Here is a 72,089-nt window from a genome sequence, read left to right as displayed (position 1 = left end):
GTCAAGTGTGTAACAAGCTAAGTTTTCGATCTAACGATTGAGAAATATTAGCTTGAATCTAAAAAAGGTTTTCATCTAACGGTGAATATTGTATGCTTTGTTACTAAACTAACATTGATTGCAAACCCTGATTTGAAAGACTATATAAAGGAGACATCTAGTATTGTGCAAAACTAATCCCCACACCTCACGTGTGATACTAGTTTGCATATTAGAGTCGATTCTATTTTAACCTTTGGTTTTCTTCTTCTAAAACCAGTTTAACGACTTAAAGATTTCATTGGGATTGTGAAGCCAGACCGATACTACTTTTATCGTAGTTGTGTGATCTGATCCTATCGTATGAGTACAATCAGATTGATCGGCTTGAGATTGATATCTCCGATACGCAAGATATAAAAAGTAATCACAAACATCTTCGTCTTATTGTTTGTGATTCTGTGACATATTGTTTCCCTACCATACGATTAAGATTGTTGTGAGGGGATTGATAACTCTAGGCTGTTCTTCAGAAATATAAGACCGGATTATCAATTGGTTCCCGTTCACCTTGATTATTATCAAAAGACGGAACAAAACCTTTAGGGTTTATATGTGGGAGACATATTGATCCTTTGATAGACTTGTCTGTGGGAAAAAAATTTGTTTATTGTCAAAGCCTACGATTTTGGGTCGTAGCAACTCTTAGTAGTGGGTGAGATCAGCTAAGGGAATCAAGTGCGCAGTATCCAGCTGGGATCAGAGGTGTAGGGAGTACAACTGTACCTTGGATCAGTGGGATACTGATTGGGGTTCAACTACAGTCCAGTCCGAAGTTAGCTTGGAGTAGGCTAATATGTGTAGCGGCAATACAGTATGTGTTCAATCTGGACTAGGTCCCGGGGTTTTTCTGCATTTGCGGTTTCCTCGTTAACAAAATTTCTGGTGTCTGTGTTATTTCAATTTCCATATTATATTGTTTTATCTTTATAATTGAAATAATACAGGTTGTGCGTTAGATCATCGATTAGAGTAATCCAACCTTTGGTTGTTGATTGTCATTGATTGATCCTTGGATATTGGTTTTTGGTACCATCCAAGTTATTCCTTGTGTTTGATTAAAGACTCGCTAATTTCTATTAGCTCGAGTAAATCAAAACAAGAGAGAGATATTAACTCCTTGAGATACTTTTACCTAGATTTAGTCTGACTGTCTACTTGATTCTCTCGAAAGTATTTCGGAGTTAGTCCATACAGATTGCTAAGCGAAATATTAGGTGGTGTTGTTAGACCCCCCGCTTTTTCAAGCACCACTTGCACCACTGGCATGCACGAGCCATGCCAGCCATGCCGCATTGCTACTGGCGTGCACCAAAAACGCTACTGGACATCTTCATGCGCCAACACAAGGTAGCCACAATCAACAGCTACCCTTATTTCATAAGATGCGACCTCAGCCATCGAAGTTCGCCACCAAGCCGGCGAGCTTGTGGCAAGTTTTAGGCGACTATCCAAGACGAGCCTAACAGCATCACATGTTATTTACCTACGGCAAGCCTCTCAATTTCAACTTTCCACACGTAGAAAAGTGTTACATGTTTTCCACGAAAACACTCGAGACATCAAAACATGTCACAAACTGGGGGATACTCATCGGGTATTTGTCTGGCGGTTTACAGCGTGCGGCGTGCAATACTCCTGTTACAAGAAAGTGTCATTAAGCGGGGTGGTTAGTAATGACAAGAAGTAATGGTGAAACGTATCCTTCATTATGGAATCATCAATTCCAGGCGTTATCCGTTACTCCCTTCTTCCACTAATCAACCGTTTCCACTTCCTACGAGACCAGGGTACGTTTTGTTGCGACTTGTATAAATAGGTCTCACCTATTTCCACCAAAAAATAAGTTTTTGGTCAGGAGAACAATACAACATTCAGAAATCACCTGATAGCTTTTCATTCAGCTAGGCAGTCCAATTTTCTGATACAAGTCACAAAACACCCACACTTCTAGAACGACGATTCTGGTCTCAACACTTTCTTCTCTTTCCCCCCTAAGACCAATCCTTCTCCTTCACTTTATGACCGAAGCAAGTCTGGAACGACCATTTTTTGGTTTAGGCCAGATTTGTACAGATTGATCTCTCGAATCAAAAGTACTCCCGTGCAGTACATTGTTTAGGGTTAAGACTCGTTTCTCATTCACACACACAAATTTACCAAAATCAGCAGAAAACGTTTTCACCCATAAACAACTATTAAATCACAAAACCCACATAACCAACATTTTACCAAAATTGTTTAGTCTAACAATTGATGGAAATCCAAATTTGAGTCTATTTTCATGCATCTTTGCTTGATGATTTGTTAATGCCATGCATCTTAGCTGTCAAGATCTCAGACACCGCTTTCTCGTTTTTCGAAAGTACTGCTGGAAAATTACCCGTGACTAGAAGGTTCATTAAAGCAACCACATCCTCTAGAGTGATGGTGAATTCTCCCCACCTACATATGAAAATATGAGTAGGAACACACCAACGAGCAAGCAGAGATACTATACCTCTCACATCATGGTAAACACGCAATTCTCCAGCTGCTTGGATAGCTCGTGTCACCTGCGCACGGTTCAACATGGCCCTCACATGACTATGTCCCAGCATATGCCTCGCCCATCCAGAAAAGTCTGTCAAAGGTTTCCGAGAAAGCTTGAAGTTTATATGTGAGTCGGTATAATATCTCCCATCAATACAGAATCGCATAATTGCTCGAGGAGACACCAATTTTCTCCGAGTGATGTCCATGGGATCTATAAGAAGACGAAACGCCGGGCCTGGGGGACGTTTCTTAGGCATATATTGGACCACGAAAAATTCATCAGTAGCGTTTGGAATGTTCTTTGGTCCAACTCTTTCCTCTTCTTCTTCTTCGTCAATAGGAGTCCCATCTATGGAAGCACCATTGTCTGAAGTTGTGTCCGTGGAATCATCATCCCTGGAAGCATCATCCCTGGGAGCATTGTCTTTGGAGGTGCCATCATGAGAATCGATCATCTTTGCAAAAGTTTCTGAGCATGCCACATTTTATTTCAACAAATTATTCAACAAGACAACGGACCATGGAATGAAAATATCCATCTACAAAAATGATAACACTTTAACTCTTACCTATTTACCGTTTCACTAGCTGTAGTGATTGTGATGCAAAATCCCTGGAATTTGTTCGCCTCTTGAAACCTGCAGAGACGAATAAAATTTATTAGTTGAAATCATAACATGATTTTCATAAAACTAGGAGTAATTCACGAAGCTCTTGTCATATGCGCTATCCACATATTTTAACCCTCCACTGGGTGAACATTCATTGGTTTTGTGCATACACAATTAAATCACAAAACCCATATAACCAACATTTTACCAAAAATTGTTTACGTCTAACAATTGCTGGAAATCCAAATTTGAGTCTACATAAATTTTGAGTCATAACAAACACATACTAAATAAATTTTTTATTTTTGTGAGCTAATAACTCAGACACCTTTTTTTTAAAAAAAAAATCGTGAGCTACGTAAATAAAAAAAACAAAAAAATCTTTTTCGCTCAAACGAGCGTTTGTTCGTCAAAGTGGGTCTTTTTAAATCCTACATAATTCCACATATTCCAAAATAAATTTGTTTCAATGAAAGTTCACAAACAAATTTTATTAGACATAGGTCTATTTCAGAAATATTTCTAATGTTATGGATTATTGTGTACTACTTTATCTAGCGAACGAGCATACGTTCCCAAAACAAATATTCATACTTTGAAAATAAAATTTTGGTTTTAATGAAAAGTTCATAAACAAAATTTTACTACTGAACCAGGTTTATTTTCAAAACATATACATGTTTTATCATACTACAGATTATTGTTCGGTCCCTAAACCGACGGACGGACTAACGATTGTTTGCTAAAATAAATTTCCATAAAACCTACGCGTGCATGCACATGGAATTTTGTTTTGAAAAACTCATAGATGAACATGAACATAGCAAAAAAAAAAATCGGCTTACCTTGGTCGGTGGTGGAATGATGGTCGGTGCCGGCGAACGTCAAAAAACAAAAAAAAAAAAATCTCACGGGCGTGAGATGAAGATGGGTGGTCGGTCACTTAGGAAAAATAAGATGAAATTTTTAGAGTCACTTCCCTTTTATATCAATTTTATTTCCAAAACCTAATAAACATGGGTTTCCTTTTTTGGACCTGGCCCGCGAACGCTAAACCGACCAAAACTGAATGTCTTACTATCCAAATCGGCAGTGCCTCGTCTCTCCGTGGCCATGGGACGACACTCTATCACATGTCAAGATCCTTACCTATGGTTTGCTCGCACATGACATCATTGGAGCAAATCAGGGATTCTGAGAATGCCTTTGTACGACTAAGTCCGACTAAGTCCGACTACTTATCTCGTTTAACTAGAAAATCACCATCTAATGCTTACTGCGGAACATGACTGTCCCTCACTAAGCAGGGGACTTAATGTTGATGGTGGATTTTCAGCAAGGGATAAAATCGTAAAATCATGATACTGCATGTTTCTGACCCGACTTCAGGAACGCATGTGACGATTCATGTATTTTACGATTCGTGAACTGTTTTCACGATCTCTGATCGAGTACCTCTCAGAGCCACGATGAATATGATTCTCGAAAGGCCTCCCACTTGCTGAGCGTCCGATGCTGCGCATTTCATCGTGCCTCTCTATGTAGAAGAAAGATTGGGTGGTCCTCCATACATAATTGTTTGTTGAGAGGACAAAACGCCTTCAGAACGTCGGCGACACTCGTTGTTCCCTGACTACATAGAGAAACCTGCCTCTACATAGAAGAACGATTGGGCGGTCCTCTATACACAATTGTTTGTTGAGAGGGAAAAATGCCTTCAAGACGTCGGCGACACTCATTCGCTGTTCCCTGACTATGTAGAGAGACCGTGTATAGATTCAGGCAGTTCTCCATAGACAATTTTTCGTTGTGAGGGAAAAACTCCTTCAGGACGTTAACAATGTTGCACGTTGTTTCCTGACTATGCACCTTTCAGAACGAGTATGATGCCTCAACTATCTCATATCTCGATTCTACAATAGATTAATTCTACCGTGACATTCACCACTGAATTCCTAGAAGATAACCTATTTTATCCTATTACTCTGATTCCATGGTTGAATCCACGACCGATCCCATGGAATGGTAATAGATAATTTTATTATTCCGAATCCATGGTCGAATCCACGGCTGATCCTATGGGTTGATAATAAATAACTATTCATTTTTATTACTCAGTTTCATGAATCATTCTCCACTGAATTTCATAAATTAGTAATAAATACTCAACAACTGGGCGTTTGACCGTCATCGAGTAAGTCCTGAGAAAATGGTGCATGTGTACTCGACGAATAATGCACAAAAGAGCACCCAAACACACGAACGAACGATCAAAGTATGGACGAACGAGCGACCCATGGAAATAAAACAATAATTAATAAAAAAGGGGAAAGACTGGGGACCGGGCCCACCGGCCGGCCGGTCGGTCATGTCGTGGCCGGTCCCTCCGTTATTTTATTTTCACTAATATTTTTTATTTCCTCTCTCATCTCACAGAGATTCCCTCATCTCACAGGGTTTCCCTCACTTGAGCAAACTCCCTCGTTTATGAGAAACTCTTGGGTTTTCATGCTTTCATCGAACAAAATATGGAAAAGGTGACACGGGACCGGACCACCTAGCCGGCCGGCCATGCCCTAGCCGTGGCCGGTCCCACAGCTCAAGATTCCTTATTTTCTCATATTATTATTTCCAACACCTCATGGAACTCCATCGTTTGACCGAAAACCCTAGTTTTTCAATACTTTCTCAAATATTGCTCAAACCATGGAAAACCAAAAAGTCAAACGGTCACTCGACCGACTAGGCTTCCCACGTCAAAAATTAAAATATTATTATTCTCAAATTATCTGTCGCATGAGCAAAGTTCTTCTTGCTCATTCGAGCAAAATTGAGAAGTTTCAGTCAGGATCAAACTCTTCTGAAAATCCAAAACATTGCTCGAACGATCGTCAGAAAATACCAAAACTCTTAGGACTGAGACACGGACACCGCGTTGACACGGTCATGCTGCCTTGACCGACCAAGGCCGGCCATAAGGCTTGCAAGGAGCCGGTCCCACACATTCTCACAATTTTGAACTAATTTGCTAGTAATCGCTCATATTGGGTCCAATCTCTCTCCAACCAACTTGGGACTCGCTCAAACGACTGGAAACTGGTCCCGCGACCACCAAGGGCCGGTCCATGCCATCTTGGTCGGTCCCTCATCTCTACACAATTAGGTTTTACTGCCTAACGCTCGCTCGAGCACTATTCTAATAAATGATCAACACTATCATTTGATCATTCTTTCACCAGCCGGTCAACAAAGGACCCTGGAGCATGCTCACTCGATCACTTGGGCACCACATGGTTGTCCATCATCCCATGTGGTCGGTCCCTCCTTTACTCAATAGGCTATTTTCAGTAATTCATCAATTGACGAACAATTGATCGAAAAATTAGGGTTTTGAACGAACGCTCGCTGAATCACAATTCTGAGCAGTTCAAACGCTAATAATTTATGATTGATCCATCAATCAACATCTAAATTAATTATATAATATTCGGCCCTGCCAATATTTTAATTAGTTATTATTTGGTCACACTACCAATAATCCATCGAATGAGCAATACTTGCTCAATTCCTTGAATATTGATCCAACTATCAATATTCAGTATTTCACTGAACGAGCAATACTTGCTCAATTGCTCAAATCTTGATCCAGCTATCAATATTCGGTAATTCATCGAGTGAGCAATACTTTCTCAGACGCTTGATTCATATATTAATATTCAGTAATTTATCGATCAATTGCTGGAGTAATATTTACTCAGACTATCACATTCATTCGACCTAGCAGACGCTCAATCCATGAGTCATAGAGCATTCGACTACCATGCTCCCCTAAACAAAACTTAGACCCATCGTCTAATCAAATCAAACGACTGACTAGTCAAATCCACGTTCGTGAGACATCATCACGTCACATGGGGGATATCCATTAGGGTTTTGGTCTGGCGGCCTACAGCACGTGTGTTCATCCACGATGAGAAATGTGAGTGAGTCGTGCAAGCAGTTGAGGGAGTTAGCAAAGTAGTGGGTGGACAATTAACCAACCCTCTCACGTACGAGGAACTGGTGAAACCACGATTTCCCACTTCCCCACTCTTTCACTAGAGCAACCGTCACACTTACTGGAGATCAATGTGTTTACACTTTCCAGCAATATAAATAAGTTTCTGAATCCATGATTAAACAACAAAAAACACACAGAAAATCCATGAGGTATTGAACAGACAATCCATCGTCTAAACAAGAATCATCGTGTGACCAACACTCTTTCAATCACTCAAAATTATTCATCATTTGCAGAAACCCACAACACACTCACAGATTACCATTGATCTCACACAATTCTCATCTTCCCTCCTACATATCAACCCTCTTCCCTCTTTGTGACCGAATTGAATCTGGAACGACCATTGACTTGGTTTAGGCCGGAATCCTACAGATTAATCTCTCGAACTTAAAAGTACTCCCGTGTAGTGCATCTGTTTGAGGTTAGGCAGTTTGCTCGGTTGAGGATCCCTCGATCGCTCGATCGTCTCTTCATTCCCTAAAAAACTAGCGAACCGTTTTTCTCCATCTACACCGGTATGTGTACAAGGTTCCCGGATTTTCTCAAAACCAATCAGTACACATACGGGTATGCATACTATGGTTCCCGGACATGGATTACATATATGCAAGTACGCATACTATGCTTAAATCCAATTGTTCTAAACTCTCATTTCAACCATTGAAACATTCTCGGAAGACGGGAATAGCTGTCTCACACAAACTATTAGCTTCAAAAAATTTCAAGTGATCTAATGATCAATACGAAACATTCCGACTCTACATCAAATGACTGTCTCACACAAATCATGTAAGCGATTTTCACATGATCATCTTTTGACTTTCGTCAAGAATATAAGATGAACTTGGTTAAAGCGAAAACTTACCAACACATATTTCGAGAAATATGTAAGCGAGTTAAACTCAGCTCGAAATATCAAATGTGCCTAATTGAAGTCTATATAGCTATACGACTTTTGTCTCAAATAAGAGGTAGAGTAGATAGACTTTTGAGTGACAGATGTGTTCAAGTCTTCATATACCTTTTTATGATGAAGTTCCACAAGCTCCCCTTAGTAGTTATCCGTCTTCAATAGATGTACGCCGTGAAGTCTAAGCTCAACTACACTTTCTATCATAATCTGAGACTTAGCTATAGGTAGACTTGAAATCAAGACTTATAGTTTTGGCAACTAAACTTGACAAACAAGCTTGAGATAGCAACGCTTGCGAGTTCGACCGAGCAGTTCTCTAACATGTTCAATGTGTAACGTAGCACTGTGTGTCAGTTAAAAGTTTGTACTGTTAGAAATCTAAGCTAATGGATGCTATATATGCGAGTAGAAATAGATCGAGGCGTGAACAAGTCAATGTCCTTAAAAATAGATTTCACCCATTAAGGTGCAACATGGTATAACGGAATCTATTCCCCAGGATTCAACAATCTTAATCCGATAAGAGTACACTCTCATTACTGGATTCTTATGAACAATATGGAATCACTTTACGGCAAAACACCATGCCTATGCACCGCAAGCATAAACATAAGACACTACGGTAATACTAGTAAAAGGATGTTCTTCTTTTCTAGATTGAGGGAGAGATATCCTATATATAGATACTAAACAGTTGGATGGTACCGTGAATAGATGTGTCTGTTAGTGTTAAACCCCAACCTATATGTCTGTTCACTACCATGCATCTGTTCACTTAAGTGTGTTATCCTATAGACACCACTCTTCACCAAGTGATGCAATTCACATCCCTCTCTGTAATCCATTAATTCAACCTCTTTAATACAACTGTTGGGATCCTAGTTAGTAATTCGTGATTCGGCAAACGTACGGAACGGCAAACGTACGAGTATTATACGGTTTTGTAAAATTCAGATTCGGTCCAAAATTCGGTCAACGAGACGTGATTCGTCAGTAATTCGGAACGGCATACGTACGTGTATGATTCGATTTATAAATGTGAGTTCGGCTCTGAAAATTCGGTATCTATATATAACAAATAATTTGTATTTATAAGGTCATAGACCAATTTTTATGCATATGTGTGAGTTATTTAAAGAAAAAATAAACTTAATATGATGATATTAATAATATATACAACATTAGTTATCCAAGAGGACGTCATATGGTGGTTTAGATGCTTGGTTAGTGAGTTTGAGATCTCTCTCACCTTCACCTTCAAATCTCTTCAGTCGTTTTTGTTTCATAAAAATCACAACACGTCTATTATTCGGTCGTGTATGCTCGGGAGGCAGTAAATCCCAAAAAATGGAGTCTTTGAAAAGTAAAAGCTAAAGAATTTATGGCGAATTAAGCGGACGTATCATTCGGGATACGTAAAATTCGTGAACGGTTCGCGAATAATTCGGAAATGCCACATAATACGCGACTTGGGTTCGGAGTTGCAAACGTACGCGAATAAGACGGTAAAATTCGTGATACGGAAAAATTCGCGAATGATTCGCGAATCATTCGCGAACTTACTAACTAGGGTTGGGATTGGTATATATCTTTGTAACTGCTTGAAGTTAGTTACTGTAACTAACATAATGGGTATAATACATTTCTACTTACTGTATTTTGAAACCCATCTATACAAAATCCAACATGTACAACCAACACTCATTTCCTTTCTGATCAAAACATTCATTTCCCTCCAATTCTTTCTGATGTTGCGATTTACCCATCGTATTTTTTTCACCGCACGTCCACAAACTGTCTCAATTAGTTTTTGCAACCCAATCTCTTTAGCATTTCTTTTAACTCTCAACTTTATGCTCCGGCAACTGCAAGACACATCTTTACTAAGATTATCAAGTGTTAGTCAATCTGTCGCATGCTATCTTAATCAAACTAAAATATCTTCAATAACTATAAAAGTCCCATGTTATCACATACTATCCATCTAGCCTATAAAAATTATTCAATTTCGAGCTACGGTTTCTAAAAATTGATAATGTTCTGGGATTTCAAAAAGGAAAATTTCTTGTTTGGTCCTAGGCCCATATAGTTATTTATAGTAGGGTCCAACCGGATTTTTTTTTATCCGGAGGTCCAAAATTAATTAAAACATGGAAATGTCCATAATGCCCATTACTACCAAACGTGTGTGTCTACACTGTTTACAAATTTGAGTACATATCTGGTACACTGCTTAAAAATTGGAGTACATATTTGCTACACTGCTTACAAATTTGAGTACATATCTGTCGCACTGCTTAGAAATCTGAGTACATATCTGTCGTACTACTTACAAATCCGATTATATATCTGAATGCTTACAAATTCGAGTACATATTTGCTGCACTGCTTCCAGGTAGAGTACAAAACTGTAAGAATCAATGATAAATAAATTATAAAACGTGTTACATCACATACATTGTGATGATTATAATTTTTCTTCGACTGTATTTCCATGCTTCTGGGGGGAAAGCAAGGATCTTCTATTATCGTTTTCTTCTTAACTGCATATAGATTGACTCGCTTTACGTACTGCTAGTGTCAATGCCTGCAGACACACAAAAATTAAAACGTTCATCATAGGGGCCATAACTTATGCCCAAACATACAGAGTCTAATTTGACGAACCATACAAACCAATGCAAATAAAACTCATAATGCACGACAAATGGTCTCCACCAATAAATCCAGAATTTAATGAACCTGAAAAACTGTGGGATGCACGGTGATATTACTGACTGAGCCATCCTGCTCTGTCGCGGTCTCCACCAATAAATCCTGCAGAAATACATCGAATTCTGGTCAACAAAAGAAGCAATCTCATAGAAATCCAGTCATAATATAACTGAAAAACTATATTACTTCTACTGAAATAAGTCGTGCAACTATGTTTTTTGTTTTTGCTAGTTTCTTACAGTTAATCGACAACCAAAAAACTAAACTGGAAGCACATAATTGGCATTCTTGATGCCCCTGCCATTAATCCAAAGCATCTAATACACAAACAATTAATACATTAAGAAAAAGAAAAAAAACATTAGTATCAACAATGAGAAGACATTTACAGTATAAGCTGCGCTTTACCCCGAAGCTAACATTAATAGTTTTCCTCAATCATAGCCATAAAGAATTTAAAAGGGGTGTAATTAAATTCAAATTACCATGGGAGGTTATCAATGATTTTACCTGTCGATTGTTACCACATAATGAGAAATTTTTTATCAACAGTAGCTTAATCAAATCTAAGAAGAGTCGAATCTGAAACGCAGGAGACATTAATTTAACATCTAAAATAAAAATGGTTCTAAGCAAGCACAGGGATTGCAATTCGGTGGATCAATGAAGGAACCCCAACCTTGAGTGTTACTGAGAAAAGTACACATCTGTTCCAACAACGAAGTTCTCTATGTCACATTTGTTATGCAACTCAGATATGCGCACATATTAATAAATTTAATCTGCTTGCAAGGCTCTATTATTGTCATGGAAATATATACTCGATAGGATAATAAAATAGCAAAACCCAAACTCCTGAATCAGCTAATATCAATATAGAAGACAATGGTCATGGAAAAAATCAATTAATGTTCCACTGAAGAAGAATTCTTTTCAAAGACATCTAAATCAATTCCTGAGTTCTACGCCATGTCTCCAATTTATGCTCATTTCCTAAGCTTTATCAAAACCATTGTTTCATCTGATGTGTTCAACTTAGTCAGCATTAACAACTGTCCAGATGATAAATAAGAAAGTTAAGTTAACATATTAACTGAACCAAACCTGTGAGAGCAATTATTCTACACCGGAAAATCCCTATTATTGTGGCGATTTTTCAATAGCATTTTTCTCATCTTTGGTCGACTCTTCCTGCAAAGGAAAAATAAAAAAATGGTTAACCATTTAGTTGTATATAGAGTTGATAAAAAAAAAGATCAACATTGGTGTCAGGGAGAACAGACTAGAGCTAAAATGCATTCTTAAAAACGACAATCGTTGCAAGATAGGAATATTCTTTGATAGTAATTAACTTAAGGTTAGTTATTTGTATACACGACTCATGGAGACTGTATTGGCTAATGCAACTCCATAGCAGTTGGGTCTTTAGTTCAATATTAACAGCTCAACACCATAGTACCAACTCCATATGCTCATCATCAACGGCCGGTTGTCTCCCAGCCAACTTTGATGTCGTTTGATACATATGGTTGAGAAGCAATACCAAAAGGCAGTACCAATGGAGTAACGGTGGTTTTGAGCATCAAAAACAACACACGGCAAAAGGAAACACCAATGAAAGCCTATTCTACACAGTAATCTACTTTTCATGGATTTCATAGGTACATCAGCGAGAGAAAAAGAAGCAATACCAAAAGGAGGGAAATTAAACCATGGTTGTACCTGCAAAATGGCGAGTACAAACCTGTATATGAATACGTACCGCGTAAAACACATCAACAAAACTAGAATCTATTTCAGTATTTCACACACGTACTGAATCAAACACAACAAAAAGCACTTACTATCACTATGTGACATATGAACTAAAGATTCTTGAATTACAAATCAACTGCATGACAAGAATAGGTGACAGATCTATGAAAAATAAGAGAATCGAAAGACATATTACCGTATTTAACATACTTACTGAAGGATAAGACTAAAAAGGTGACAAAACTATGAATCAAACACAACAAAGAGCACTTCATATCAGTATCTGACATATGTACTTGTGGATAATAACATCTGAATCTACAAACAAGCGTGGTTTTGAAGCGAAAAACAAAAAGATAATCAAATTAAGGAAGTTCTTTTCAGTATTCCATATATGTACCTATGATTCATAAGTAAAAATCAACTGCATGTCAAAAAAAACTTATAAATCTACAAATACAACAAAATCAAAACAGTTATATCTCAGTATTGCATATATATAGTTCTAGATCAAGCAAAAAAAAAATTAAAAAACTATAAATACAACAAAATTAAAGCAATTTTTATCAGTATTCCATATATGTACTGCTGATCCAAACAATTTGTAACAACAAACAAGCATGATCTGAACTATTTTCATCAAAAACTACCAGTACATCATATATGTATTGATGGTTCATAAAGAAAAACAAAGTGAAAAAAATCTAAAACTAACAAAAAGAAACTAGTATAGGCAAATCTCATAATGAAATAAACAAAAAATGTGAGGATCCATCTAGATCTGACCTATTTTCACGAGAATAAACTAATCAAGCATGGAGATTGAAAAATCAAACATCAAAAAGGACCATATATATGTACAAATCGAAAAAATCACCAAACAATGCAAGATCAAGAAAAAGAAAAAGAAAATAGGTTCCCATTCATATCATCACCATCATCATTCCCAATATTTCCAATCATTCAGATTGTGTCCAACACACAATACAACAATAATTTGATTGATGATGATAATTTCTTCCTAAATCTCATCAAATATAAAAATCTTTTTTGCTGAATACCTGGGGCTTAACTTGATTCATGTCTATGAACGCGAATTGAAACAGAAATGAGTTAAAGAGTGTGAGAGAACTTACACCGGAGTGAATCCCAGGGCGATTGGTAGTACTCTTGAAAGTAGTGAAAAGAGAGATACAACAGATCAAAAGAACAATGAGTGCAACAGATAATCGTTCTAATAATCCACGAAGTCTCCAGAGTTGTTTAAGTTGTCGATTTCCTCTCCTTCCAAACACATCTCCTGCCCTGAAAAACAAGCAAATACTCAGATGAGATGAGATCAGATCTAATGAGCACTAGAATTATCCTAATACAAAAAACTAGAAATTAAAGAATGAAGAAAATGAATGAAGAAAAAACAAGATTTCCCGCATCAGTAGAGAAGAGGAGAGGGAGAGGGGGAGAGAGAGAGAAACTGAATCTGAGAAGAAAAAGAATATGGAGAGAAATTGGCTTATGTTTCTGTTATATATAGTAAAGGCTATTTTGGGGATTCTAAAAATGCACGTAATATTTACACGCGTGTGCAGGACCTGGACTTAAAAAATTAAGTCCATTTTTCTCTTTTCTTTTAATTATGGACCTACCGTCACTGGGCTTTAGTGGGTGGACCTGCCACTAACTAAGAACACTAGAATAGTACCTATTGGTAATTCCTAGTTTCAAAATAGATAACTCACTGGAGTTTCACGGTAAATATGAAGTAGAAAGGATCTCTAAGTATTTATCATTAAGAGGGGAAGGGTCTCGAAGGAGCAATCTGTCTTTATGAAGTAACTCGTGAATATTACGAAATTTTAGAAATTACCACAGAACTGAATAATTAAAGAAATTACAGAAAAATGTTAAAGGAGGAGATTTTCAGTTACCAATGATACTGAAGAGGCAGAAAGTTAGAGGAAACAATACCTTTAGGTGCGGTACAGGTAACAGGTGACAAAGAATAAATTTCATTTCAATAATCGGTCCATTCTTTCTTCAAGCTTTTCCCAAATGCCACTGCACAAAAGCAATCGCCATTTAGTCCTCACCTTCAAAGCTCCACCAAATCTCTTGAATGGACTCACAAATGAAATATACTAAAGTTTATCAAACCTTGGCATGTCTGATTATGCTGACTTCGCAATAATTGGTATAAGATGTGTATCACCAGGTCCTAAAGGACTGTGGACATAGTGCACATGTTAGAATCACTAAATACTTTAGCAAAATAATTAGATAAGAAAACAAACTCCTCAACTGGCATTATTCAACTGGATTAAGTAGTAAGCATCTTTTTGTGAGTATTTCACTGGGATTCTTAATCACATATGGTGTAATATTTCTTCTCAAGCGTGATAAAGTAAATATGTTAAGTCTTCACTCCGTCAATATGACTATAAGTAGCATCAACTATATGACAATAAGTAGCATCAACTCTACATGGATTGTAGTTTGGTCTCTCGTATGTGAACTTTATCTATATTATAAGGGACAATGGTGTTTTCCTACATTGAAGATTCTCTACAGTTTGGACATATAAAAGACGGTCCGGATGGACTCGATAAAAACAGACAAGTGCTTTTTACCCAATGGATTGAGGTCTACAATTTAAGTGCATAAAGGACGGTCAGATTGAGCTACCGATCTTACCATTCCAACAGATCGGGTAATAAATCTTAGTCAACCAATTTCGTCTTTACTCAGGACATGGCTTCAACTTAGAAAGAGTACCTCAGCAGGACGCACCTTTATACATGAGTGTAAATGGTGGATTTTCGACAAAGGCTAAATTCGTAAACTCATAATTATACGAAGCTCTGATTCAGCAATCAGACGTGAGTATCGAGACAACTTATTGAATGTCGAAAGCGCATGGAAACTGAAAAAACTAAGTGAACTAGGTTTAGTTGCTTGGTCACAACTATACAAAGTTTTGGTTTAGATTTTGTATAACGACTTAATTCTGAGATAAGGATCATAAGAATAATTAAACTAGGTGCAAATCAAGAGATAACTACCGTTCCAATTTAATGTCTTAATATTTTTAAAATAACATGTGGTAATCCTTATTTAAATCCCATGAAAATGAAATAAGCTAGCACAGTTTCTTACCGTTGATAGTTCTAACCACTGTGCCAATGGAAAACCATGCCAGCCACATCTCCACGCCAAGGCATGCCAACCATGCCAGCCGCACCACAGTGCCAATGGAAAACCATGCCATCCACGTCTACCGCGCCAAGGCATGCCAACCATGCTAGCCGCACTACAAGTTCCATGCAGACAACAAAAAAGAAAAAAATTCCCTCCAACAACTAAACAGAAGGGTGGCTAACAATATCTCTAAATCTCCACAGAAATCTCCTAAAACATTGGAAGAGCATTCTCCCAAAATAGAACAGAAAAGGATGTAAATCAAGAGTCAAGACATGATTCAGGGACAAGCGTTTCTCTTCTCCTTCCTCTTTAGACCATCTCATAGACTTTCTTCTCCAATTTCATATAATATTTCTACTGTACCACTAGGATTTCACTAAAACTCGGGCTGTTCAGACATGCCAATTGTGATTCTATTCTCAAGGTTGTTTTTGCATGAGGCCAAAGCAATCTGTCCTCGAGGTGAAGAATTTCCTTTCCTTTTTTTTTCTTTTTCTTTTTTACTCAAGTTCAATTTATTGATTGATCATTAGATGAATGAATTTTGATTGTATAGAAGGAGGTTTGGCGTTCGTCGATTTGAGATCAATTTTCATCTCCAGGATTGTCAATTGTTACGAGGGTTTCAGATAAGGTATTCAATATCTGTTTTACATCTTCTATGCGAAAATGATCTATTTTCATAAGATCTTCTTGCACATAGTTTTTGTTATCTCTTTATGGGGATTTATATAAAATGGTTAGTTTTTCTTTGTTCGTTCTTCATTATGTTTTCCATTACATGTTTACCTTAGTTTGGGTCTCATTTTGATCTTTAACCATAAATTTGACAAACAGTGGTAATAAAATCTTAAGAGTGTATTAAGATATTGTATTTTGTCAAAATGAAATCGCAGTTTTGTGTATAATTCTTTTATCCCGTGGATGAATAGTAACTAATCATTATATGGCAATTCACTTCTTTCAACCTTTTTGCAGATAAACGGGACGAACCGAACCTTTTGCCTCTGGAACACTAGATTCTTTTTAGGTTGAACTGTATGAACCATCCAACTATCTTGATCCATGATTTAGATTGGTGATATAACATTGAGAATTTCGTTATGTGGATTATGAAATTTTCGGGTTAGATTCGAAATTTGTTGAATTTTCAAGAATGCTTGCTGATATTTCATGACCATGTTTTTCAGTTTTTTCTTATTTAATTCCCGATGAAGTGTTCTTTTGTTTGGTTTGAAAGTGAAGTAGGATTCTTTAGTTCCTTGCTGTTCATAATAGTGATTACGGTGTGTTTTGAAGGTTTAAAACAACTCAATAGATTACTAAAAAGAGAGTATCTTATACATAAGAATAAAAATGCTTTACGGAACCACCTCACGGTATGTCCTGGTGAAAATTGATTTGCATATTTTTTCCCAATTTGTTTTTCTTCAAATTATTATTTGTAGTGATCTTTAGCAGAAACAGTCACATGCCTTTTGGTTTATCTACGTGCATTGTTTTCTTCTAACTGACTTGGTAGCTACTTTCTCGAGTAAAGTAAGTTTTTGTGGGTTCTGTGCGGGTTTTAGGATATCTACTTACTTTTGTGAACATTCTTGATCTTTGACCTTTTACCCTCGATGAGTTTATCCAAGATTTTCATGATTATGTAAGGTTTAGTGGGATAGTTTCATTGCTTGGTTGTGTTTTGCATTCATGATTATGAGTCTTTTATGTGCTTTCGTGTATCATTTATTACTCTCTGTTGTTTAACTCCCTGTATTTGCAATTTGTGGATCTTAAGTTAGGGTGAGATACATGTTTTTGTATATCACTGAAGATATTGAAGATGTTGCCAGAACTCCCTCTATGGGATTGACCACAAATCCAAATGATAATACGAATCCTGGTAGTGGACACCTACAAATTGCCAACTGTAAGTTATTATCCATGTCACTTTTCTGACATGTCTACTTTTAGTGACAGAATGATGCTTGGCAATTTGATACACTGAGGTGAGGATACGAATGCAAATACTGAAAATATGGACCAGGATCCTGTTGAAATGAACCCCAAGAAAAAAGCAGTCAGACGACAAGTGAGACCCGATCTGTTCAAATTAGGATTTTAAATTTACTTTTATGTCATCATTAACATGTCCTGACACGTTTTTGTCTTCAGTGGTATTTTTGTAATCTCTTTGTTGTTGCATATGGTAGTATCCCTATTTTTGAACTCTCTGTACCTACTGAAAATAATTAGGCTGATGGAGTATTTATGTGCAGGGTTATCCTGTTGATCGAGATAATGGCGAGGTGAAGTAAAAGACAGAAAGAAAAGAGGCCAAAAGAGTGCTGAGAGTGAATATTATGAGGAAGAAAATGGCTGACAAACTGTGGTAAAAGAAGAAAAAGAGAACGCAAACAAGTAAGTGACACTCAGTAAATGGTTTATCATAATAGTAATAGATTTTAGATTTTATTTTACCTACAATGTTGCTAGAAATGTCCTCCGATAGTAGTTTTTCGTATACGCCCATTGGGGAATAAATACTCAACCTCCACTTAAAAAATTCGAATAATATATCAGTTTCTCACTAAGATGACTGCTATTATTCACTGTAAATGGTCTCTCTGAAATTTTATCACGCGATTACGGTTTTTATTGCTTCCCTTGCATTTTGCATTGTGTTCTGGGTCTAAACCACAATTGAGGCAAATGAGTCTAGAACAGTCTTTTTTTTATTGGTTTTTATGATTCAATTCGTCTTCATCTTCAAAAAGACAAGTGATAGTTCTGCCATGGATTGATATGTTGACTGGCATGGTTAAATTACTTTCTGGTGATTAGCCATAGCTTCTTTTTTTTCTCTATTCATTTGCTGCGTGGAAACAGAATATAAATGGATCTTCTCATATAAAATATTGCTTAAGCTATATTTTCACATTTCCTTCTCTCTATCACAACCACCACAAACCCCAAAATATTGACGTGAAATGAATATAAATTTCAAGCCCAAACCTAAACCTCTTTCTCTTATTGTATTCAAGATTAGAAGAATTGAACTAATTCAATTTCTCTCTTGATTCTTCTAGGTAATCTTGCAGATGTTGTACTCAGATTCTATTCCTTTGAACGGGTGAGCCATACTTGGTGAGTTATGGATCCACTTCCAGGTTGTTGATCTAGATGGAACTTCAAAGTACTTTATGACATTATCCAGTATGCATTCAGGATTTCTTCAAGCTGACTTTAACTACATAAAATGGGTATGTCCTCTTATAGAAAACTGATAAGCATTCATGATTTGACAGGTGATGTTATAAGAACAAACATCATATTCCAATAACAAGAAAATACGGGGTTATTGCATGTGCATTGGAAAAAAATGGACATTTTCGAGTATGTAATGGAGATTTTGGATTCACACAATATCAGCCTCCGTGACTTGGATATTTAGGATATGAGATGAGGATTATGATGAGACTTTTGCTCTTATCATGGATGGGCCTTAAGGAAAGTTATACATGACTACATGTATACATGGATGTATACCTTTTCAAAAAAGGTACAATTCTCGAAGGTGTACAAAGTATGTTGAACTCCTACATATTGTAAACAATTACTCAGACATGTATCTTAGCTTTGAGAATAATCTCTTAGACTATACCGTAGCTTTGAAATTTGTTTTCTTAATCACATGCAAGCCATGATGTGCATGTAAAGAGAATTATGTCGATGCGAATATATTATGTTCTCTCTTAACATATGTTTTCTCTAAAAGAGGCCTCAACAAAAATTATTTGCAAAATTTTGTTGACACATCAGCTATGTCTTTTAGTACGTTGACAAGCTTATCATTTTCAAAGGAATTGGGTATAGAATGGTGAAACCCTTAGCGGTTACATCTTACATTTTGTTTCACAAAGTTCTGACATAGTATCGAACATAATTGAAGATGAGAAGTTTACTCCATGGAATTGAGTGAGCCAGTGAGGTTTAGGTGTTTTTATTGTTCGTAACAACACGTCACATTTGAAAACTCACGTATTCGGTGTTTCAAATTTTACAATCTTAAGAAGGCCCTTTTTATTGGGGAATGACATAAACCGTGCAATTAAAACTAAGGAAAAAAGAGATATGACAGACTACTTTGGTGGATGATATGAACTAGGATTAGTTAGGATAATTCTTTTTGTTTAACAAAGTTTTTACACTTCCAAGTAGATGTCACAAAGACGCCATAGCAAATGAATGAGTGATGCATTTTTGTGTTGCACTTTTCTTTTCTCGACACCATTGCGATTTGCAGGTCTTCCAAAAGATCGAATAATCCTCCATCTTCCACGCCAAAATCAACGTAATGACTGATAGTCTAACGCCACTTCCTCCTGTTCTATTAACTATGTCCAGATACCAATTTGACGCCAGAGAGGAGGTAACTGAAGAAAATACGGGACGATAACGGTTTGGCGATCAAGAATTTAACGACCTCTTTTACAAACAAAAAAAAAAAAGTAGTTGGATATGTTATCTTCACTAAAAATTGTCAACCACCCCTACAAAAAATCTAAAAACAAATACATTTCACATGAAATATCATAGGAAGAAACATCAAATGAGTTAATAACATCACATTAACCGGTAATAATCATGACGACAATTAATCAATGCCCGGGTCGTACCCTAGTACTTCTTATATTGAAATTCACTTCCAAGAAACTACAAATCGATAAACAACTAATCCTATGGAAGGAGGAAAACGTCTGATAAGAAGACAATGTATCCACCAAAATAGACATTCCACTCATCAATAAGTTCAGTATATGTTACTTTAAAAGTTAATCAAAACTAAATTTGAAGAAGCCAAAACCAAATAGTATGTGAATTGATTAAACGAGAAGAGTTGGATCAACACGATATTGCAAAACAAAAAAAGGAAGTGGGGGTGTTGATGGTGGATTTTCGAAAAAGGTCAAAATCGTAAAATCATGATATTGCATGTTTCTGATCCGGCTTCAGGAACGCATGTGACGACTCACGATTTACGATCTATGAACCATTTCACGATCTCTGACTGAGTGAGCATTCTCTCAGAGCCATGATGAATATGTTTCTCGAAAGGCCTCCCACTAGATGACCGTTCGATGCTACGCATTTCATCGTACCCTCTATGTAAAAGAACGATTGGGCGGACCTCAAGACATAATTGTTTGTTAGAGGGCTTAACGTCTTCAGAACGTCGACGATACTCGTTGTTCCCTGACTACATAGAGAGACACCCCCCCCCTCTACATATAAGAACAATTGGGCGGTTCTCTGGACATAATTGTTTGTCGGAGGGCTAAACGCCTTCAGGACGTCGGCGATACTCGCTATTCCCTGAATATGTAGAGAGACCGTGTATAGAGTCAGGCGACTCTCTGGACATAATTGTTTGCTGGAGGGCTAAACGCCTTCAGGACACCATTCCTGACTATGCACTCTTTAGAACGAGTATGATGCTTCAACTATCTCATATCTCGATTCTACAATAGATTAATTCTACTGTGACATTCACCGACTTAATTCCTAGAAAATAATGTATTTTATCTCACTACTCTGTTACATGGCTATCCCCGGTTGATTCTATGGATTAGTAATAGATAACCATTTTATCTCATTACTTCGTTCCCTGAATTCCCCGGATGGATTCATGGATTAGTAATAGATACTCAATTCATTGTTATTACTCCGTTTCATGAACCATTTTCCACTGAATTCCATGAATTAGTAATAATTACTCAATTAGGCATCTGGACTATCACTGAGTAAGCCCCAAGAAAATGGTGCAAGTGTACTCAACAATGATGCACGAACGAGCACCCGAATGCACGAATGAGCATTTGAAAGTATGGACAAACGAGGAATCCTACCAAAATAGGAGAGAGAAAATAATAATAAAAAAGTATAAAAGAGGCACCTAGGGACCGGGCCCACTGGCCGGACGGTCATGCCGCCGTGACTGGTCCCCCACGCCGCTTCCTTTATTGTTTCTTATTTTGTTATTTTGATGAACTCATGAAGACTCCTTCATTCGAACAACTTTCCTTGTTTGAGAAAAACTCATGGTTTCTCCATATTTTCACGGTTTCATGAAAAATAATAACAATAGGAAAGGTGTCGTGGGACTGGGCTGCCTAGCCATCCGGCCGTGCCCTAGACATGGTCGGTCCCACACCTTGCAATCCCTTGTTTTCATAAGTATTATTTCCCTCGTCTCATGAAACTCCTCCGTTTGAGCGAAAATCATGGTTTCTTCATATTTTCTCAAATATTGCACAAACCATGAAAAAGCCAAAAAGTCAAATAGTCACATGACCGACTAGGCTATTCACGAAAATATTATTATTATTTTAATATTCTCAAAATACTGATCAAACGAGCAAAGTTCTACTTGCTCATTCGAGCAAAATCAAGAATTTCAATCAAAGATCAAACTCTTCTGAAAATCCAAAATATTGCTCAAACGCACACCAGAAAATACTGAAACTATCAGGACTGAGACACAGACATTATGGTGACACGAGCATGCTTCCTTGACCGACCCTAAGGCTTGCAAGGAGCCGGTCCCACACATCTTTGTAATTTTGACATAATTTTCTCAATTGCTCATATTGGGTCCAAACTCTTTCCAACCAACTTGAAATTTGCTCAAACGACCATCAGCAGGTCCCACGACCACCAAAGGCCGGTCTCATGCCCTCTTGGTTGGTCCCTCACTTTTCCATAATTAGGTTTTATTACCTAATGCTCAAACGAGCATTATTCTAATAAATGATGAAACCAGCATTTGATCATCCTTTCACCAACCAGTCAACAAAGGACTTTGGTGCATGCTCACTCGAGCACTTGGGAACCACATGGTTGTCCATCATCCCATGTGGTCGGTCTCTCCTTCACTCAATGACCTATTTTCAGTAATTCATCAATTGACGAACAATTGATAAAAAAAATTAGGGTTTCGAACAAATGCTCTGCAAATCATGATTTTGAGCAATTTCGAACGCTAATAAATTTATGTTAACCCAACGATCAACATCTGGATTAATTATATAATATTTGGTAGGCTACCAATATTTTAATTAATATTTTTATTGGGTCACGTTACCAATAATTCATCGAATTGAGCAATACTTGCTCAGTTGCTCGAATATTGATCCTACTGTCAATATTCAGTAATTTATCGAATTGAGCAATACTTGCTCAGTTTCTCAAATATTGATCCTGCTGTCAATATTCAGTAATTTGTCAAATTAAGCAATACTTGCTCAGTTGCTCGAATATTGATCCTACTGTCAATATTTAGTAATTTGTCGAACTGAGCAATACTCATTCAGTTGCTCGAATATTGATCTAACAATCAATATTCCTCAAAATATTACTTAATATTTAACAATTCGTCGAATTTACAATATTTGCTCGAACGAGCAATATCAACATAAGAACTATACATATGACATGAATCACTGAGCATTCGTCAATCATGCTTAATTCAACAAAACTTAGACTCACTGTCTAATCAAGTCAATGACTGACTAATCAAATACACGTCTGCTTTGCAGACTCCACGTTCGTGAGACATCAATCACATCACATGGGGGATATCAATTAGGGTTATGGTATGGCGGCCTACAACATGTGTGTTCATCCACGATGAGAAATGTGAGTAAGTCGTGAAAGCGGTTGAGGGATTTAGCAAAGTAGTGGGTGGATGATCAACCAACTCTCCACACGACATGGAACTGGTTTTACCACAATCTCCCACTTTCCCACCTTTTTACTCAAGAAACCGTCACACTTACTGGGATCAATGTGTTCACTATTCTGACAATATAAATAAGTCCAAAGTCGATGACTAGGACAACATCTATCTACAGAACAATTCTCTCGATCGAAACTTATCCACATAACTCAACACTTAGCAGTTCATCAATTTGCAGAAACCCACAACACATCCACAATCCTGGATCATCATTGATCCACACAATTCTCAGTTTCCCTTCTACAGATCAACCCATCTCCCTCTTTGTGACCCAATTGACTCTGGAACGACCATTGACTTAGTTTAGGCCGGAGTCCTACAAATTGATCTCTCGAACTCAAAACACTCCCGTGCAGTGCATCTGTGTGAGGTTAATCATTTTGCTCGGTTGAGGAGTCATGTCCGCACGGTCGTCTCTTCACTTTCCTAAGAAACCAGCAAATCATTTTTCCCCATCTGCAGGGGGTAGTTTTGATCATGGATTTTTTCTCTTTTAGGAAATGGTTTAGAAAGTGGGGGAAAGCGGTTAGGTTTGTTTGATGGAAGGTCGGATAAGTGGGATAAATTTGAAGGTGTAATTGTGGTATAAATGTATTTTTACAGTTAATTTTATGGGCTAGAATCAATGAAAGAACTCTTTTTTCCAATACTCACATTAGAGTTGTCCACATCAGTTTTTTCCGGGGTCAAAATGAATGCAAATTGAGTTTTATGATTCAATTATCAACTAGAAGATAACTAGTTAGATAATAACCAAGTAAACCATTAGGAGTTAGTCCAGTTGACCAGGAGCCTGACTCTCAAGTAGGAGGTCAGCGGATCGAGTCTCCGCTCATGAGTTTGGAGATCTCGTGAAATACTCCTCTTATATAAATCTAGTTTAAGTTCTTAATGTATCTTCTTTCCTATTAAAAAAAAACAAAAAACAAAGCAAATAATTATAGACGACTTCATTATTAAGCGTGGAATGCACCCCTAAAACTGGGATACACAAGTGCCACTATTTATAAGTATATGATTTCAAAACCACTATGTTTATTCATTTTCTCTCGTTTCCAATGTACATTCTCTCATTTCAGTGTAAACTTTGAAACTAATTAATTGGCGGAAGAAGGAGTACTTATGCACCTTAGTTTCTGTAGTGCACAAATTTTGTCGAAAGTTACCGATGATCGGCTAAAAGTCAATGATTGTTATAGGCTCTTAGATACACAAGGTATTAGAGTATGTTTAAGGTGTGATACAATTACCGTCATGACTCACAAGAAAAAGGATTAGAAATAATGAGTTTTCGACCATGGGAAAGTCTAATATAGGGACTAGGTGGTTGATGTTCAGTCCTTTTGAGATAAGTTAGGACCCAAAAGGCTAAACATCAACATTTTTCTTCTTTTATTTTTATTTTAATGATAATATCTGAACAGCCCGTGTGTTAAAGAATTATAAATATATTAAAATACTATAAATATGCTTGAAAGGCAGATGTTCATCCGCTCAAGGTGTTTATTTCCCAAACGGCTGATCTTCAGCCTCTTAGTATTCACCATCGCCCACTGCTTCGTGAATGATTATTGATAAATGAGTGAGTGTTTTCACTCCACAGTATCACCTAATTTGTTTTTTTTTTTGTTATCAAACTCTTTCATATTGAATGAGAACCCTCATTTCATATCCTTGCTTTAAGCATGACTACTCAATATAAGCATGGGGGCACTCCACTCATTGTCAATTGATTTTGAGTTGGAAGCCTAAGTGATTATATGGTACCAAAGCTAGCATTATTATAATAATAAGTAAGACCCGGTAAGATCCAAGAAGGCAGGGTAACCATACATGCAGTAGGCATGTTGGGCATGACTATTCAATATAAGCACGAGGGCCACTACTCAGTATCTATTTAATTCAGATAACTTTACTATAACGCAATGTATTAGTGCATTCATAACGGAAAACAATTTGACTCATATGAATGTCTTGAGGAATTAGGGAAATGTGTAGGAACCTCGGCCTTCCTATGATCATTGCCACGAACTCCAAATTCTCCATTCCACTACTTCCACTTTTTACTAGATCGGTGTTAGTTCAACTACTATAAATTGGTCACTCGACTGTTTATAAAAGATACAAGTTTACAACAAGAAAAGCATATGACTCAACAACTATGTTGCTTTATTCTTCCGCTAGAATCATACAAATACTTTAATCTCTGTTGTTGTTTTTTTGTTTGTTTCTTCTTCAAGAATAATCATTTTCTTCCTTTGCAACTAAAGCATTGCTCGAATGACTATTAATTTGCTTAGTTTAGGCGAGTGGTGCTTGATTTTGATCTCTCAACTTCATCTTCAATATCATACCCCTCACTTTTTACTTTCATTTTGTAATCTTAAAATAATTATGTATCGTTTTCCCTGTTATTTGAATGATCATACCAAGAAACCTAGGCATGTTGAAGCAGACTATAATCTTCCTGACACTAGAAGATGGGGATTGAATGCTACAGGGTTATTTTCAGTTAAATCTTTATATGAGTCACTGATTGCAGGTGAAGGTGTGGATAACTTTCTTCATCAGTTCATTTGGATCCAGTGTGTCTCCAAAGATTATTTCTGGTTCAGTGTTGTGCATGGAAAAATGAATTCCTTAGACATGCTACAACATAAGGGGATTAATATCTGTAGCTCTTGTATTCTCTATGGAGACTGCAATGAATCTCAAGATCATATACTACTACACTTCAAGGTAGCGTATAAAATTTGGTCTGCAATTACACCGGATAATCGTTGGTCGTGGGTTTTTCCAGAAATAATGTTCTCATTTGTTAATTCTTGGTCATTGAATTTTGTTTTAAGCTCAATGAAGATTGTATGGTATATTATTCCAGCTGCAGTTATCTGGGTGTTGTGGAGAGAAAGGGACTGTTGTGCTTTTGAAGAACACTACAGTTTCAAGACTGACATGGATCTTGTAACATATGCCAAAATTCTTTTATTGACTTGATCTGTGGCTTCTGGGAAGAGGGTGCAATTGAATTTTTCACATTCTGTAACCAATTAGGAATATGTTTTCTTTTGATTCTTCTTTTTTGTGTTTTCGTCTACCTTTGATAGGCTTTTGTAAATTCTCTTTGTTAGAGAATTGCTCAGTCAAACTCACAAGTGTTGTTATCTCAAGATTGTTGTTAAATTTAATTGTCAAAACCATATCTTAATTTCTAATTTCCAATTAGTTAAGTCTCAGACTAGGATGGAAATGTAGTTGAGAAATAGTGGATCACGACAGTCATCATTGCATTCTACCATTTGAAGGCGAAGATCAACCGAAGCTTTTAGAGAACTTTATCAACAAAGATAAGTGAAGACTGAACCACCTATTTCTCAAGTTATATTTACCTTCCTATCATTGATACAATATCGCATAACAATTAGACTATTATGCATAGACAAGAATTTCGAGTCAAGTTTGTCTTGATAACTAGTTCTTGAAATATAATGACTACGCTGAATGAACATTTGTTCATACTTGATGCATTTTGGTTAAGGACAATTTATTGTTCGAAATCAAAATCATGATTCAAGTTTTATCGTTCGAAAATATCTTGGAACAATGATATGTGTCATTGATGTTATTCGGGAATGTTTCGAATCGATTTAGAGAAATATAAAACTACTATAGATCGGATACAAGACAGTGTTATCAGTCTTACAAACTGGGAAAACTGTCATAAGTCTGAACCCATATTACATGTACTCGTACACGTAGCAGAGTAAATATATATATATCGACTTGAAGATTTGTGGTACGCATATTCTTATGTATATCATATGAAAAATCGGATCAACTCGTGAACTGGATCGGTACGCATACTCGTATGCAAACCGTTCAGGAACTGTGGTTATGGAACCGGGTTAGTTTACAAACCGGTACACGTACCAAAATAGTTTTGTGTTCCCGAACTTGGTCTAAGTATCCAAACCGGTACGCAAACCAAAGTAGTTATGTGGACTCCGGAACCGGTCGTAGTCTTAAGGTTTCCAAATCGGTACGGATACCTAAAAAGTTCTATTAACTCCAGAACTTGGTTTGATTAAATGTTTACAAACCGATACACGTACTCTGACTGACCTGAGTCACGAACCGCTATGGTATTTGTACTTTGTGCATTTACTAACCATGTCGATTATCTTCAAGTGCGATTAACTACGAAATAATTAACATTTGATTAATTCTTTAAAATTACTAGACTTATTTGATCACATGATTGTGACTTAGATTAATGTCTTAAGTGTTCATGAAAATGAATATTAAGCTTTTAATTTCAAATCGGCTAGTTTCGGCTAACCACCTTGAACATAGTTTTTGTACAAGGTTCGGTTACGGTTTCACCTAACCAGAGTGCATATCTTGTTTATGAAAATCAGATTCAAAGATTCATCTAATGGTGGATATTGTTTGCTTGGTTCCGAAGCTATCATAGCTTAAACCTAAAGAAACCTATGCTTTCAATGTTTATAAAAGGGGAACTTTAAGCAACTGGGATCTTTGAATCCCGACACTACTTTGGTGTGTCCTAGTTGTAACTAAAGTCATCATCTTCCTAATCCTTTAGGGTTTAGCGACTTCATACGGATTCATAAATCCATGTCCAATTATCTTTCCTTGATAACTCGAGTATCCTGATCTTGATCGATTATTGAGTTTCTCAATCGATCAAGATATATATAAATCATCAAAGTTCTATTCGTCTCTAACTTTTTTGATTCCATAAGTTTTATACTTGTGAGGTGAATACTAACCTAAGCTGCACTTCTGGTTGCATAAGTCCGGATTTTTAGGTTAGCTAGACTTTGTATATTGTTATCGATTTCCATCACCTTTGATCAAACTTTTTGACTGTAAAAGAAAATCATATATAAGCTTAATTTTTTGGAGGTATATTTGGTTTAAAGTCTTCAATTGAGTTGAAAAAACTCTTAGTTGGTGTGACGTCATCTAAGGGAATCAATTGCGCGGAGTCCTAATGGGATTCAATAAGCGTAAGGAGCACGACTGTACCTTAATCAGTGGGATACATTTTAGGGATCAACTACATTCCACTACGAAGTTAATTGGTAATAGGCTAGTGTCTGTAGCGGCTTAATACAGTTTGGTGTTCAATATGGACTAGGTCCCGGGTTTTTTCTGCATTTGTGGTTTCCTCGTTAACAAAATTTATGGTGTTTGTGTTATTTATTTTTCCGCATTATATTGTTTATCTTTATAATTGAAATGTAACAGGTTGTTCGTTGATCAATCATAGTCGATACATCCGACCTAGTTTGTTTTGATTGATTCTTGGACATTGGTCTTTGGTACCGTCCAAGTAATCTCTTTGTGATTAGGTTCACGGATTATTTCTTTTTCCGCATTATATTTTTTATCTTTATAATTGAAATGTAACAGGTTTTTCATTGATCAATCATAGTCGATACATCCGACCTAGTTTGTTTTGATTGATTCTTGGACATTGGTCTTTGGTACCGTCCAAGTAATCTCTTTGTGATTAGGTTCACGTATTTGATTCTGTAAACGTTCTAATCGCAAGAGAAAGAGAGATATAAATCTATATATTATTCCTTTATTGAGTTTAACTCTCGGAGTCGTATTTAGTTTGTCCATACAGATTTCCTGAGAAAAAGTTGGTGGTGTATTTTGGTACCCCCGCGTTTTCACTCTTAGTTTGATATATTCCTCTTTTCTTATCAAAATAAATAAATAAAATGAAACGTATTAGGATTTGGAAATTTTACAATGTTATATTTGTATTAAAGAGGATTCACGTGAACGAGAAATTAAGGATAGTTAGATTGAATATTGTTCTAGGTTTGGCAAACAAGTTGGACAATAAAAAATAACAAAACAAAAACTAAGCCTAATAATGATATACATTTTATCACCCGAAACAAGATCTCATATAATGGTGTGAGCTGGTGTGTGTCGTTTGTGCAAAAAATTAATGTAGATATTTCCCACTAGTACTGACAAGTAATATAACAATAGTGAGGATCGTCCCCACGAGGAGCTGTGTAATTGTTCTTCGTTGTTGACTTCGAATCTAAATAAAAAGGAGGGTTTTGATAATTCTGATTAAACTAAGCTAACGAAAATAAAAACAAAGAAAATAAAGATTGAAATCAAGGTGAAAAACTATTGATCAAGGGGTTCATCTTCCATCGTCAATCATACTCCTCAATTGATTAGAATCATCATCCATTCTTTCTTTATGCCAATAACCCTAAGTATCCCCAATTGGTGTAATACTTCGTTATGCCTCCATACGTCAACACATACTACAATCATTAATATATGGATACCAAATAACCTAGTGCATATGCTACGAGATCTAACATGAGAAAAACATTAATTAATATCCGTGAGACGAGTTATTCATAGAAAATACATCGCACAATCGTGGCATATTCAACTAGGCCAAGCTTTACTTGTGACTTCCTTACTGATTCACATCTCTAGTAATAAAAAATTACTACTTATTTCTAGAATTTCTATTAAAATTACCTAAGAACCATAACTATAACTATAGATGAGTTATTCGGGTCTATTCAGTCTGCACCCTAAACAAACAAGAGAGCTCATATTGCATGAACACAACCACATAATTGTTATACACCGTAAAACATGAACGATAAAAAGGGATCTTGAATACTAATAGTAATCATCCAGATTGATTCATATGTTTAGAACTTTAGATTACTTCCCCAACCAATAAGAAATTTAGCTAATCATAGGTTTACTAAAATCCATGGAAAATAAATAAAAAAAGAAGAATGCTTTCCCCCTAGGTTTCTTGTGCAGGAGATGTAATATGAGAGATAGAACGGGATCCCCCCGTGTAGAATATGTCTTGTTTAATCCTTGGATGTCTTCTTTTATAGCCTTCAATACTTGGCCCTCAAGTATTATCTATTTTAGAGCTTAGAGACCTATTGTGACCAAGTTTCCTTAATATAGAAGCCCAAAACGTAACTCCTTCTTTCCTACTCACACAGGCCCAATAAGGCCCAATAACCAACAAACTACATCAAAGTTGATTTCAGTATTTTGCTCATATCTTCTTCGTCCGAGTTCGAAATGACCTTATTATTTTTGGGTTTACTTCATGTGTTTGTTCTCTTGATGATGGTGATGAGAAATCCCAGATTTGAATGAGTTGGTTTTCAAGTTTGGTCTCCTCCATTAGTATACTTCACTTTCTTATCACTTTTAAAGTTATTTTCACTTGTTTTAGTTGATTCATCCTAACAAAGGCTGCAAAAAAGAAGTAACACACAGTACATCAGAATTATAACTAAAACAAGTATGGAATTGACATTCTAAACAGGTAGCTTATGCACCTATCATGAGCAGTTTGATGAAATATATTTATCATATAGTTTTGATAGTAATGACATTGATAAATATATATAATACATTGTAATTATTGGTTTTTATGTTCATATGTTAGTGATATGCTTATATTTGGTTCTAAACTATTCGTATAAAAGAAACTAGCTAAAAAGTATGCAAATTATAATTTGAATAAGAAAGTTATAGGAGCGGTTGATGTGGTCTCATGGAATTAAAATCTTATGCAAGGGACATGAAGTAACTCCGAACCTAATCTCCTTACATTGAGAAGTTCCTCGAGAAGTAAGATCACTTTGATGACAAACAACTATGTATATGGCATAAGATTAATGAAGAATATGTGGACATATCATGCTCATGTTGAGTATTACACCGTTGTTGGGAGTCTTATATGTGTATGAAATACATTGCACGAGACCATAAAAGTAATATAATAGTTGAACACTAGAAAGAAGTTTCAAGAGTGTTCCCTTACTTGAAAAAAAAAAACTCGGTTGCATTTTATATTATCGTGATTATCTCGTTACATTGAGAAATTTCTCAAAAAATATGGTCATTTCGATGACAAACCATCCCCTAGCCCTCTAGATCCTAGTGTGAAGTTAATGAAGAACACTGAAAGAGCTCATAAACAACTTGAGTATTCTAGTGTTGTTGGTAGTCTCGTGTATGCTATGTATTGCACAAGACCGGACGTAACCCAAGCAGTGGGAGTGTTATATCGTTTCTCAAGTAACCCGAGAGTTGAACATTGGAAAGCAATTTCAAGAGTGTTTTCTTACTTGAAGGGAACTATAGATTATGGTTTACATTTCTAGAGTTATCCCGTTGTATTAGAAGGATACAGCGATGCGAACTGGAACGATGTAGAATCCAAATCCAAGTCTACAAGTGGATGGGTATTTACATTGGGAGGTGCCGAGTTCCAAGAAGCATACCTGCATTTCTGATTCAACAATGTTATCAGAATTGATTGCACTTATAGATGCATGTAAGAAGGTAGAATGACTTAGAAACTTACTAGTGGAGATCCAATTATGGAAGAAACCAACTTCATTAGTCATGACTAACTGTGATAATCAGGCTACGATCAATAAGGTCTCAAACAAGACTTATAATGGAAAGTCAAGACATGCTAGTCTTAGACATCAAACTGTAAGACAATTACTCTAAAGGGGAGTAGTTGTAGAGAACTATATTGAATCAAACAAAAACTTGGCGGATCGTTTTACAAAGTGTTTACCAAAGGAAGTGTTTTCAATAAAGTGTAAGGAGGTGGAACTCAGGTCTGTGAAAGAGGTTTGATCACCGAAAACGGAAACCCAGCTTATGTTTTGGAAAATATAAAATAAGTTCAATGTGGTACCAACAAGTTATTGAGGTGATTATGGTACACTAAACTAAAACTTCCCATTGTCCTTCTAGTGTAGTGATTCTGCATGATCTTAGGGATGGATGACAATCCTTAATAAGTCTAACTTTTATCACAAGGTGTCTCGCAGAAACAACTTTTGAGACTTACCTATATGAGTATGGAAATCAGGTCGTTTCCTATGAGAATAAAACTGTTCTCAGAAAAGACTCATGAATCCAGGAGAAAGCACAGGGTCATCAATATGCGGGCTACAAAACACACTATTCTATGAAATCAATATGTGTGGAGGTTCCGGTTTTGTCACAAGGGGTACTTATTTCAAAATTAAATTCACCATAGGACCTTGATAAAGCTTTGAATATGTTACGCTAAATGAAGGTTCAAACTGTTAGAGAACTGCTTAGTCGAACTCGCAAGCGTTGCTATATCAAGCTTGTTTGTCAATGTTAGTGATCAAAATTATAAGTCTTGATTTCTAGTCTACTTATAGATGTCCCGGACTAGGATAGATTGTGTAGTTGATCATTAGACTTCACGGCGTTCATCATTTGAAGACGAAGAACTGATAAGGAGAGCTTGTGGAACTTTATCAACAAAAGGTATGTGGAGACTGAAACTCATCTATCACTTGCAAAGTCTATTTCTACTATGTTTCCTATATTGAGACATAAGTCGTGTTACGATATAGTTTTCTATTATACACATTTGAGATTTCAAGCTGAGATTAACTCGCTTACATATTTCTCGAAATATGTGCTGGTAAGCTTTCGCTTCAACCAAGTTCATCTTATATTCTTGACGAAAGTCAAAAGATGATCATGTGAAAATTGCCGAGTGATATCTTACATGGTTTGTGTGATACAATTATTTGGTGTAGACTTGGAATGTTTTGTTATGATTATTTCAATAACTTGAAAATTGCTTTGATGCTAATAGTGTGTGAAAACGGCTATTGTCATCCTCTAAGAAAGTTTTAATGATTGAAATGGAGTTTAGAATACTTAAACATCATTGGATTATAAATATAATGTGCATTCTTGCATGTATATGATCTATGACCGGAACTAAAGTATGCATACCAATATGCGTACTTTTAGTTGTGAAATTCCGTGTACCAAGTACACATACCGGTACGCGTACTTGCGTAAGGTATAGGTCCGGGAATTTCTGATGGGTTTTGGAAGTGTACTAAGTATGCGTACCCGGTCGCATAATGGCGAACCAAAACTCAGTCCGGCTACTTAAGTATGCGTACCCGTTTGCATACTTGAGTGGTTAAAGTTCTAGAATCGGTTGTGACACGAACTAATACATTTATATATATTAAGGAATGTATTCTTTGAAAACCGTGGCTATAATGTTCATGAATTGATTCGAGTGAATCAAACCGATTTTGTTTCAATTGTGTTTTTGTATACTTCTATGAGAATATAACAATTGAACAACTCTTTAAGTAGTTTCATTTGAGTCATTTGAACTAGTTATGGTTAAGATGAATAAGGTTGATATGAGAGTGTTCATATAGCTAACCTCGGTTAACTACGGTTGAGACAACATGGTGTACACGTTTAGGTACGGTTACTTAAACCTAAATGAAGGTCCATTTCATTTGTGTATAACAAGCTAAGTTCGACCTAACGGTTGAAAGATATTAGCTTGAATCTAATCAGGTTTTCATCTAACGATGAATATTGAATGCTTTGTTACCAAGGTAACTTAGATTGCAAACCATGATTTGAAAACTATATAAAGGAGAACTCTACCAACTGGGAAACCTAATCCCCACACCTTCTGTGTGATACTAGTTACATAAGCTAGAGTTTATTCTTCTTTAACCTTAGGTTTTTCACGAAACCCTGTAGGTTAACGACTTGAAGGCTTCATTGGGATTGCGAAGCCAGACCCAACTATTTTCTCTGTAGTTGTGTGTTCTGATCTTACTTCTTCTATCGTGATTGAGTATTATCTTTGCTAAGATTTTCTTGAGATTTATCTCCGATAGGTAAGATTAAAAAGTAGTCACAAACATCTTCGTCTCATCGTTTGTGATTCCACAATATCTTGTTTCGCTACCATACGATTAAGATTATTGTGAGGTGATTGATAACACTAGGATGTTCTTCGGGAATATAAGTATGGTTTATCAATTGGTTCCTGTTTACCTTGATTTATCAAAAGACAGAACAAAACTCGTAGGTATTGCTGTGGGAGACAGATTTATCTATTCCAATATACTTTTCTGTGTGAGACAGATTTGTTTATCAAGTCTTCGACTTTGGTTCGTAGCAACTCTTGGTTGTGGGTGAGATTAGCTAAGGGAATCAAGTATGTAGTATCCTGTTGGTATCAGATACGTAAGGAGCACAACTGTACCTTGAATCAATGTGAGATTGATTAGGGTTCAACTACAATCCAATCCGAAGTTCATTGGTGGTAGGCTACTGTCTTTAGCGGCTTAATAAAGTGTGGTGTTCAAAGCTGGACTAGGTCCCGGGATTTTTCTGCATTTGCGGTTTTCCTCGTTAAAAAATTCTGGTGTTTGTGTTATTTCTTTTCCGCATTATATTTTTTTATATAATTGAAATATCACAGGTTGTGCGTTGAATCGATCAATTGGTAAATCCATTATTGTGAGTACACATAGCTATTGCCAACGTTTTCATCTTGCAATATTTTTAGATTTATTTATTTAAATTCTAAAGTTTATTTGGAAGATGATTTTTTTGCAGTATTAATCTTTATGGTTTTATATATTGCAAATTGTTATGGGATATGTTGTTTTCGTACGTGAACCTTGACTATCCCATATTTGTTCAAAAGTAAACTCCATTATATGTCGATATGAAAGTATTGATAAAAGATAAAATGAACTTTTGATTTTAAAAATTAAGCCTTTTATGTCATTATGCAAATATTGATGGAAGAAAGGATGAACTTTTGTTTACAAAGATTAAGTCTATTATTATATGTCATTGTGCAAATAGTGATGAAAAATAGAATGAATCTTTGATTATTCCGCAATATTGGTCTTTCCCTGATCCACATCTTTGTGTATGTATCGTGTTGCTCCGTAAGTTCTCTTATGTTGAGCATGACCAATTGAATTGATCATTTTCCTTGTGGTTAATTCAATTGAGATTTTTGGACAGAAATTCATGTGTTCATGTGATTTGTTAATGTCCAAAGAAATCCTTTTTTTCTTATAAAAGTAAGGTCGCTCTTGTTATTCTTTCGGGAATGAAATTTTCTAGGGGAGAGTTCTTAATTTAACTTGTGCTTAATTTACAAATCTTTGTGGGGAGTGCGGCTGTGGAATATTGTAGGAGTTATCTTGTATCTTTATAAACTCCTTGATGAATACACTAAGTTTTGACTATGTGAAATCATCGAAACAAATTGGTATATTTTTCTCTTTTGGTCATGAAGTATCTCTATGAAAATTTCATGAGGATACCACTAGTTTTCATACCTTTGTCAATTTATATAGACAAAAAGGGGGAGAATTAATGTGTAGTTCACACTACAAATACATATGGTTTACAAATCATTATGTAAGGGGGAGTGGTTTTCATTGTGAGATGAAGTATTGACTAAGGGGGGGTGATACATATCACCATAGTAGTGTTGTCAAAGTTGTGACACAATTGGACTTTTATATTGTGTAATAATACTATGACACTGTATAACAATGATTGAGAGCAACTGTTTTCTCATTATTATTGCTACGGATATTCAACAACTATGATGCTGAGTTGAAAACATTTGGAATAATTGGAGTACTTGGAATTGACGAAGATTTCGAGTAATGTTGAAGAACCAAGGAGATCAAACATTTGGATGAGAAGCTACAAAGTTTCTTTATTTTGTAATCCATATGTATTGATAGTTTTTTCACTAAAATTGACAAATGGGGAGATTGTTAGATCACTGCTCGGTCGAACTCGCAAGCATTTCTATCTCAAGATTGTTTGTCAATGTTAGTGATCAAAACTATAAGTCTTGATTTCTAGTCTACTTATAGATGTCTCGGACTAGGATATATTGTGTAGTTGAGCATTAGACTTCACGATGTTCATCATTTCAAGACGAAGAACTACTAAGAAGAGATTGTGGAACTTCATCAACAAAAGATATGTGGAGACTGAAACTCATCTATCACTTGGAAAGTCTATTTTTATTTTATCTCCTAATATTGAGACATAAGTCGTGTTACGATATAGTTTTCTATTATACACATTTGAGATTTCAAGCTGAGATTAACTCGCTTACATATTTCTCGAAATATGTGTTGGTAAGCTTTCGCTTCAACAAGTTCGTATTATATTCTTGACGAAAGTCAAAAGATAATCATGTAAAAATCGCCGAGTAACATCTTACATGGTTTGTGTGATACAATCATTTGGTGTAGACTTGGAATGTTTCGTTATGATTATTTCAATAACTTGAAAATTGCTTTGATGTTAATAGTGTATGAAAACGGATATTGTCATCCTCAAAGAAAGTTTTAATAATTGAAATAGAGTTTAGAATACTTAACCATCATTGGATTATAAACATAGTGTGCATTATTGCATGTATGTGATCCATGACCGGAACTAAAGTATGCATACCCGTATGCGTACTTGTAGTTGTGAAATTCTGTGTACCAAGTACACATACCGGTACGCGTACATGCGTAAGGTGTAGGTCCGGGAATTTCTGTTGGGTTTTGGAAGTGTACTAAGTATGCGTACCCGGTCGCATACTGGCGAACCCAAACTTAGTCCGGCTACTTAAGTATGCGTACCCGTTTGCATATTTGAGTGGTTAAAGTTCTAGAATCGGTTGTGACATGAACTAATATATATTTATACATTAAGGAATGCAATCTTTGCAAACCGTGGCTATAATGTTCATGAATTGATTCGAGTGAATCAAACTGATTTTGCTTCATTTGTGTTCTTGTATACTTCTATGAGAATACAACAATTGAACAACTCTTTAACTAGTTTCATTTAAGTCATTTGAACTAGTTATGGTTAAGATGAATAAGGTTGATATGAGAGTGTTCATATAACTAACCTCGGTTAACTATGGTTGAGCCAACATGGTGTACATGTTTAGGTACGGTTACTTAAACATAAAGGAAGGTACATTTTATTTGTGTATAACAAGCTAAGTTCGATCTAACGGTTGAAATATATTATCTTGAATCTAATCAGGTTTTCATCTAACGGTGAATATTGAATGCTTTGTTACCAAGGTAACTTAGATTGCAAACCCTGATTCGAAAATTATATAAAGGAGAACTCTAGCAACTGGGAAACCTAATCCCCACACCTTCTGTGTGATACTGGTTGCATAAGCTAGAGTAGATTCTCCTTTAACCTTAGGTTTTTCACGAAACCCTGTAGATTAACGACTTGAAGGATTCATTGGGATTGTGAAGCCAGACCCAACTAGTTTCTCTGTAGTTGCGTGTTCTGATCTTACTTATTCTATCGTGAATGAGTATTATATTTGCTAAGATTTTCTTGAGATTTATTTCCGATAGGTAAGATTAAAAAGTAGTCACAAACATCCTCGTCTCATCATTTGTGATTCCACAATATCTTGTTTCGCTACCATACGATTAAGATTATTGTGAGGTGATTGATAATACTAGGCTGTTCTTCGGGAATATATATAAGTCTGGTTTATCAATTGGTTCTTGTTCACCTTGATTTATCAAAAGACGGAACAAAACTCGTAGGTATTTTTGGATACATATTTATCTATTCGAATAGACTTTTCTGTGTGAGACAAATTTGTTTATCAAGTCTTTGACTTTGGGCCGTAGCAACTCTTGGTTGTGGGTGAGATCAGCTAAAGGAATCAAGTGCGTAGTATCCTGTTGGGATCAGAGACGTAAGGAGCGTAACTGTACCTTGAATCAATGTGAGATTGATTAGGGTTCAACTACAGTCCAGTCCGAAGTTCATTGGTAGTAGGCTACTGTCTGTAGTGGCTTAATACAGTGTGGCGTTCAAAGCTGGACTAGGTCCCGGGGTTTTTCTGCATTTGCGGTTTTCCTGGTTAACAAAATTCTGGTGTCTGTGTTATTTCTTTTCCGCATTATATTTTTTTTATATAATTGAAATATCACAAGTTGTGGGTTGAATTGATCAATTGGTAAATCCAACCTTTGGTTGTTGATCCTTGAACATTGGTCTTTGGTACCGTTCAAGTTACTTCTCTTATATTCAATCGGGCTCGCAAATTCCTATTTGCTGATTGCAGACTGAATTAAGAGACAGAGATATAAAACTTTTTGATATACTTTTTTCTATATTGAGTCTGACTATCTAGTTGATTCTCTTGAAAGTATATTGGAGCTTGTCTATTCAGATTGCCAAACGAAATATTGGATGTGGTTGTTGTATCCCTGCTTTTTCACAAACCCAAAAGGTACCTTTCATTTATGTATTGGTTTACAGGATGATGCTTTGTCTCAACTTAGCGAGAACTACGATGGCTTGATCCCATTCGGGTACGTAGGCAGTCACTTGAGTGATGCACTCCAATTTCAAAACTTTTTATAATTTGTTTTGGTTTTTTGAAAATAAGAGGAGAATGTTGGATATTTTCAACATACCCTTAAATTGTAGGCGCTATAGACCGGTCACAGGGGTCTAGGGGCAGCCCCCTAGCAGAGTGCGAGGAAGCGTCTCGTAGATTTTTGTTTTGTTTTAAGGTTTCTAATGACAGTTAGAAAATCCTAATAGAAACATCGTTTTCCAATGAACGCCATTGTTGTATGTTGAATGAAGAGTCGTCTACTCGCTTTGAAAAGATGCATGTTGGAGATGAAGAGTCATCTTCAACGAATGTTAAATTCTTTATAAATAGCGTCCTAGTTTTCCATTCAAAACACATAAAAAAACTCTCTCTGTTTTCTCTCTAACAAGCATCATCAAAGACCACACATGTGTGTTCTTGGTTAGGTCAATGTTGTACAAGCTTTGAATTCAACATTGTTGTGGGGCTTCAAGTATCCTAACGACAACATTCATTGACCTATTTCTACTCGCCAATATAATTGGGAAGGGTCGAATAACTGTCGACAAGATCTATTATTAGAGCCTTGAACCCAGAGACAACATTCTTTTCTTCACCCTGTTTTGGTGTTAATTTTCCGACATGTTCTTCATTTCACATAACTTCCAATCGATGCGCTCATGAACGGAGTTTTCTTTGTTTATCTTCTTCTTTGCCTTCGAATTTTCCTTGTATCGAACTCTTCTTTGTTGCAAGCTTGATTTGGTTAATATCCAAAACTTGTAAACTCCTATGCTATTTACTTATTTCTTTATAACTGTCATATATATTGCTAACATCGGCTTTAAACACCACTCCAGAAAGATCAGGTTGGGTTGCTAAATCAAGTTGGCTTTCAAATTCTGGTATCTGAATTCTTTTTGGGAAACGATATAGAGAAAAAACAATTGTGCAAAAAAATTTGGGGTAATTTTTGTACGAATTTCACATATTTATAACGAGTGAATGGTTTGATCACTCAATATTCAATTCTTTAGAGAGAAATAGTCGTTGGAGATGGAATACCCACCGAACAATGGAAACTAAACTTGATCGAGTCTTGATCGTCAGCGGTTTAGTCTCCACCGTAATAGAGACTCATCACTAGCGATCGACACTCGATCGCCAGCGGTTTGATCTCCACTATTCGATAAAGACTCCGTCGCTTTACCTTGTACCATAGTGGCGCAACCAGAATTCTCAGGCCACATGGTATGGCATATGTTTGGATTTGCCTTCCCTAATAGGAACCGGCCTAAGGACCGGTAGAGGCATTTGCAACAAATTTTGCATCCCCTTCGTACGATAAATCCACACGATGGAGCCAAAAGAAAAAAAAAATCCACTTGAAAGCAAGCGGGTAACGGTACCGGAGTTGCCTAATCAGTTGCTCGACGAACAACTAGCAAAACAAGACTAGAAAAAGCTAGCTAGGGCCTAGCCTCCAGAAAACCGGTAAATTCCGCGCAATGAAAAACTAAACCGGAAACTATGGAACCCAATAACGGTCAGAAATCTCAAGTTATATGTTAGAGATTCGATTCGCGCGTTGTCCGTATCAAGAAAAAAAAAAACAAAAACAAAAGGTTTCGTCTTTTCCCCCCCTTAAACCCTAGGTTTTGGTAACCTTCTATTCAATTTTTCTCGACATATCCTGACTCTGCGACTTTGCAATCAGTCAATGGGATGGCGATGGGATGCGTAAACGAATGTTTGAAGCATCTGCCTGGTTTCAAAGGTATATATGTACTGAACTTGAAACTAATCGGTTAAATAACAAAGTGTTGGCAGAATCAGTAACTGAGTTTCATTTACAGTTCATGAATTTGATATAAAATTGAAAAATATTGGTGTTGATATGCCTGATTACGCTGTTAGAAATTTCTTAAAAATTACTCGTTCAATTCCCTCGTTAAAATCAAATTTTGTTGTAAAGAGAAAACGTATTCCACTTAAAAAGACTATGGCTCATGAGTCAGGGTTTAGTGTAAATCGTAAGTACTCAAATTGTGGTGGTACTGGTGCCACTACTGCTACTAATAACAGTAGATTTGTAGGGACTGAAGGTGTAAAAGAAGATCATGTCGTTCGCTCATTAAAGAGAATGCGATCGCCTGACATGTTTGAAACGAGATTGTTAAGTTCTTCAGGAGATTTACATGCTAGGGATTGTGCTATGTATGATGAAGATGGAAACGGTGCCATAGAAGAGCTTGAAACTGAGCTGAATGAAGATGATCCTGCGTTACTGAAAGCGCAGACTCCATACACTGTAAAGATGTCGCCTACTATTAAGATATCTACCAATCCTGAAGGGGCTTCAAGTCGTGCACCATGCTTGCAGTCTCTTCCCATGGAGGAGCGTAGAAAAGTATTGGGACAGCTGCTGCAAGTAATTCTTGATGCAATGCCAAGAGATCCGAATCGGCCGCAGGAAGACTCAGTGGCAAAAAGAAGTGACAGGCATCTCGCGCAGGAACTGAGGGGAGTTGGGTTGGCGGCTTATGACCTGCCTGAATGGGAAAAAATGGCTTATAGCAAAGCCTTAGCTTTTGGAGGAAGATCAAAACTCTCCATACAGGAGCAGAGGCAGAGCCTTCCGGTGTACAGATTTAAGAATGAATTGATTCAGGCAGTGCATGATAACCAGGTGATAGTTGTGGTTGGAGAAACAGGTTCGGGAAAGACGACACAAATGACACAAACGAAGAGAGTTGCCCAAGAATTAGGGTGTCTCTTGGGTGAAGAAGTAGGCTATGCTGTTCGATTTGAGGATCACACTGGACCAGATACTGTAATCAAGTATATGACTGACGGTATGCTTCTTAGGGAGATTATGGTAGATGAAAATCTTTCCCGATACTCTGTAATCATGCTTGATGAAGCTCATGAGAGGACAATCCACACAGATGTGCTTTCCGGATTACTCAAGCAACTCACAAAGCGGAGACCTGGCTTTCGGTTGATTGTCACATCTGCAACCTTAGATGCACAAAAGTTTTCGGAATATTTCTGTAACTGTCAGATCCTCACTATTCCTGGGAGAGAGCATGAAGTTAAGGTCATATACGAGAAATCACCAGAAAGTAATTATGTTGCTGCTGCACTAACTAAAGTCATGCAGATTCACTTGACCGAACCTAAAGGTGACATCCTTCTGTTTTTAACTGGTAAAGAAGAAATTGATGCTGCTTGTCAGACTCTTAACGATAGAATGAAAGAGCTTGAAGAAAGTGTAGCCAAATTAATAATTTTGCCAGCTTATAGTGCTCTTCCTTGTGAATGCTATCAAGGATATTTGATCCTGCTCCTCAAGGAAAGAGGAAGGTGGTGGTGGCTACAAATATTACAGAGGCATCCTTGACTATCGATGGTATTTTCTATGTCATCGACCCTGGGTTTGCAAAGAAGAATTTGTATAAGCCGAAACAAGGACTAGATACACTGGCAGTCACTCATATATCCCAGGCATCAGCCAAGCAGCGAACTGCGCGAGCTGGTCGTACTGGACCAGGAATATGTTACCGCCTTTATACTGAGATTGCTTATAATGAGATGTCACCTACTACCATTCCAGAAATCCAGAGGACAAACCTTGCTTCTACAGCGCTTCAAATGAAAGCGATGGGAATAAATGATCTACTCTCTTTTGATTTCATGGATCCTCCTTCACCCCAAGCTCTAATATCTGCCATGGAACAACTTTATAGTCTAGGAGCTCTAAATGAAGAGGGTCTTCTTACCAAATTGGGTAGTAAAATGGCTGAATTTCCACTGGAACCTCCTGTCTCAAAAATGCTGCTTGCAGGTGTCTACCTTGGATGCAGTGATGAGATTTTAACTATCATATCAATGATTGAGACGGGAAACATCTTTTACAGGCCGAGTAATAAACAAGAAGAAGCAGATCAGAAAAGGGCAACGTTTGTACACCCCGGGGGAGATCATCTCACTCTGCTTGCTGTTTATGAGGCATGGGAGGCTAATAATTTCTCAGCAGCATGGTGCTGCAAAAATTTTGTTCAGCCCAGATCTTTGAGGAGGGTACAGGATGTTCGAAAACAGCTAATCACTATTTTAGACAGATATAATTTGGGTATCGTGTCTGTTGGAAAGGATTCCACAAAGATAAGGAGAGCAATTGCTGCAGGATTCTTCTTTCAGGCAGCTAAAAAGGATCCACAGAAGGGGTGTTATAGAACCATACTTGAAAACCAACAGGTTTATATTCATCGAAGTAGTGCTCTTTTCCTCCTACAACCAGATTGGGTAATTTATCAAGTGCTTTTACAGACCAAGAAGGAGATCCCGTGGGAGGCCACGAAGGAGTACATGCATGAGATTACTGTGATCGACCCAAAATGGCCAGTTGAGTTTGCACCAAGGTCATTTAAAGCTTCTGATTTCTTAAAAGTGAGCAAGCCAACTCGACAGGAAAGTACATTAAATGCCATGTATGGCGAGCCAGATTCATGGCTTTTGTCTAAGTGTCGGGCATGATTTGTTTTTTTTTTTCATTTTGGAATGTACCGAACCTCTCCATACACTGGCATATATCAAGATACAAAAGCATGGCTTTTGAGTAAGCGGGCATGATTTGGATGTCCGATCTTCTTCATACACTGGCACAGCATCGACTAACCACTGTTAAATTGTCAGTGTCACTTTGATAATTCACAGAGGAAGGTATGAATTTAATGATTCAAGCATCTCAAGGGTTCTTTTTTCTGGACTTACTAAATACTGAAATATGAATGTATTCTATTTAAATACTGTTGTCTAATTTGATGCCATGAGCTCCATGTTGTTATTTTTTTAACATCTGTTGAGCTTGAATGAAGAATATTGGCATGAGACAAAATCCGTTTTCCACTTAATGATCTTTTTGTGGAGCTAATATATAAGTGGTACTGATGGAGGATCAAGTCATGGCTCATAGTCTAGTCCTTGCTGCTTCTGTTTGATGCATTAGTTAGCCACATATATTGGTGTTTGGAGGATTGAGTATATAGGTTGCAATTGAATTGTTGATGGACAGTATAACCTCTCTTTCCCTTCTTGCCTGTTGATATTTTAGTACCGTGAATCCCTGACACCAGTCCTTTTTATGCTCTTAACTGTGCGTCATTCTAGAGATTGCTACTGAAGGAAGTGTTCTTAAGTAAACATCATAACTGAAACGTTTAAGATCAAAATAAAATAAAAAACGTACCTATAGTTTACTGTCTTTGACTTGTTCTCTTTGGTTCTGCAGTTTACTGTGATTCAAAGCGTTCTTGAGAGGATCATCCTAATCAATTGTGGGATGCAGTTGCCAACATCATCTTCTCCTGGCAATCATCTGCGTGAAATAGAGGAAACGAATTCACATCATTTCGTCGTTCTGGTTCTGTTCATCAGTGTCCCTCAGTGACAGCCTTGTTGGAATGACAGTATAACCATAAAGATCAGAAGTTGCGAAATTATTCTTCACCGGCTTTGAAGTTTGAAATCTGTAAATTATTAATACAAACTCATGATATTTTTCGGTTTCAGTAAACACACTAAAAACCTATACCAACAATATTTTCTTTACGTCCACGTGTAAAATGTATTAACTGCATCTTCATAGTTCATATATATGGCAAAACCGTTATATAGCCTTTGAGTAAAATTAATTAGCTCAAGATGGCACAACTAATTTTTTTTTATCATATACTCTATCAGTTTCAAGAAAAGTGATATTTTTATTTTTTTTTCATTTGGCCTAAAAATAGGCAAAAATGGAAAAAACCTGATAATATCATTTTTTCTGAAACAGAAATATGTACTATATTTTTCTGGCCCATTGATCTAATTACCCACAGAGCATTGCAAACCACAATGGTGGAACAGTATTTTTTCTGGCCAATTTGCCAAATGACCCTTAGCCTTAAGCAAATCGGAGCCCCAGATAACCCTAGTCAGAAGCACAAGGAGAGCAAATCGTAACACACTTTATCGCCTTGTCATACTCCAATGGGTAGTAGAAGCAACTATCCATATCGAGGGTTTTATCAGACACCGCCATCCCGCCTTACAAAATACCTTCACAGTCCCCCTTCTCTTCGTTTGTTTCTTCATCTCTTCCTCTTTTCTTCTTCTCCTCCCTAGTAAGAAGAAGAAATCTCCACTCCTAAAACGAACAAAAATTCAAACCAGACCTAACAAGTTGAATTGAATTTTCACACTAACTACTACTTCTAGTAAAACTAATAAATTACAAATTAAGGTTTTGATTAGCGAGAACGTTTGAATTTGAAAACAGAAGGGGTGATTTACTGTGATATTAGAAATGTATGGCGGAGATGAATATGATCCTGCTCCAATGGAAGAAGATGAAGAAGAAGAGATTACACAGGAGGATGCCTGGCCGGTTATCAGTGCTTATTTTGAAGAGAAGGGTCTAGTGAGGCAGCAGCTGGACTCCTTCGACGAGTTTATCCAAAACACTATGCAGGAAATAGTCGATGAGTCTGCTGACATAGAGATTCGTCCCGAATCTCAGCATAATCCTGGGAGGCAGTCCGATTTCGTTGAGGTTTTTATTTTACTTCCCTTCCCATTTGTTACGAAAACCGTAGAAATTTTGATTTGTGTATTTAGGTTTTAAAATTGTTGAAATCGTGTTGTTGCAGACAGTGTACAAGATCAGTTTTGGTCAGATTTATCTGAGTAAACCTATGATGACTGAATCTGATGGAGAGACAGCTACTTTGTTTCCTAGAGCAGCACGGTTGAGGAACTTAACATACTCCGCACCATTGTATGTGGATGTCTCTAAGAGAATCATAAAGAAAGGTCATGATTGTGAAGAAGTTACTGAAACACAGGATTTTACTAAAGTTTTTATTGGAAAGGTATTTTTTGTATGGTTGTTTGTTGGTTAATTTGAGTTTAATAAGATGTATTATCGTAATGCTGAATGGTACTTGTGATCTCATTTTCACTTTTAGGTACCAATTATGCTCCGGTCGAGTTATTGTACATTGTATCAAAATTCGGAGAAAGATTTAACAGAGTTAGGAGAGTGTCCTTACGATCAAGGTGGGTACTTCATTATCAATGGAAGTGAGAAGGTTTTAATTGCTCAGGAGAAGATGAGCACCAATCATGTGTATGTATTCAAGAAGAGGCAGCCTAACAAGTACGCCTACGTCGCTGAAGTTCGGTCCATGGCAGAGTCTCAAAATAGACCACCAAGTGGCATGTTTGTACGAATGCTTTCTCGGGCCAGTGCGAAAGGGGTAACTGATTGTGGATGTTTTTATCTTATTAGTGAAAGAGAAACCTCCAGCTCTAGTTGATAATGTTGATCTGTGTTTTATATGCTATTTCAGGGTTCTTCGGGACAGTACATTCGAGCTACACTTCCATATATTCGCACAGAAATACCAATTATTATTGTGTTTCGGGCTCTAGGTTTCGTCGCTGACAAGGATATCTTGGAGCACATTTGCTATGACTTCTCTGATAATCAGATGATGGAGCTGCTTCGGCCCTCTTTAGAAGAAGCATTTGTGATTCAAAACCAACAGGTATACAGTTAGCGCTTTTGTAACTTAGGGTGCTACTCTTTTCCTTTTTCTTTTCCTTTTCCTTGATGTTCAACGGTTGCATAGTCTTTCCTCCACCTAGTCAGTGGAATTTCTTATTAAGTAGGTTAAGTGAGGTATCAACGACATACACCTTGATTTGGAGAGGCTACTATAAGTTATTGTTATCTCATCCACCTAAGTGTTGGGGTTTAACTTCTTTAGAATCATACTTTCAGATGCACGTGATTTTATTGTTAAATTTTAGCCTTCTAGGTGTATAGAACTTCCATGTTGATGTTGGGTGAATTTCTAAGTCGATGAATATTGTTGTTGCATTTTGAACCACCTCATAGAGTTTATTTATCTTTCTCTACATGAGGTTGCCTTACAGCACACGCAGTGATTCCTTTTTTCTGATGGTAATGGAGGTGCTAACTGATGAGGTTGTCTGTTTCTACCTACTGTAGGTTGCACTAGATTACATTGGTAAAAGAGGATCCACTGTGGGTGTGACAAGGGAAAAGAGGATCAAGTATGTCTCATTTACAATACCACACTTGGTTACTGCTGTATCTGATTGGATTTATATAGGCTCACACATTTCCTTGGATAACTTGGTTTTCCAGGTACGCAAAAGAGATACTCCAGAAAGAAATGCTTCCTCATGTTGGCGTTGGGGAATATTGTGAAACTAGGAAAGCTTACTATTTTGGGTATGTTCTGTTGGCATCCACTCGGTCATCAAGCATTTACTTATTGTATTGAATCTAGTAATAAGGCTATATCAAGAATGGGTCTGTGGGTACATAGTGAATATAATTAGCACTCTTCCTGCAACTACTTGTATCAAAACTCAGACTGTTGAAGAATTAAAAGTATGTACAGTAAGGAGTTGACAGATATTTACTGAAACTTGGTCTCTGGTTCAGGGAGTTGTTTCATGTGTATTCTTCCTTTATTATATACATTCAGAAACGTCTCTGAAAGTTTTTCTGCTGGTCTCCTAGATATATCATTCATCGACTGTTGCTATGTGCTCTCGGTCGAAGGCCTGAGGATGACAGGGATCATTACGGAAACAAGAGGCTGGACCTTGCTGGTCCTTTACTTGGAGGCCTGTTCCGAATGGTTTGTGATTTGCAAAATCCTTAATAGGGTTTAGAAATTAGAATTATATGTCCAATTGATTAATCATGATTGTTTTTTGGAGTGCAGCTCTTCAGGAAGTTGACAAGGGATGTCAGAGGCTACGTTCAGAAGGTTCTCTTTACATGGGCATTGCTGAGTTCCAATTCCTTATTTTATGCTGTTTCGTTGGTCTTTGCTTATGTTATCTCTGCCTGGGACAGTGTGTTGATAACGGAAAAGATGTTAATTTGCAATTTGCGATAAGAGCTAAAACAATTACGACTGGTCTTAAATACTCCCTTGCTACCGGGAACTGGGGGCAAGCAAATGCAGCTGGTACCAGAGCTGGTGTTTCGCAGGTGAGAATACTAATTTTGTTGCAGTCCCAACCTTTCTCATGCAGCAGGTGCATCTTGCTTGATTAAAATTTAATCTGTTATTTTTATTATGCAGGTGCTCAATCGCCTAACGTATGCATCAACTCTCTCCCATTTGCGGAGGTTGAACTCGCCAATAGGGCGTGAAGGTAACCTCCTTATATATCAAAACTCTGCAACACACAGATATGAAACGAAATGTGCGAAGGTGTTGTAAACGTCTAGCCTAGCATAATGTCTATAAGGGAAGTGTCACTGTGTTGTAATTTCTATTCTATAACTTTCTTCACTAAATATTTTTCTATTGTATGTTGTCGACCACATCAGGGAAACTGGCAAAACCCAGGCAGCTGCATAATTCACAATGGGGAATAATGTGTCCAGCTGAGACACCAGAAGGACAGGTAATCATACAACTCAAAATGATGAACTTGTGGATATATTCGTTTTCTTAAGTAAATCTTTTAATCCAACTCATTTGGGATATTTTGATAGGCCTGTGGACTGGTAAAGAATCTTGCGCTCATGGTTTACATAACAGTAGGTTCTGCGGCAAATCCAATTTTGGAATTTTTGGAGGAGTTCGGTATGGAAAATTTTGAGGTACTTCAGAAGAACCAAGCTCCTAGTGCTGAGTTGTAATTAAGTTTCTCTGCACTATGCTCATCAGTTGATGTCCCTTTTCTCTATATGCAGGAAATTTCCCCTGCAGTCATTCCTCAATCAACTAAGATTTTTGTGAATGGTTGCTGGGTTGGTATCCATCGTAATCCAGAGCCTTTGGTGAAGACTCTAAGACGGCTGAGGAGACGGGTCAGTTTTTATTCGTCTCTCTCGGTTTATCTAATTTAAATATCTTAATTCCTTGAAAAGTAATTGTAAATTATCTTCCCACTTATTTATTACATTTCGTAGAAGCGGCTAAACAACCGAAATGTCTGTTTACGGGTTTAGATAACTTGTTTTTGTTGGAGATGAGGATTGACTGTTGCATACTTTTTTAGGTTGATGTCAATACGGAAGTTGGAGTTATTCGAGAAGTTCGTTTGAAAGAACTGCGACTTTATACAGATTATGGGCGCTGCAGTCGTCCACTGTTTATTGTGGAGAAGCAGAGGCTGTTGATAAAGAAAAGAGATATTCGAGCATTGCAGCAAAGGGTATGGGCAGTAAATATCTTTTTGCTTTCTCGGGCTACTATTTTTAAAGTATCCATGAAGCTGATATCTTTGTGTTTCTAGGAATCAACTGAGGAGGATGGCTGGCATGATCTTGTCGCTAAAGGATACATAGAGTATGTCGACACAGAGGAGGAAGAGACCACTATGATTTCCATGACAATCAATGTGAGTAGTTAAATCTTGTTAAACGCCGTTTCTTTCCTATTGTGGTTTTCCACAAACTTTCTTAGGACTTGATAGTGTTCATTCCATGGTCTTTGGAATTCATTTGCATTGTCAATAACCGCCGACTGCTTGTTGCAGGATCTTGTATCTGCAAGACATAATCCAGAAGAGGCGTATTCTGAAACTTACACCCATTGTGAAATTCACCCGTCGCTTATGTTGGGTGTTTGTGCTTCTATTATCCCATTTCCAGATCACAACCAGGTAAATCTCCTGTGCCACTGCGTCCATTTCAGTGTAAATGATCAATAAGTACTCTTTTCTTTCATATTATTTACTGACAATTTATTGCCAGTCTCCACGTAATACATATCAATCTGCCATGGGCAAGCAAGCGATGGGAATATATGTAACCAACTATCAGTTGCGGATGGTGAGCTATCTTTTTATTTTTCCTTCGGTAACAAGTTTTTTTGTTTTTTTTTGTCTTATGCATCCTTGTTAATATGATAACCAAGAGGAACTCTTTTCTTGGTTTAGGATACATTGGCATATGTTCTCTACTACCCACAAAAGCCCCTAGTTACCACTCGTGCAATGGAGCACTTGCACTTCAGACAGCTCCCAGCTGGCATTGTAAGTCTTTGTATTTATTTTTCTTCCTTCTCTTTGCATGCCTTGGAAATGTTTCTAATGGTCATCTTTTATTTCATTGGTTCTGTAAAAGAACGCTATCGTTGCAATTGCCTGTTATTCTGGGTATAATCAAGAAGATTCTGTTATCATGAATCAATCATCAATAGATCGGGGTTTCTTCCGTTCGTTGTTCTTCCGTTCATACAGGTAAACCATTTTTTATGAAGTACCTGCTTCATGTCATTTGTAGCATAGTTGCTTAAGAGATATTACTATCACTTAGTACAAAGTACATGTATTTTATCATTACTGGAATTGGTTATACTCAGTTTCTACTCTTCATTGACAATGTTTGTTCCGCCACAGAGATGAGGAGAAAAAGATGGGGACCCTTATCAAAGAGGATTTTGGGCGCCCAAACAGGGAGAATACTATGGTGTGTGTTCTTTTGCTGAACTCCCCTAAGTCCATAAAAACTAAGAAATCTAATCGACCGTCCAACTTTGGTTCATGTAACAGGGAATGAGACATGGCTCTTATGACAAACTGGATGATGATGGCCTTGCACCTCCTGTTAGTATATCAAAACTATTGCTTCATATCTTCGCGATGAAATCCAATTTTGATGATTTGAATAAAAGCCTTCCTTTTCTGATTCAGGGTACAAGGGTCTCAGGTGAAGATGTCATTATTGGAAAGACCACTCCCATCGCACAGGATGATGCTCAACAAGGACAAGCTTCCCGTTACACACGTCGTGACCACAGTACCAGCATGAGGCACAGTGAAAGTGGGATGGTGGATCAGGTATGTTACTGTGTCATGTATAGTAAATCTATTGAAAATTGATTCGAACGTTTGTATACATATCAAGCTAGCTGATGTTTGGGTGCTATTTGTAGGTCGTATTGACAACTAATGCTGATGGTTTGAGGTTTGTGAAAGTAAGAATGAGATCTGTTCGGATACCTCAGATTGGAGACAAGTTTAGTAGTAGGCATGGTCAGAAAGGAACTGTCGGCATGACATACACACAAGAAGACATGCCATGGACAGTTGAAGGCATCACCCCTGACATCATTGTGAACCCACATGCTATTCCTTCTCGAATGACAATTGGTCAGCTTATTGAGTGTATTATGGGAAAGGTTGCAGCTCATGTGGGGAAGGAGGGAGATGCTACTCCCTTTACTGATGTAACGGTAAGTATATGTGTCCAAGATCTTTTGTGTATGCCGATTCGATTTAATTGCCTCTAGGAAAGAAATAATTCTGGTTTCATAGCTGGGGTTTTTATAGCCAGACAACTTTAGCGACAGCCGACTTGATAGCTGTAGTGTGTAGGGTATGTCATCATTAGTTGCCAATTGCCAGTTTTGACATCTTTTTAGCTCTCAGACAGTAGGAGTTTCCAAGTTTCGGGGTGTATATCTTTCAAGTCATTACTGATAGTCATGATGTTTATTTCTAGCTCAATTATGTTGCAATTATTGATGGAACTCTGGTTTTGAGATCCATCAATCTCTGAATTAGATTGCAGCAAGATTAAGAACTCTCATTTATGTTTTGGGTTCCCCGCAGGTGGACAATATAAGCAAAGCCCTTCATAAATGTGGATATCAGATGCGAGGGTTCGAGAATATGTACAATGGGCATACAGGGAGGAAGCTGACTGCCATGATATTTTTGGGTCCCACTTACTATCAGAGATTAAAGCATATGGTGGATGATAAGATTCATTCACGTGGAAGGGGACCTGTTCAGATCCTCACAAGGCAGCCAGCTGAAGGTCGATCCCGTGACGGAGGTCTTCGATTTGGGGAGATGGAGCGGGATTGTATGATTGCACATGGTGCTGCACACTTCCTGAAAGAACGTTTGTTTGACCAGAGTGATGCCTACAGGGTTCATGTCTGCGAGCATTGTGGATTGATAGCAATTGCTAATCTTAAAAAGAATTCCTTTGAGTGCAGAGGTTGCAAGAATAAGACCGACATTGTTCAGGTAGGAAGTTCACTATCTCTCCCATCTTATGGGCAACAAATCTTAACTAGCTGCTAATCACCATTTGACGAGTATTGCCACATTTTAAACATCTTCTTGTTTGAACATGGCAGGTTTACATACCCTATGCATGCAAACTGCTCTTCCAAGAACTCATGTCCATGGCTATTGCTCCAAGAATGCTCACAAAGGAAGTGAAACAAGCAAAAGATACAAAGAAGAAAGGAGCCTAAATAAATGGTTGCAATGGCAGAGCTATATAAACTTTTTCCCTCACATTTTTTAATGAAGCACCCTCCTATTTTCTGATTGCCGCATCTGATTAAAGTTTTGCTAAAGATTGGTGTTATTGTGATACAGACATCATCGTCCTCTGACCAAAAAATGTAAAAAAATATGAGTCCTTTATCCAGTAAAAGTAGTTCGACCAGAGTAGAGCACCGAAGTGAAGTCGAGTGGAATTTTATTCTTTTTTCTTTTAAATGTAATACTAGTAAATTATTGTCTTCTTACTGAAACATCCGAAGCTTGCACGTCTGGTTTCTCAACTATTGACATCCACAGGAGGGTGGGTCTGTTATATATGTTCCTGTGATTTCTTGAAATCTAAGAACCAAGTGATTTCTTGATGCACTGTTTGACCTTTCTAGTTGGTTACTGTTCAACTCTTGCCTCATCGCTGTGTATTTATTTGTTACTCATCCCGGATTTTGCTTGTGATGTAACAGGGTTCTTCATTGCTACATTTTCTTGTACAACAGTCCATGTCGGACTCGTTGCTTCGCTACAACAGCTTTATAATTTCGGTATCACTTTTTTTCTTTTGCAGAAGGATAAATGTTAGTATTTTTTAGGGGAGGAGAATGCCTTTCCAATTTCCCAGGACATACTAGATGACGCATCCCAGTGAATCCAGCACTCCAGCCTTGCTTGAAATGATTTTTCTTTCATGTCAAGCTCAAATGACCCTTTCTTATGTCATCGAATCAAAACTCAATTGAAGGAACTAAACAATCGAAAGCTTTGTAGAAAAAATAAACCTAAATTATTTAGTGATGTCGAAAGTTCCTACAAGTAGAATAGACATCCCAACTGCCCCCATCTCCCTTTCTCGAAAGGGATGACCTGCTTGTACCCATTTGAAGGAACTGCACAGCTTTCAAAGAGATTCATAAACATACAACTTGATATTTGTAGTTAAAAATGTGGACTAGAAACCAATGCAGGTCATGGGCAGTGGTGACAGTTGAGAAATTTTAACTTGCAAGTACAAAACTAGTGTACCGTCCCCATCTGCCTGCCTAACTCACTACACCTCATTTACCTACCACTCCTCCCCCCATCCCTTGAAACCTTATATTAAATTTGCGTAAGACTTTCATGTACCTTACCACCTCGTCATTCATTCATTCAATCGTCAGTTGGATCCATGGCGAAAGCAAATAAGCTCTTTCATCTTCTGTTAAGGTTTTTAGCTTTTGGTAGCACCCTTTGTGCAGCTATTGTAATGGCGACTAGTCATGAAAAAGCCACAGTTCTGAACATTTCTTTTGAGGCAAAATATAGTAATACTCCGTCGTTCAAGTAAGTTTAATATTCTACTGCGAAATGAAAGTAGCTTTTCTTAGCGACGGATTCTTTCAACTACAAAAAATAAGTTAAATAACACGATAACTTTGAGGAGTTCTAATGAAACTTGTGTTGTATACTGACTTTACTGGTACTGTTGTAGGTTTTTCTTTATTGGAAACGCGATTGGATGCATATACAGTCTCTTGGTTCTATTTATTCCTTCTAGTGGACATTCGATTGGCCGCGTGATTTTGGCTTTGGATATGGTAATATCAAAACCACTGCTTAATAATGTTGTTGGTTTCTATGATTAGCTTTTAACTTTTGTTTTGACATATTGTTACAATGCTACTTACTTCTTGTGTTTCTGCGGCACTAGCAATCGCATAAGTGGGAAAGAAAGGGAACTCGCATGCAGGTTGGCTTCCGATATGCGGCCAAGTAACTGAATTTTGTGACCATGTAACTGGAGCTCTGATAGCTGGTTTCATCGGTGTGATAATTTACTTACTATTGCTTCTATCCCATTCAATCAATCCTCTCCTTGTTTCGAAGACTTAGCTCGATTCTCAGTCTCTCTTTCCCATATTATACAGTTTTCAGCAGTAAATTAGTAGGTTTGTATGGTTGGTTACACACATCTCAACATTGAAAAGACAGAAATTACTGGCAGAAATTCAGTTTATGTATTACGGAATTTACTTTAAGATCAAGAAATATTACATCTACCAGAAAATACTTTTATTAAGCAATATAACAGAATCACTGTTTTGGGACAAACTTCTGCCTCATTGTTGATTTATAACCACTATGGACAATTATGAAATTGCCTTTTTTTTTCTTGCCATGCAAACATCTGAAGTGTCATGGTCATCTGCACGTATTGTCTTCTTAATATAAAAGTGATTTTGTTTAAACCTGAGAGTTATGTCCTCCCGCGGCCTCTGTATTAAAACTTGCCAAGCTTTCCACATTTTCGAAACCAGGTTATTTGTCGTTGCACAACATCATTTCTACCTTGTACTTTTTCTCAGAATTTTTAGACATTCTCTCTAATATTTGCGAGTAGTTTTTAGTAGAATTGAATCCGGCTCCTGCTTTGAACCACCCAGTCGAACAGAGATCTTGAATATTCCCATGCAAATGCATAAGTTCAGTGCTATAAGTAAAGCCGTACAAAATGTTGTTCAAAAGATGTAACGGGTTGTAAACATGATAACTATTACACACTCTTGTAATCTCATTCTCATCAAAAATGCCATCCAAGATGGGTATACCAAATATGCCAACCCCGAATGCAAGCTCATTGTAACCACCTATCAACTTGGGGGTGATTTCAGCTGAATCTACAACAGCTCTATCTGCATCATGTGCTTTAAGTTAAGACATGTTAAGAAGTATTAGCTGGAAATTGTTCTAGTGCCATCACCCCTGGGACCAGCTCCACGGAGTATTACTATTAGTAGGATAATACTCGTCATTATAGGTATCAACATGCGCATCACCACTTCCTTGGAATTCTTTCCACTGTTTCTTCTTTTTTGACGCCTTGGTTTTCTTTGTTCCATTTTCTTCATGATGGATATTCACTGCCTCCCCATTTCCACTTACCTTCTGTTTCTTCTCTCTTAATGCCTTTCTCTTCCGTGAAGAAGAACCTCCACTAACATTTACGGGAGTTCCACTGCCTCTTGGTAGTGGTTCTTCATCATTAATCTGTTGCCAGTTACAAGAGATGTCTTGCCCAGACTGGAACTCAGACTGTACTGGTTCCCCTGCGCCACGGAGCAAGCTACTGAAGGTGATATCTCCATTGGACCCACCTTTTCGCTCTACTAGTAATGGATCAGGTCTAATAATGGTTCCAAGAATGCTCCTGTTAGGACCCAGCGCCAATATGGATTTTGAACTAGTTAACATGGAGAAGGCCATTCCAAATGCCGATCTTATCTGTCATTAGAAAGACAGGTGATTTGTTATTGATGGGGGAGATATCATTGTAAAAATTGAGAAAGTAAATCGAGGAATAGAACGTAAATGAGTGTGCGTTCTCAAACCTGGGAAAAATTGAAAGAGTTCCTCCCTATGTCGTTTTCTGGGGCCTATTTACAAATATCAATACCAAAATCAATAATCTGAAGCCAGGAAAATAGTTCACGGAATACAGATGCAATCAAGCACCAACATGGCAGGATCTAACCTGTGGATCCTGCACGGATAAAAGATAGGGACGATCTTCGTTCAAGAACCTGTGCATGAACGAAACAAAAGAAAATCAGTCTTCTTCTCATTGCTTTGTACGATGGCATCATCAATCGAAGTTACTATAACAAATCTTTGCAAGGAAAGTTCATAGTTACAATACCCTCTATTGGTCTTCAAGAAAAATGTTCCTGAATTTTCGCAAGATACCCCAACGTCGTAGATGTTCAACTTACGCCCATAAATATCAAAAAAGTTGACCTATTCTCGGAAAGTAACACACAGATGATGAGCTAAAGTTGCACAGCTCAAATATATAAAATTGACAACGCAACAATTTGTGCAGCTTACTTACAGCTATACTAGCCTCATGAATAAGACTCCAACAATCAACAACAAGGTTTAAGACAGTAACGAGTAACAAAAACTACTTTGCTGATGTGTGGAACAACATCTTATATCGTCTCGTTAGGTGAGCAACAGAAAAACCATGTGTATTTTCTGAGGAAAGCACATGGAAGGGACAAAGAAGGATCACAGGCCAGTGGTTTGCCACACGGAGCAGAGACTCCACAAACACATGTGAGCCTACACCACTCATATGCCTACAAATAGTCTAGCCAACACGCAGGAGTGGGGAGTGATCCGGAGAACCACAGATGCCATCTCGTAAAGTAAGCCAACACAGGGACAATACCATGTTTTCTCACAAAACACCTAGGATGGGACTGAGGAACACTAGCAAGTGGTGCATCACATATAGCAGGGAGCCCACGTGAACCGAACACCACTCATACGCCAACACGTAGTCCATCCAACAACAATCCCCTCAGATGTATCGAGCAACCCAAGCCAGACGAAGAAAGTGAAGCACCGAAAAACCAACGCAGATCGTTCCAAATGGACACGCTCTGCGTGTTAGTACAACAGGTACAATCTCGAATTCATCCCTCCAAACAGGTAAGATGATGGAGAACTAAAGGCTACAGTTTCAAACTGTGGGACTGATTTCTAAATCATTTCAAGCCTGACTTATATATCATCTGAAAGATGCAAGCAATCATCGTGATCCAGTGTTCATTCTCAGGAAATCACAAGTTGTAACTTGAAAACGTATAGCACAATTTTTGAGTCCAACAGTGCAATCTCTCTTAATGCAATCATGAACGAGTACATGTTTTCATTCCCACATTTAACAATTATTGTTTACCAAAAAATTATAATGGTCTTGGACATCAAAAGACGTCTGCTACAGAAACACGTACCAATAGGATTCCCAGATTATGTTCTGGCGAAGCTCGACGGTCTTGTACATGCTGTCCTTTCCAATGCAACTGACAAAGAAACAACTTATTATTGAAAAGGAAACAATATACAAAATAAGTATGCCACGAGATTGAGAAAAAGAAAGGGAAAGTAAGTTGTTACTTTACCTGCAAATGCGCTATCAACATTGAAAGAAGGGTGTATGAACCGATTCCACCAGAGTATACCTGAAAAATAATCCAGTAGATATTTTAAGCATATTGGCAGCAGAAAATAGTATAAGACATTTAAAGATGTACCTAACTATTCATGAAGTAAATAAAATTAAGATACCTCATTAAGTTCTCTCTGTTGAAGAAAAATCTTCAATATCAAACACAGCGGACGTAAAGGAGGCATCTTAGTTATGGCATCCTGGAAACAAACAGTTGTAATAAGAGAATGAGCATACTGCTACAAGTGTAAAGAAATAGGCAACTATTCTTTGACCACCAACGGAAAAGCATACACATTGAAGGGAGTTGCTGACTAATGTACTTGCAAATGCGTGGTATAACACTAGGGAGAGACAACTCTTCCAATACCTTAATAAACTCCGCCGCTTTTGGTCCATTCTCTACATCAAAACTGTGGCACGAATAAGATATTAAGATATCAGAATAGAGATATAAATTGTGATCATCGACATTGAAGGGAAAAAAATGCACATCCGTTAACAGAAGATTCAATATTCGAGTGAAGTTCAAAGGCTTCTCAGAAGCAGAATCTAAAACTGTGCATACAAATAAGATGCAACAAAGTGGTCTTTCTAATTGATTGCATTCCAGAATGTGAAACTTAAACAACAATACAACAAAGAAGAAATCCCAAACCTAATATCAAAATTAACACCACTCTGCCTTTCAATAAACTTTATGATTGGAACACGCGCCTTTGCGATTACCTGGTAAAAATTTTAACAGACAGAATAATCTAAGATAACCACAACTTCTTTATATCACGAGAAATAACAAATTTCATATAGGAAAATCCGAGAAGAAGTTGTCAGCAGAACATGGTTACCTGTATCTTTTTGGCAATGCCTCTCTGAGATAATGCTTTAGAAAGAGCATGCAAACCCATTTGTGGTGTTCTAACTTTCGAATCCAAAATTACAACCTACAAATAATACCACGCATTTGCAAGTACATTAGTAGGCATTACTAAAATATATTTTACCACCTTAACTCCTTACAGTATCATAATAAGGGTGATACTCGAACACTAGCTGTTCTAGAATCTTTGTCTAACAACTAATTCTGCAGAATCGGTGAGTGTTCAAGTATCACTCTTATAAATATATGTGACAACTGAACATTGTTCAGCTGAATCCAACCTCACAAACAAATCTCTAGAAATATTGGTTCAGAAGATAATACAGCAATCAAATTGGATCATCCATAAAGATTGACAATACTCACGTCTATGTCGCTGGTAGGAAGATATAAGCCTGTCTTGAATGATCCAAACACTTCGACCTACAACAAAAAAAAATCTACAAATTAACAAAAACCTAAAACAGTAGTTACAAGGAACAGATATTAAGTGAACAAAGTAAATTAAACATACTTTACAGAGAGGCCATATGTACTTGATAACATCAAAAACACCATCAACAGCTCTAGTTCTTGCTGCAGCTTCTTCATCAGTAGGTGACAGAAAATCACAGAAATCAAGTATCTCTTTATGAAGCTGAACCATAGGACTTTTAAACCGACTATTAGAACGAAACCAACCACGTTCTAATGAAGGGTTCAATGATTGAACAGGAGTAGCAGGAACAATACTAGGAGATATATTATCCCTTGGTTTTGTACTAGAGATTGGAAAAACATTATTATCATTACCTTCTTCATCTAGATTAACATCAAGAGAGAAGTAATCCATGGCAGTTGCTGAAGGAGATTGATTAGTAGTAGCAGAGGAAGTAACTTGATTCTTAAATACAGTATAAGATTCGGGTTGTTCGGTTTCAAGTGAAGAGGATGAAGTTATGGTCGATGACGATGAGAGGTGACCTAGGGTTTCGTATATGAAACTGGGGGCCGCCATTGAAGTTTCAGTGAGAGAAACGAAGAGTTATCTGCTAGAGAGGCGCACACCCACGAACGCCGACTCGGTGAATCTTAGTGTGGCGCCTAGTTAATTTCAATATAGATAGGTTAGGGTAGATACTCTGGACTAGTTATGAAATTGAAAATCAAGGGCCATTGCGCCTCGACGCATTTTTTTAAGAAGGCTATTATCGGAGCGTCCCACTCCAGTAGAGGGGTTTTACTTGAATTTTTAATGTCCAAAAACATGGTTATGGGATATCCTAACATATATATAAAATGTCTAGATTACCCTTTAACTAAAATAAAAACTTAAAAACCGTATAAGTGATTTTACGTCCATGTTTGGATTAATTCCAACCGTAGAATTTTATTCGCATGCAGTTTTACGTCCAGGTTTGGATTAGTTCCAACCGTAAAAGCTCATTTTACGTCCAGATTTCTTTTAATTCCAACCGTAGAAGTGATTTTACGTCCAGGTTTGAATTATTTTCAACCGTAGAAGTGATTTTACGTCCAAGTTTGGATTAATTCCAACCTTAGAATTTTATTTGCATGTAGTTTTACGTCCAGGTTTGAATTAGTTCCAACTGTAGAAGCTCTTTTTACGTCCAGGTTCTTTTTAATTCCAACCGTAGAATCTGATTTTATGTCTAGTTTTCTTTTAATTCCAATCGTATAAGTGATTTTACGTCCAGGTTTGGATTATTTCCAACCGTAGAAGTGATTTTACGTCCAGGTTTGGATTATTTGCAACCGTAGAAGTTTATTTTACGACCAGTTTATCTTCCCACAAAAACTTTGTCCCAGAATTCACCAAGTATACAACAAATTCATTAATTTAATTTTTATCTAACTAAATTAAATTAAAATTAACTCAATAAGGGTTGCTTAGTCATTACAAAATTATTTTAGATAAGGAGTTTTTGATATTACTTATGGGTGACCCGTTTTTGTCCTATTAGGTGACGCCCCTCTAATGAAATGTGACGCCCCAATAATAACCTTCTTTTTTTATTTATTACTTTTTTTTTCGAAATTGCTAACAATAGCATCGATTACATCAATGAACGAACTAAGAAGAAGAGTAAAATGATTATATATTTTGAAACTTAAAGATATGAATAATGAAAAATTGACTAAATATACATAATCCGACAAGGAATTGAGTGTACTTTTAATGAGATTTACCCATTTTGTTTGATCGTCGATGGTTCGAAACCATTGCAGTTGATGTTCACCATAAAACTTAAATGCTTTCATAAAGAGAAAGTGATATGCCTAGATTATTCTGATCGATTTCGATATTTGTTGATTTTGTCTCCAGAAGAACTAATCAATAAGTTGTTGAAGTAGATCATCCCTGATGATAAAGCAGCACCACCAAAATACGCCTGTAAGGCTCAGATAAATCACCATAATGGTGTATTGGAAATCTAGATTGCAATAGTATGCCATCCACTTTTATTTATTAAGATATATATACATATACAAATCCTAAACTACTCTGCCCAAATCCTAACAAAATCAAGATCCGAGAAGAAAGCTAATTTAGATAAATGAGAAACCCCTTAAAATTAAGATGAAAATAGGTTGAAGATGACAGTTGTTGAAGATAACTAAATCCAGATGAATATAACCGTAAACAGGGGATAAGAGAGCTTTTATTACTGGAACTGAAAAATCAAATACATACGTTAATAACGTGTTGGATGTTGGAAGGGAATAATACTATTTCCTGGAATTTATTCCAATATTAAATCGATTACCTCCGGGACGAAGCCATGACTTATATACTATAGGGTAGAACGAATTCTTTACGATACTCACAAAAAAAAAGGGTTTTTTGATAAAGTACCCCTATTTTTCACATTACACTAAAAAAGTGCCCCCGTTTTTTAGAAATTTGTTAAAGTACCCAGTTTTAGTCAAAAGGAAAATTCCATCCAGTTAAGTGCTAGGTGCCAGTTATCTTTCCAATTAAAAGTTGTATTTTTCCATGAACTACATCTCCTTGGTGGGGAGCGTAAATGATACGAAGATCCTGAAAACGTGTAAGGATCCTGAATAGGGCTCAACGAACCTGAGAGCGTTGTCACGATCCTGAACCGGGCTCGACGAACTTAATTTTTTTTTGTAGAAGGTCGATTTTTCTCCAACCAAAAACCCCAAAACACTTGAAATGATGAACATTTTTTGGGAAATGATGTAACGAACCTGAAAGCGGTGTGACGATCCTGAATCGGACTCGACGAACCTGAAAAATGGTGTATAAAATCAATGTGGCAATAAGTAAAGGTCAAATATGTAAAGTAAATTAGTCTTAACTAACACTAGATGGAAAAACTAACGTGAGGGTACTTTAACAAGTTTTAAAAAACGGTGACACTTTTTTTTGGGTTCCTGAAAGAGGGGTACTTTATCAAAATTCTCAAATAAATATTGTTCAACATGGGATTTACATGTTATATTAGCTTACCACTTTGGAAATAGTATCGTAAATCCTATTCTAGATACATAAATGGGCGAAAGAATTGTGCACATTGATGCCAATAGCCAGCAACAAGGACATTTCATACCAAAATAGCTAAGTGTTTTTGTTTGCTCCCAAATGGCGATGGTTGTTGCACCTGCATTCCCATATCAGTGTCTTCTAGTCCATTATCATTTATTTTCTTTACTCCTTAGAAGGGGTTTGTCGGATAGAAAAGATTCAAGAAGATTTAAGTAATATGTTCATATTTTAAACCTATTAGCATATGTATTTCAATTATGCTACTATTATTTACACCCGTAATACGCAAAAAATACAAAATACCAAACCTTTTTTCATTGAATTTCAAAATTTGGTGGCTGCAAGTGACCTCACTTACACCCACCTCCCTTCGTCCCTGATCACCCCTCTAGGTCTTGAGTTAGCTTATTTTATGGGAATTTTATTTGTAATCGTTTCTCTAATTATATTAGCCAAACATGAGAATGAAATCGTATTCCTAAGAAACTGATTTCATCTCCTTAAATGGAACGAACTAGTGCTTCAAAAAGAAGATAAATAATAAAACATAAAATGGAATGAATATATTAGCAAATATATTTGTATTATACTCAAATCTGAACAAATGTCTGTCATGCAAATGTTTATATTTCAATAGCGTTATTGTCGTGCGATAGAATTTATGCCACATGTATATGGTATCATGGAATGGCAATGCTTGAGCCGCACGGCAGTCATATTGCTCCTTAACGGCTGTGTTAGACCATTACTCAGTCGAACTCGCAAGCATTGCTATCTCAAGCTTGTTTGTCAAGTTTAGTTTATCAAAACTATATACTTGATTTCTAGTCTACTTGTAGCTATGTCTCGGATTAAGATAGAATGTGTAGTTGAGCTTTAGACTTCATGGCGTTCACCAATTGAATAAGAAGATCTATTGAGGATCTTGGAGGAACTTCATCAACAAAAGGTATGTGGAGACTAAAACTTATCTATCACTCAGAAGTCTATTTTATTTTATTTTCTAATGAGACTAAGTCGTATAACTATATAGACTTTTATATTATACACATTTAATATTTCGAGCCGACTTTATCTCGCTTATCTATTTCTCAAAATACGTGTTGGAATATTTGGTTTAGCTATGTTCATCATATTCTTGATGAGTTTAGTTGGAAACAATTTATTTGTTGGAAACTAAATATTAAGTCAAAAGATGATCATGTGAAAATTACCTTGAACATCTTATATGATTTGTGTGAGACAGTCATTTGATATTAGCTCGGGAAGTTTCGTATTGATCGTTTGATCACTTGAAAATTACTTGAAGCTAATGGTATGTATAAGACTACCACTGTCATCTTCAAATTATGTTTCAATGATTGAAATAAGAGTTTAGAACAATTACCAATGTCTGGATATAACATGGTGTGCATACCCAGTATGCGAACTATATTGTGATGATTCAGGTTCGGAACTCTTGTTTGTGTACCTAATATGCGAACGAGTTTACCTGAGAAGGTCCATAAATCTTGTTTGCGTACCTAGTATGCAAACGGGTTTACCTGAGTTGGGTCCAGAACGTTGTTCGCGAACCGGGTTTGAGAACGGCTTGATTAGGCCAAGGTCAGGAGCTGATGTTCGGGTACCCAGTTTGTGAACACAGTGGTTAAGTTCTAAAATCGGTTATGTATGATTCTCATACTCATGAACTATAACATTTATGATTTAAGGAATGCAAATTAACTTTGCAAATTATGGCTTAATGTTCATGCATTGATACTTGTATAAGTACTTTGTACAATCACGCATCAAACAGATTTCGTTTCAATTTGTTCATGAATATTTTTATGAAATATTGAACAATTGAACAATCCTATTCGAAACACAATTAGATTCATTTGATTATCTATCATGATTGATTTATCATCATATTTGATCTAGATGTGTTAGAAGAATATGGCTAAGTCAAAAGTGCTCATATGACTAACTTCTGTTAACTGTTATTGAGCCAGCCCAGTATACACGTTTAGGTACGGTTACCCATATCTAAATATAAGCATACATTTCATTTGTGTGTAACAATCTAAGACCATCTAACAATGGAGATTTATTTCTTAATTTCAAAGCATACTTAGCTTGGATATTAAATCAGGGGTTCATCTAACGGTGAATATTGCATGCTTTGTTACTAAGCTATCTTAGCTTTGATTGTAAGCAACCCTGATTTGGAAGGCTATATAAGAGAGAACTCTAGCAACTGGGAAACCTAATCCCCACACATTCTGTGTGATACTAGTTGTGCTAAGCTAGAGTCGATTCTCCTTTAACTTAGGTTTTCCAAAACCATTATTAGGTTAACGACTTGAAGACTTCATTTGGAATTTGTGAAGCCGGATCCAACTATATTATCTGTAGTTGCGTATTCTGATCTTAATTATTCTATCGTATTGAGTTTTATCTTCTCTAAGATTTATCTCCCATAAGTAAGATATTAAAAGTAATCACAATAGTTCTTCGTCTCGGACTCTTGTGATTCCACAATAACTTCTTTTGTTAATTAGTTAGGTTATTGTGAGGTGACTAATATTTCTAGGCTGCTCTTCGGAAGTATAAGACCAGATTATTAGTTGGTTCCTGTTCACCTTGATCTTTGTATCAAAAGACAGAACAAAAAGAATAAAGGATAGACATATCTGTGGGAGACAGATTTGTTTATAAATCTTCGAATTTGGGTCGTAACAACTCTTATGTGTGGGTGAGATCATCTAAGAGAATCAACTGCGCAGAATCCGGCGTGGTTTTAAAGGCATAAGGAACGCGACTGTACCTTAATCGGCGTGAGACTTTGTTAGGGCTCAACTACATTCCAGTCCAAAGTTAACTTGTAGTAGACTAGAGTCTATAGCAGCTTAATACAGTATGGTGTTCAAATCTGGACTAGGTCCCGAGGGTTTTCTGCATTTGCGATTTTCTCGTTAACAAAATTTATGTTGTCTGTATTTTTTCTTTTCCGCATAATATTTGTTTATATAATTGAAATATCTCAGGTTGTGCGCAGTTCAATCAGTTGATAAATACGACCTTGATTGTTAGATAGAACTTGGTTGACACTTGGGCATTGGTCTTTGGTACCATCCAAGTTATTCTCATATCAATCAGTCTCACGGATTTCTATCTAGTTGATTTACTAATTGTATTGAGAAAGAGATAAAGCTATTTGATATCTTTCTTGATTGAGTCTTATTTTTAAGTTGGTTCTCTCGGAATTATATTGGAGTTCAGTCCATACAGATTGCCAAACGAATTATTGGTTGTGGTTGTTATACCCCCGCTTTTTCAGGTTGTATTATCTAGCGACTACAATTGAATATCCCATGTACAAGTTTCTACCCTATCTTTACACCTTCTCTTAAATCACACAAATTTATTAGTTCAAATCTTTGTAAAAATGACAGCATCATCAAACAAAGACCATCCCAAACTACCTCTAGAGTACGTGGTGCAAAGTATTCAATGAAAAAAAATGGGTTTATTTGTAGAATTATGTATATTTTACGGTATATGGTATTAGTGGTGCACAACAACACGTGTTTTTTTTTTGGGTAAATTTTGGATATATCATGTTTGGATACTAGGAATACCAAAAATTGAGATTGGGAAGGGTTATCGAGTCATTTTTATACCGTCAGTAAAGAAGTGAGTGAATATATAGTTGCAGTCATGCAGGTGATTCGAAACATAAGAAGCAGTGAAATTGATGTTGATGTGGTATGAACAAAATAAAAAATAATAATAATTACTTAAGCTTATTCTAAATTAGAAGAACAAAGGTATATAAAGGATTGGCAAAAGTTCACACACCAAGGGTTTCCAATATGAAAGTTGTTTCAACATCCTTAAAAAGATTAAGAGGTTTGACCTTAAGTTGTTGAATGGTTTTGGTCTACCACCTTGATCCCCATATTCACCTGTTTCTTAAATATTTCAAAACGGTTCACCATTTTCCTCGTCACAAGAATCACTCTGGTCTCCTGCTGCTGGCATAGTTTATGTTACTCTTTCTTCAAATTATAATCTCAATGTTCACAATAATACTACCTAAAGTAAAAGGTGGGATCCAAAAGAACTCCTAACAGGTGGAGAAACAGATCTAATAAGAATCGTCAAATGAATGTAAAATGAGCATACAAGCGAATTTGCTAGATCAACTCAACTTGGTTTTGTCGTAAAGTAGTTTAAAAACAATCGTCTTTCTCATGAAAAACATTATAATAGTTTTGACAAGCATAAGCTTCTTTCAATGAACACTCTACATTAAACCAACAACAATTACAGTTGCAGCAAATGAATTTTGACAAGATAAAAAAGGTAGAAAAGAAAACCAACAAATTTGCCACCTAGGCGACTCTGATGAAAACGATGAAAAAAAAACCTTGAGTGGGATGATTAAATGGTTTTCATCCTCCATACATTACTTCATGTAGTTTTATTAAATGTAATATTTAGTTTTAGCTTAAATTCTACGGTTCTAATTGAAAAAGCGTGGGTCTAACAACACCACCCAATATTTCGCTTAGCAATCTGTATGGACAAACTCGAATATACTTTTAAGAGAATCAACAAGACACAATCAATTAAAAGTATATCAACGAGTTTATATCTCTCTCTTGATTTGATTTACTCAAGCAAAAACTGCGAGTTCTAATCAAATACAAGGAATAACTTGGATGGTACCAAAAACCAATATCCAAGGATCAATCAATGACAATCAACAACCAAAGGTTGGATTACTCTAATTGATGATCTAACGCACAACCTTATTATTTCAATTATAAAGATAAACAATATAATGCGGAAAATGAAATAACACAGACACCAGAAATTTTGTTAACGAGGAAACCGCAAATGCAGAAAAACCCCGGGACCTAGTCCAGATTGAAAACACACTGTATTAAGCCGCTACATACACTGGCCTACTCCAAGCTAACTTCAGACTGGACTGTAGTTGAACCCCAATCAATATCCCACTGATCCAAGGTACAATTATGCTCCTACGCCTCTGATCCCAGCAGGATACTGCGCACTTTATTCCCTTAGCTGATCTCACCCATAACTAAGAGTTGATACGATCCAAAATCGCAGGCTTTGACAATAAACAAATCTGTCTTACGCAGACAAGTCTATCAAAGGATCAATCTGTCTCCCACAGATAAACCCTAAAGGTTTTGTTCCATCTTTTGATAATAATTAAGGTGAACAGGAACCAATTGATAATCCGGTCTTATACTCCCGAAGAACATCCTAGAGTTATCAATCATCTCACATCAATCTTAATCGTATGGTAGCGAAACAAGATGTTGCGGAATCACAAACGATGAGACGAAGATGTTTGTGATTACTTTTTATATCTTGCTTATCGGAGATATCAATCTCAATCCAATCAATCTGATTGTACTCGTACGATAGAAGATGCAAGATCAGATCACACAACTACGGTAAAAGTAGTATCGGTATGGCTTCACTATCCCAATGAAGTATTTAAGTCGTTAACCTGGTTTTAGAAGAAGAAAACTAAAGGTTAAAGGAGAATCGACTCTATTATGCAAACTAGTATCACACGTAAGATGTGGAGATTAGTTTTGCACAATACTAGATGTCTCCTTTGTATAGTATTTCAAATCAAGGTTTGCAATCAATGTTATCTTAGTAACAAAGCATTCAATATTCACAGTTAGATGAAAACCTGATTTAGATTCAAGCTAATATTTCTCAACCGTTAGATCGAAAATTTAGCTTGTTACACACACTTGACAATGCACGCTTCTAGGTTTGTTAACCATACCCAAACGTATGCACTTGTTGGTTCAACAATAGTTAACCAAAAGGTTAGCCATATGAGCATTTCATATCAACCATGTTCTTCTTCACCATAACTAGTTCAAATGACTTCAAATGAACTAGTTAGAGAGTTGTTCAATTGGAAGGAAATCTTATGTACTATACAAAACACAATTGAAGCAAATATGATTTGATTTACTTGAATCGGTTCATGAACTTTTATAGCCACGTTTTCAAACTGCATTCCTTAGTCTTTTTAAGTTTAAGTTTAGAAATCATCTTCAGATATATAACCTTCTCAAGTTCGCAGACTAGGTTCGTGGACTTAAGTTACCGGGTAGAGTTTACAAACTCCAACAGAAATTCTCGGTTATGAGAACTTCGTCGGTTCGTGGAATGGATTCGCGGAATTAGCTTCACGCAAGTAGTTTTTTAACTCCAGCAAAAATTCTCGGGTTTGAGACCTTCGGCAGTTCGCGGACTTGGCTCACGCCATTCTTCCGGTTCTCTTGATCAACAAAGTTCGCAAACTTTGGTTCAAGGAATAGGACTTATACATAAATGTGTTTCTACAATAATGCTTATGTCCACCATTGGTTGTGTAATCTAAACTCTCATTTCAATTATTGAAACATTCTTAGAGGACGTTATACAGTTGTTACACCATTTCTCGTCAAAGCAATTTTCAAGATGATTGAAACATATCATGACTTTCGTCACATGGTAAAGATAAACTTGATCGAAGCGAAAATCTTACCAACACATATTTCGAGATATAGGTAGGCGAGGTATACTCGGCTCGAAATACCAAATGTGTATAATCCAAGTCTATACATATATAGCATACGACTTCTTGTCTCAAAGAGTAGGAGATAGAGTAGATAGACTTTTGAGTGATAGATAAGTTCAAGTCTTCACATACCTTTTTTTCGAGAAGTTCCACCGGTTCCTTGAGTAGTTCTTCTGCTTGTATGATGAATCTCCATGAAGTCCTTGAGCTCAACTACACTTTCTATCCTAGTCCGAGACTTAGCTATAATAGACTAGAAATCAAGACTTATAGTTTTGATCACTAACATTGACAAACATGCTTGAGATAGCAACGCATGCGAGTTCGACCGAGCAATGCTCTAACAATCTCCCCCTTTGTCAATTTTAGTGACAAAACTATCAATACATATGGAATACAAAAAAGATAAAGAAACTTTAGTAGCTCCTATTCCACATGTCTAATCTCCAACATTCCTCAAAATATTCGTCACTTCCAAGTACTCCAATGATCCCAGAGGTTGTAAGTTTAGCATCACCGTTGTTGAAGATCCGTAGCTATAACAATGAGAAAACATAGTTCTCGATCATTGTTATACAGTGTTATAATATTATTACACAGTGTCAAAGTTCAATTGTATCACAACTTCAACAATAATAATGTGGTGATATGTATCACTCCCCCTTAGTCAATACCCCATCTCATATGGAAACCACTCCCCCTTACATAACGATCCGAAAACCATATGTATTTGTAGTATGAACTACATATTAATTCTCCCCCTTTTTGTTAATAAAATTGGCAAAGGTACAAGAACGGGATCATAATGAAATTTCCGAGAGAGACATTTCATGACAAAAGGAAAAAAATACATACCAACTAATTTAGATGCAATCATAAAGCCGAAGCTAAATGCACTCATCAAGGAGTTTAAAGATACAAGATAACCCCTCTAATATTCCACCGCACACCCCTCAAGATATGACCATTAAGCACAAGTTCAAAAGAACTCTCCCCCATTTGATGTCATTCCCGAAAGAACAACAAGAGCGACCTTAATTTCAAAGAAAAGAAAGATTTTATTGGACACGAAAAACCATGAGAATGATTTTCTGTATCCAAAAAACTCAATCAAATTAATCACAAGTAAACCCATAATTAATTTAATCGGAATACGCAATCAAATTAAACACAAGAGGTGATCAATTAAATTGATTATGCTCAACATAAGAGAACTTATGGAGACACGAAAATACTCAACTAGATTAATTACAAGAGAACCCATAATTAATCTAATTGGAATATGATTGTGTCTGAATTTTCCTCGGTGTCTCTATTGTTAATGCTCGATTTTTGTACTAATTATGGTGTTTTATGTGTGTGTAGGTATTTTTTGCCAATAAACATTTTTGGAAAAATCGGCTCAAAAAATTATGCGAAACACCCCCCGGAGGATATTTGCTATGCGGACTCTAAGATTGGATAAGGGGAACCCAGTTACTAAGGGTCATCCCAGGACGCCACCTGCTATTCGCACCCCTGTCGTGGGTAAGGGGCAGTTCATCTTCAACACTTCAAAAATGAATTTGGCGGGAAAAGAAGTTCTCAACCGTCAGAATTAGGGTTTATGATTTGGGCATGTTTTTGGGAGATTAAAGGGCTGGAATTAATTGGTTTTGCTCTAATGGAGTAAACAGGGTTGGTAGTGGTGTTCGTTTCGATTGGAATTGATTATATTGATGGTTGGGAGGTAAAAAGGATTTTTGGTCGGGATTGTTCATCTTCTCCGGCAAAGTCACCTGGTTATGATTTGGACGAGCTTTCTATTGGACTTTCTCATGGTTTCGAGTTGGTTTAGGCCTGTTTTGATCAAACACGCTTGGTAATGGACATTGAATCGAAGAAACAGAGTTATCCATGAAGTTTTGGCAAAACAGAGAAGTAGGGTTTCACGGTTTTTCTTTTCCTTCTCCGTCCCGAGTGCAGCTGATGTTTGCGTGTGGGAAGAAGCAGTTGGTCGTGATTTAAAAGGTGCTAGGAACGTTTTTGGAGTGTGTAGACACAAGTCAGCTGCGTGAGGAGTTGAAATAGCAAAGAAAATATTGTATCTTGCATGGAAGTAAAAGAAAATAATTTTGGTTGATTGCCGAGATTAAGTGGAGTTATGAGGATTTATTCTTGGTTCAATTGGGTATATAAAGGCTGCTAGAACCACAGAGGAGGGTTACAGAGAGTTTGGGAAGGCTTTGGAACATCATAGAGGCGAAACACGATCACCAGAGAAAACTGCTGCTGTTGCTGCCATTGAAGAACACGAAGGACATTGACCCACAAAGGCATTCGTTTTTGCTACAGTATTTGCGACTGCTCAGCAACAGTCTTAGAGCTACAGTAACAGTGACACATCCTCTGTATCGTTCTTTGGTTTGCAACAATTATAAGCGTTACAAACCCGGTTTTGAATTATTTCTCCCTTTTCATCATTTGTAAACACCATTTGAACAATGAAATTAACTTTTGAGAATGTTTCCAACATGATAATGAGCTAAATATCCCACAACCAAGGCAATGAGGAAGCTATTTACGCATGAATAATTGGTAACTATTTTATTTTCTCTAATTTATAATTTATAATTTATAATTCACTCAATCACTGCTTTTGCAGAGTTTTAAATTGTTTGCATAATTTTCTTAATTAGTTGTGATTCAATCTGATAGGTTATACTTGGTTTAGTCAATTGATAATCTATGCTTAGGGTATACAATTGATATTTGAGAATTTGCCTGATTATTTGTGAATTAAGAAATAAGGGACTTCAAAGATAATTAGAGTTTTGGATTATTTTCCATAATTTATTCATGTGTGATAGTGAAATCAGTGTCTTGGTTATTCCTAATAATCTTGAACTAAGTTTTGTTTTTTTTAAATTTCATTAAATCTAAAATCTTTTGCTTTCACAAGTTTCAACGAACTTTTTACTACAACTCTATTTGAAATCACATCAATTTTTGGCGCAGCCGACGCGGACTTGTCTTTAGGCTAGAGTTTTTAGATTTTTTTTTTAGGTTTTTATTTGTTTTTCATTTTTATTTTATTTGTTCTTCTTTACGTTTCTGGGTTTTTGTCTTTTACTTACAGATTTTGGAATTTGGAGCGAAAGAAAAATTTGCCAAAGCTTTTGGTGAATACTTAAAGATTTGGAGTAAAAGCAAAGCGAAAGAAAAGGAGAATAAAAATTAATTTAAAAAAAAAAGAGAGAGACAATTTTTTTTTTAGATTATCTTTTTCTTTTGCACTTTATTTTTGGACTTTGGATTGTGGACTTTGGGACTTTATTTTTTTTAAACCCTACAGAAGGGTAGTTTAAATATCAACTGTTTGCAGAGAAGGACGACGATTACGATATCGCCTCGGCCCCTCGGGTTCGTACATGACATAGGAGTCGTGGCCCGAGTCGACTTCAGCGGTTCATCCCCCATCTGGTACGGGAGGTAAGTTTGTCGAAACACTCGCGAATCTCCTGTCAGCGAGTTACTGTATTCCTTCGTTTGCATATATGCTGAGGATTTGAAAACGGCTGCTTTAATTTCCTAGTAAAGGGAAAGGAGTGGCCATACAAGATAAGGGTTCGGATTTCATCACCGTTCCCTTCTTTCCCGCCTTAGTAAAACGAAACCAAATGCGAACCTAAGCCTAAAATTTGACTAGAACGAGACCTATAATAGGAAAGTCATTCGAAAAATATTGGTTATTCTTTTAAGCATGCTTCAAAGTTCATGATGGTTTATGTTATTTGAATACGCCGCTTTGTAACGCCGGTGAGGTCTTGGGTATCAAAGATCCACTGAGCTTCCCTCG

At 36.8% G+C, this 72,089-nt stretch overlaps 3 protein-coding genes and 1 pseudogene across 3 annotated transcripts; 3 read left to right on the top strand and 1 right to left on the bottom strand.

The window, feature by feature from the left end:
- Positions 1–40,406: 40,406 nt before the first annotated feature.
- Positions 40,407–44,359, top strand: LOC113351769 (annotated as a pseudogene).
- A 900-nt stretch (positions 44,360–45,259) lies between these two features.
- LOC113348828 (DNA-directed RNA polymerase II subunit RPB2-like) lies at positions 45,260–52,669 on the top strand. The gene is made up of 25 exons (XM_026592707.1): positions 45,260–45,505; positions 45,603–45,824; positions 45,921–46,211; positions 46,305–46,502; positions 46,970–47,034; positions 47,129–47,215; positions 47,510–47,630; positions 47,718–47,762; positions 47,852–47,989; positions 48,084–48,156; positions 48,335–48,411; positions 48,503–48,610; positions 48,704–48,820; positions 49,012–49,167; positions 49,249–49,353; positions 49,492–49,617; positions 49,709–49,786; positions 49,894–49,989; positions 50,081–50,196; positions 50,356–50,425; positions 50,509–50,562; positions 50,650–50,796; positions 50,892–51,191; positions 51,571–51,993; positions 52,107–52,669. Exons 1-25 carry the CDS (start codon positions 45,260–45,262, stop codon positions 52,224–52,226), a joined length of 3,579 nt encoding a protein of 1,192 aa, XP_026448492.1. The 3' UTR covers positions 52,227–52,669.
- Positions 52,670–53,368: 699 nt separating this feature from the next.
- LOC113348827 (CASP-like protein 1C2) lies at positions 53,369–54,345 on the top strand. Its single transcript, XM_026592706.1, has 3 exons — positions 53,369–53,577; positions 53,726–53,831; positions 53,945–54,345. Exons 1-3 carry the CDS (start codon positions 53,423–53,425, stop codon positions 54,008–54,010), a joined length of 327 nt encoding a protein of 108 aa, XP_026448491.1. The 5' UTR covers positions 53,369–53,422; the 3' UTR covers positions 54,011–54,345.
- A 316-nt stretch (positions 54,346–54,661) lies between these two features.
- On the bottom strand, positions 54,662–59,219 carry LOC113348826 (non-canonical poly(A) RNA polymerase PAPD7). The gene is made up of 12 exons (XM_026592705.1): positions 58,642–59,219; positions 58,494–58,550; positions 58,096–58,191; positions 57,906–57,976; positions 57,618–57,660; positions 57,367–57,447; positions 57,201–57,260; positions 57,033–57,101; positions 55,931–56,028; positions 55,766–55,814; positions 55,623–55,667; positions 54,662–55,515 (listed from the first exon to the last, which is right to left on the bottom strand). Exons 1-12 carry the CDS (start codon positions 59,122–59,124, stop codon positions 54,991–54,993), a joined length of 1,677 nt encoding a protein of 558 aa, XP_026448490.1. The 5' UTR covers positions 59,125–59,219; the 3' UTR covers positions 54,662–54,990.
- Between the last annotated feature and the right edge of the window lie 12,870 nt (positions 59,220–72,089).

Source organism: Papaver somniferum, chromosome 2, assembly GCF_003573695.1.
Source record: "Papaver somniferum cultivar HN1 chromosome 2, ASM357369v1, whole genome shotgun sequence".
Lineage (NCBI taxonomy): Eukaryota > Viridiplantae > Streptophyta > Magnoliopsida > Ranunculales > Papaveraceae > Papaver > Papaver somniferum.
Note: the sequence above shows the minus strand (reverse complement) of the source record. Positions and strands in the feature narration are given on the sequence as shown.

Excerpts from the sequence above, each read along its gene's own strand:
- LOC113348826 (XM_026592705.1), bottom strand. The coding sequence starts at position 59,124 with ATGGCGGCCCCCAGTTTCATATACGAAACCCTAGGTCACCTCTCATCG. Across the intron at positions 58,192-58,493 it reads TTCCTACCAGCGACATAGAC|GTTGTAATTTTGGATTCGAA; the intron begins GTGAGTATTGTC and ends TATTATTTGTAG. Across the intron at positions 57,261-57,366 it reads AACAGAGAGAACTTAATGAG|GTATACTCTGGTGGAATCGG; the intron begins GTATCTTAATTT and ends ATTATTTTTCAG.
- LOC113348828 (XM_026592707.1), top strand. The coding sequence starts at position 45,260 with ATGTATGGCGGAGATGAATATGATCCTGCTCCAATGGAAGAAGATGAA. Across the intron at positions 46,503-46,969 it reads TTGTGATTCAAAACCAACAG|GTTGCACTAGATTACATTGG; the intron begins GTATACAGTTAG and ends TACCTACTGTAG. Across the intron at positions 50,197-50,355 it reads TTGTTCTTCCGTTCATACAG|AGATGAGGAGAAAAAGATGG; the intron begins GTAAACCATTTT and ends GTTCCGCCACAG.
- LOC113348827 (XM_026592706.1), top strand. The coding sequence starts at position 53,423 with ATGGCGAAAGCAAATAAGCTCTTTCATCTTCTGTTAAGGTTTTTAGCT. Across the intron at positions 53,578-53,725 it reads AGTAATACTCCGTCGTTCAA|GTTTTTCTTTATTGGAAACG; the intron begins GTAAGTTTAATA and ends GTACTGTTGTAG. Across the intron at positions 53,832-53,944 it reads TGATTTTGGCTTTGGATATG|CAATCGCATAAGTGGGAAAG; the intron begins GTAATATCAAAA and ends CTGCGGCACTAG.